General features: G+C 43.9%; 1 protein-coding gene, 1 non-coding gene and 1 pseudogene across 3 annotated transcripts; all 3 read right to left on the bottom strand.

Annotated features, from left to right (window-relative positions):
• Window positions 1-23,221: 23,221 nt before the first annotated feature.
• Window positions 23,222-43,939, bottom strand: LOC103247293 (butyrophilin-like protein 3). 2 transcript variants are annotated; one of them, XM_073014137.1, is made up of 8 exons: window positions 43,195-43,939; window positions 38,749-39,096; window positions 34,765-35,040; window positions 30,246-30,359; window positions 29,123-29,143; window positions 28,561-28,587; window positions 28,239-28,265; window positions 23,222-27,654 (listed from the first exon to the last, which is right to left on the bottom strand). In XM_073014137.1, the coding sequence occupies exons 2-8, from the start codon at window positions 38,993-38,995 to the stop codon at window positions 26,882-26,884; spliced, it is 1,485 nt and encodes a 494-aa protein (XP_072870238.1). In that variant the 5' UTR covers window positions 38,996-39,096; window positions 43,195-43,939; the 3' UTR covers window positions 23,222-26,881. The 2 variants fall into 2 exon arrangements, with proteins under 2 accessions (XP_072870238.1, XP_072870239.1); XM_073014138.1 differs by lacking the exon at window positions 38,749-39,096.
• On the bottom strand, window positions 25,617-25,720 carry LOC140711224 (U6 spliceosomal RNA). Its single transcript, XR_012092378.1, has one exon. It is a non-coding gene; the product is annotated as a U6 spliceosomal RNA (small nuclear RNA).
• Window positions 43,940-49,505: 5,566 nt separating the features above from the next.
• Window positions 49,506-50,049, bottom strand: LOC140711218 (cAMP-regulated phosphoprotein 19 pseudogene; annotated as a pseudogene).
• Window positions 50,050-60,652: the final 10,603 nt, after the last annotated feature.

Raw genomic sequence — 60,652 nt, 5'->3', positions numbered from 1 at the left:
CTGGTGAGGGGCAATGGGAAGTATCAGGATCCTGCCTCCTGAGATGGGGCCTACCTAAATGGGCGTCGACATCTCCTCTTGGCCATATTCGGAACATCCCATGCTGCAGCCAAGCTCGGATAATAAAATGCTGCCACTAATTGTACGCCCTCCCAAAGCCTCCCACCTTCATTTTCTGATTGCTGTTTCTGAAAAGTGGAGGTGTAGGCAGCTGTTGAGAATGAGCCACTTACCTGTCAGGTAGCAGCAAAAGGTCTGCAATGGCAGATGAGTCCCAGTGATCTCACCTCCTCTGCAAAGGGTGATGATCGCTGGGAAGTGTCTTGGTCCCAGATGCTAAGATTCGGTAGACGTGGACTGGCAGCTGAGTTCCAGAGGCCAGGACATGTGTGAGAATTATTTATCCATCTTCCTCCCAGAGATATATGCTGTTTGCTCTGCCCTTTGCTATGAAAACCAAGGTGGATGGAACAAAACAAGGAAGTCGTCACATCCTCTCTTTGAGAAAAATCTTGAATTCCCATGTAAAATATCTCTCTAGGGTCACAGAAGGAGGGGAAAGGTATCTGAGAGCTTTGTAGAGAGTGACAGCTGCAGAGGCTCAAAGTGGGGAGAAAAGGCTCCAGCTGGGTGCAGGGTCTTTGTGCCGGTGAAGCTGGGACTCCTGGGAGGCAGGGGGGCAGTCCCCGAATGTGAAAGAGAGTCGACTGCAATCTCCACTAACTAAGCATGAGGAAGGGGCTGACGCCCAGTTTTTAACCCACCATAACCTTCTCCTCAGGGCAAGGTCAGTGGGGAGTAACTCCTGGGGGCATTGCTGTTAGTGCAGCCTGCAAAACCTGTTTGCGTGCAGCTTGGAAATGCAGCGGGTGCTGGACTGGGATCTCTCTAGTGGAGCAGAGCTCAAAAAAGAAGCAGCAAGCACTACCCCACCCCAGCCCACCCCATCTTACTGTAGGCCACGGTGCGACTTGGGCATAAGTGGACTGAGGCACTAGCCACCCAGCTGCAGCCCACACTGACATCCCCTCCAGGGAACAGGCCAGAGCTGAGGCACGAGCCGCTCAAACACATGCAGTATTGTGGTAAACTGAGGAGCGGAGAGATGGATGTGAAAATCAGGAGGATTGTTTATTTTAGGTACACACCGGCTCAGTGGACTCACGTCCAAAAAGCTGAGCCCTAAACAAAGACAGGGTGGGGTGTTTGTACGTGGGCTTACGATAAACAAAACAAAAGCAGTTAATCATATGATAGGTCACATAATCTATAGCACAGCATAACTTGTGGCCTTGCATAGCCGGTGGCCTTGTAGCTGCATTGAAAGAAAAACAAGAACTGACTAAATACAGACGTTCGTAAAACACGATCACGCTGAAGAAGCCTGAGGAAAGAGTAACAGTAAAAGAATTTGCCTTTCTTTTTCCTTTAACCTTGCTCTGGAAGTGGGGCGGGGGGTGTCTGGAGCCCATTCCTTTGGCCTTGGTTTTCTGGACAGTGTTATCTTATCTGTCCTTGAAGTGAGCTTGCTAGGCAGAGGAAAACTTGTTTTCTTTTAAACCCTTGCCTTGCCTGTTACTTTTCTTGGAGTGAATGAATGCATATGTATTTTTAATTTTTCTGCCTCAGCAGGACACCGCAGGGACTCCCAGAAGGGCCTGTGTTTGGAGAGGGGCCTGTGCAGGTGGCAGGGGTCCATATGGGAGGGAGACAGGAGCCAGTGAGCTGCAGTCATCGACCTGGAGGTGACTGTCCATGCTCAGACAGGCTGGCAAGACTGGGCACCCAGGCTTATTAATGTGGAAAGATGTCCCTAGGACAGCAAAGGGGCTGAACAGTGAGCTCAAACAGTGGGTGCAGTTCCCCGGGCCTGGGGAGACAGAGGAGGGCTCAGGGACAAGGTATACTGAAAATGGATGCTATATAAACAGTAGGTTCGGGGAAGCAGTGGGGCAGCCTGGGAGGACAGACACTCTTCGTGGAGGGAGGTGATTAGCACGTGGGAGGTAGGAAAAGGCTAGGGGCTAGCCAGGCCAGTGTGTGGCTCACTAGTGGAAGGGAAGGCTGAACAGAAATGGATGGGACCACATCGCAGAGGCCCTTGCATGCCACACAGGGGAGTGAAAGAGAAGGGAAATTGCACTTGTAGAGAGGGGCTGCTCAAAAACGAGGACATGGCCTAAGTTTTTCATTGCCCTTAGGTTGGGTTCCTCCATGCTGCCTGGGGAAAGGTGAGATTGTCACAGCAGAAATGCAAAGAGAGAGAGAAATGGGCAGAGTCCGCTTCTGTGACTCCCAGACACAGCCCTGGTGGGATGCGGGAGGGGACACCACCTGCCACCGCCTGCATATCAGGTGCATCATGCGGCAGGAAAGATGTAGACAGCAGCTGCGCCCTTCCAGCCACACCTCCCATTCCAAGACCCAGTAAATGCATAAAGGCTCAGATCCAAAAGGAAGGTGGGTGCTGAACCCCTGGCAGGCTACAGGTGTCACTGGAAAGAACGGACCCTCATCTGTCCTTGTGTGGGAACTTTGGGGTGTCAATTTTCTTCCTGGAAACCTCTGTGGCACCTGAGTTCTCGTCCTGCCTCCAGGAAGAATGAAGTCATGAGGTACACAGAGAAGTAAAGGTGAAGAAGATGTAGAGGAGCTTTATTGAACGTTGGAACAGCTCAGAGGTGACCTACAGTGAGCTCCTGAATGTAGGTGAGTCCTCCCCTCCCATTGAATGTTCAGCTCTCAGTAGAGAAGGCCCTGGAGAGGGCAGCTCCTCTCTGCCTGCCGGTCCTCCTGCCACCTGCTGCTCTCAGCAGACGGAAGCCCCTGGAGAGAGCGGCTGCTCTCCACAGGCAGGTTGTTCGGAATGGCTCTGCAGGTCTCTGAAGCTCTCAGCAGAGAGGGTAGCTCCTCTCTGCAGCTGGTCGTCCTGTTGTTTCTCCATCCTCTGCCCTGCTCTGGCTGAGCCTGGCGCTTTTATGCACCTCTGAGGGGAGGAAGTGCATGCGGACTGGTCCATGGGCAGCCAGAGGGAGACACCACAAGTTCCCACTCCGGCCCCAGGGACTGGCGGCCCGACCTTCAGACCCTCCCTGGCCTTACTGGGGACCTGCCTTCTCCCTCCAGGGACTCTGTCTGCCTCCCACTGCCATTCATGGTCCCTGGCCAACCCCGCTCCGAGATTGGGAGCAGAGAGAGGCCAGGCAGTGAGGACCAGAACCCGTGAGCCTGCAGGGATGGGGGTTGGGGGGCTGGGTTCTTCCCAGGCCCCGGAGGTGCAGGCTGCACAGATGCCGGGATCCTGCTCCTGGGAGCGTGGCCGAAGCTGCACCCGGGGAGCTCCTGCCCCGTCAGTTTGGAAGGGCAGGGCTCCTGCTTGTCCTGGCTCCTGTCTCCTCCGTGGAGCAGGTGGACGAGGTCTGCAGCTGTGGGTTGGGCGGCTGCAGCTGCACGCGGAAGGGCAGATCCCGCCTGTCCTCGGCTCCCACCCAAGAGCTCAGGGAGGCTCGGACCCACAGCTGCAGTTTGGGCGGCTGTAGCCCACACAGGAGGGTGGGGATCCTGCCTGATCTGTAGAGCAGGCGGCCTGGGTCTGCAGTCGCAGTTCGGGTGGCTACAGCGGCACCCGGGGAGCGCCCGCCCCGCTCGGAAGTGTGTGGCCCCAGCCAGGCCTCCCTGCTGCAGCTGGTGTGAAGGCAGCGGCCACCACGTGGAGGGGGGTAATTAGCACGCGTGGGCTAGGAAAAGGCCAGGGGCTAGCCAGGCCAGTATGGAGCCATCACTCGGACAGTGGAGAACATGCCCCATTGCATAGCCTCGCCATGAGGTCGTCTGAGGGAATCCTGGAAGGCTAGTGGGAGAACCCTCATCCCCAGGGCAAAGGCTGTTCTCACGCCTGGCGTGGGCTACCAGAGGAGACAGAATGAAAGTCATGCCAGCCTCGCAAGGAGTGAATTCCTCCTTTTCTGACGGTTCCCCATCCACCTCCCCCGGCAGCCCACACACGGCCCTTGAGCTTCCTTAGCGCATGTTCTCCTTGGCGGTTCTCCAGGGAGCTCACATTGGCTTTCTGGTGCCTGTCAGTGGGCACAGTGCCCACCATTGTGCTTTGTCACAGAGATGGAGACATGCACAGGCGCTGGAAGAGGAGCAGCCCACTGGTTCCCTGCGGGCCACAGGTGCTCATCTTTGGCTCCTGAGAATGTGAGAGCTGCAGGAGCCACACACACCCTCTACTCCCAAACAGCCTGGCCTCCCCAAGGTCCTGGCCCTCTGATCCCCAAGCTTTGATATTTTTTCTTTGCTGCAATGTATTATGTGGGTATTTCGCTGTCTTTTTTTTTTTTTTTTAGATGGAGTCTCACTCCGTCACCCAGGCTGGAGTGCAGTGGTGTGATCTCAGCTCACTGCAACCTCCATCTCCTGGGTTCAAGCGATTCTCCTGCCTCAGCCTCCTGAGTAGATGCGACTACAGACGTGCACCACCACACACAGCTAATTTTTGTAATTTTAGTAGAGATGGGGTTTCACTATGTTGGCCAGGCTGGTCTTGAACTCCTGACCTCAAGTGATCCGCCCGCCTCAGCCTCCCAAGGTGCTGGGACTACAGGTGTGAGCCACCACACCTGGCCTGGGTATTTCACTTTCTAAGTGGTCTGTATCTTTTACCAGTGTCAAACATCTATGCTATGTTTAAATTTTTTTCTGGTATTATTTTTTAGGTGATACTACTATTGTAATTTCAACTTTCCTTTTTGCTTTCCTGCTAGACTGTCTTTGCCCATTCCTTTGTTTACAAACTTTTTCTGTGGTCTTGTTTTATTTTATCTCTAAATAAGTTACTAAAAATAAGTTGCTAGGCTGGGTGTGGTGGCTCACACCCGTAATCCCGGCACTGTGGGAGGCCAAGGCAGGAGACCAGGAGATCGAGACCAGCCTGGGCAACATGGTGAAACCCTGTCTCTACAAAAAATTTAAAAAAATTAGCCAGGCATGGTGGTGCATACCTATAGTACCAGCTACTTTGGAGGCTGAGGTGGGAAGATGGCCTGAGTCTCAGAGGTGGAGGTTGCAGTGAGCTAAGATCGTGCCACTGCACTCCATCCTGGGTGACAAAGCCAGAACCTGTCTAAAAAAAAAAACAAAAACAAAAACAAAAACAAGCAAAAAAAATTTGCTATAAATAAAGCATTTAAAACAGTATCTGGATTACAAGTAATAAGTGTTTGCTGCTTTCGTTGTTATTAAGAACTATTATAAGAAGTGTCACCTTTCTTTTCTGCCTCAAGATAAAATCTCCATTTTGTAAGGGAAATTAAATTTGTCACATTTATAGCAGTTAATAATTTGCTTTGACTCTTGTTTTATGTTCCTATTGAATATGCTTTCTGTTTTATATTTGCTTCTGCGACTGGGTGGTGCAGTTTTCTTTCTTTGTGTCCCCTCTAGTGGTTTGAACATTCTATTACCTATTTCTATATACACTTAAACGTTTATAAACCATATATATATATATATGTGTGTGTGTGTGTGTGTGTGTGTGTATATATAAACCTTGAGACAAGATCTAGCTCTGTCACCCAGGCTGGAGTGCAGTGGCACAATCATGACTCACTGCAGCCTCAACTTCCTGGGCTCAAGTTGGGCTCAAGCGATCCTCCCACCTCAGCCTCCCAAGCAGCTGAGACTACAGGCATGCACCATGCCAGGCTAATTTTTAAATTTTTCTGTAGAGCCAGGACCTTACTATGTTGCCCAGGATGGCCTTGAACTTTTGGTCTCAAGCAATGCTCCCTCCTTGGCCTCCCAAAGTGTTGGGATTACAGGTGTGAGCCACCTCACCCAGACTGTAAACTATATCTAGACTTTTACATTTTTTCTTTAATGTCTAGAAGTGCTGGTCATTCCTGAATGAGACAAAATATTGATCAGGCTTTTACTCCTCTTCCATTCCTTTCTACTCTGCCCCACCCAAACTTCCAGGTTTTGTTGAAGTCATGTGGAAGTTAAATTTTGGATGCTCTAACATAGAATCTTTTCACCTTCTATTGTAGGAATTGTGTCCTAGAAATTGCATTAAGCATCACAGATGCACTTGCAGCTGCTACAGCAATAATCACTCCTTTTGGTGATTTTGTTCACCACCGTTTCTTGTGTTACATGTCTCCTCACTTTATTTTGTTATGGGCTCATTTTTCTTGAAATGTCTCAAATATTTTATTTCCACTATTGTTAATGAGCAGTATATTTTTTTCCGTTTATCTCTGAAGTTCTGTAAAACTTTCTTAGTTGAAAGGTATTTGTTCAAAAATGTAGCTGTAACCCTGGAGGAAGTGTAAATAGTGAGGAAGTGTAAATAGTGAGGAAGTAAGGACCGGGTAAGGAGGTAGAGAGCCCTGTTGATGATTCACAGCCCTGACCCCTCACAGCAGAAAGCCAATCGACAGGTAGTGGTGATATAAACAGGTAACTTAAAGATAAGGAAGTTAAGTACCTGAAAAACCCCAAATAGAAGCCGTACAATTATTTCTCTGGGAAACAAGACCTGGAAGGATAGGGAAAAGATGCAGAAGGGACACGGTTAGGAGATTGTTGCTTTTTATTACAGTGCTTTTTGTCAAATTTTACTCTTGAAATGTGAGCCTGCATTACTTTCATAAGAATGAGTTTCCAGTAACTCAAAGGGACTTCTTAGTCCTGGCCAATGTAGGATATCAAGTCAGGTTTTAGGTGTGAGTAACTCAGCTGACTTTTTGTTGGCTGTATTAAGAGAGATTAAACCACAGAAGAGACCACAAACCACCCCCGCCCCGTATGTCACAAACACACAAATACCTCTGTGTGTGTGTGTGTGTGTGTGTGTGTGTGTAGCCAGCCCCTTCCCTGGTCAGGACCCTCCCTGACTTTTTTCTCCTTTCCTCTCAGGAGCTAAGCTTCTGATGCCTCCTTCAGCAGCATTCCCTGAGCTGACCATTTTGTTCCCACACAATGCCCCTGCCTGGCCCAGCCTACACTCATGTCCTTCATGAGTATCACCTGCCAGTTCTTGGACTCATATTTACTACTCCCTGCAGGGCACTCAGGGAGCCGGCCATCACCTCTGCCACTCACCGCATGCTCCTAGACTCTCTGCTCCCTCTGGTCCCGGGACTCAGCCCAGCCTCTACAACCCACCCTGCTTCCTCTCCTTGAGGCTCCTCAGGACCATCCATCCTTCCCCAGGGACAATAAGTGGGCCTCACTCCTTTTGGAAAAATTGTTGCAACTAAAAGAATTTATTTATATAAACTTAGGGGTGCAAGTGCAGTTTTGATACATGGATATATTGCACAGTGAAGTGTAGGCTTTTAGTGTAGCCATCACCCAAATAGTGTATACCATATCCATGAAGGAATTTCTCATCCATCGTCCCCCTCCCATCTGCGCACCCTTCTGAGTCTCTAATGTCTATTATTCCACACTCTGTGTTATCATATTTTATTTTTTCAGTTTATTTTTATTGTAGATTGGCATTATAATTTTCTATATTTATGGAATACAAAGTGAGGTCGTAATATATACCATATGCATATAATCATTGTATATATATTGCATAGGTATACACATAGACAATATGGGATGATTAAATCAAGCTAATTAATATATCCATCATCTCAAATACTTGCATTATTAACTACAAATACCATTATGTACAATAGACCCCTTGAACATACTCCTTCTATCTAACTGAAATTTTGTATTATTAGACCCACATCTCCCCCATCATCCCCCACCCAGTCCCTAGTAACTGCTATTTTCTACCTTCTGCTTCTATGAGTTAAACTGTTTTAGATTCCACATGTGAATGAGGCCATGCAATGTTTGTCCTCCTTGTGCCTGGCTTATTTCATGTAGCACAATTTTATTCCAGGTTCATCCAATTGTTTCAAATGATAGAATTTCCTTCTTATGGCTGAATAATGTTCCATTATATATATAATATATATTACATATAAAATACATATTATATATTATATATATAATACATACATGCCACATTTTCTTGATCAATTTATCTGTTGATGGACACTTGGGTTGATTCTATATTTTGGTTATTGTGAATAATACTGCAATAAACGCAGATACAGATATCTCCTCAACATACCGATTTCCTTGATTGCTGGATCATACGATAATCCTATTTTTAGTTTTTTGAGGAATTTCTATAGTGTTTTTAATAATAGCTATAGTAATTTATATCCCCACCAACAGTGTAGAAAACTTCCATTTACTTTATATCTTCTCCAACACTTGTTATCTTTCATCTCTTTGAAAATAACCATTCAAACAGCTATAAAGTGATATCTCATTGTTGTCTTAATTTGCATTTATCTGATGATTAGCGAGGTTTAGCATTTTTTCACGTTCTTGGCCTTTTGTATGTCTTCTTTTGAGAAACATTGATTCAAGTCCTTTTCCCACTTTTAAATTGGGTTATCCTGTACTTTTGAGATCATATCCAATGTTGTGGAGTTTTCCCCTATGTTTTCTTCTAATAGTTTTATAGGTTCAGATCTTATAATTAAGTCTTTAACCCATTTGGAGTTAATTTTGATATATGATGTGAGACAGGGGTCTAAATTTTTTTTTTTTGCATATGGATATTCAGATATCCTAATAGCCTTTATTAAAGGGACTAGTTTTTTTAAAAAATTATGTGTTCTTGGCACCTTTGTCCAAAATAAATTGACTATAAAATTGTGGATTTATTTCTGGGCTCTCTTCTGTTCCATTGGTCTACATGTCTATTTTTATGCCAGGACCATGGTGAATTACCATCATTTTGTAATATAGTTTGAAATCAATTATTGGGATGCCTTCAGCTTGGTTCTATTTGCTCAAGATTGCCTTGGATTTTGTCTTTTGTGATTCCATATACATTTTAGGATATTTTTTCTATTTCTGTGAAAAAAAGACATTTCTCCCATGAAGCCATTAGTCTTGGGCCTTTTTTTTTTGGATGGAAGATTTTTTTTTATTACTGATTCAATTTCCTCACTCATTATTGGCCTACTCAGATTTTCTATTTTTTCATTATTCTGTCTTGGATGGTTGTGTGTTCAGGAATTTATCCATTTTTTCTAGGTTATTCAATTTTTAGCATACAATTTTTTATAACAGTCTCTCATGATTCTTTGTATTTCTGTGGTATCAATTGTAATGTCTCCTTTTTCATCCCTGATTTTATTTATTTTAGTCTTCTCTCTTTTTTTTATAGTTTGTCTTGCTAAAGGTATGTTGATTTTGTTTATGTCTTCAAAAAAACTAAGCCTTTGTTTCATTGGCCTTTTGTATTTTTAGTCTCTATTTTACTTATTTCTGCTCTAATAGCAATTATTTCTTTTCTGCTGCTAATTTTGGATTTAGTTTTTTGTATTTTTCTAGTTCCTTAGGGTGCATATTAGGTTGTTTATTTGTGGTCTTTCTTCTTTTTTTAATGTAGGTTTTTTGTTTGTTTGTTTGTTTGAGTCAGTCTCCCTCTGTTGTCCAGGCTGGAGTGCAGTGGCGGGATCTCGGCTCACTGCAACCTCTGCCTTCCAGGATTCTCCTGTCTCAGCCTTCCAAATAGCTGGGATTACAGGCGTGTGCCACCATGCCCAGCTAATTTTTGTACTTTTAGTAGAGATAGGGTTTTGCCATGTTGGCTGTGCTGGTCTCAGACTCCTGGCCCCAGGTGATCCATCTGCCTCTGTCTCCCAAACTGCTACAATTATAGGCGTGAGCCACCACACATGGCTAATATACATGTTTGCTGCTGTAAATTTCCCTCTTAGAACTGCTTAGAACTGCATCTCAGAGGTTTTGGTATGTTGTGTTTTCAATTTTACCTGTTTTAAGACAGTTTAAATTTGCTCTTTTAATTTTTTAATTGATCCATTGGTTGTTGAGGAGCATGCTGTTTAATTTCCATGTATTTATAAAGTTTACAAATTTCCTTCTAGTTTTATACCATCGTGGTTAGAAAATATACTTGAAATGATTTAGATCTTAAATTTGTTAAAGCTTTGTTTTGTGACCTAACATGATCTGTGCAGGAAACTGTTCCATGTGCTATTGAGACAGACGTGTATTCTGCAGATTTTGTCATGTTTGTTTGCTTGTTTTTGAGACAGAATCTTGCTTTGTCGTCCAGGGTGGAGTGCAGTGGTGTGATCTCGGCTGGCTGCAACCTCCACCTTTCAAGTTCAAGCGATTCTCGTGCCTCAGCCACCCGAGTAACTGAGATTACAGGAGTCACCACCACGCCCAGCAGATTTTTGTATTTTTAGTAGAGACGGGGTTTCGCCATGTTGGCCAGGGTGGTCTCTAACTCCTGGGCTCTGTGATCCGCCTGCCTCAGCCTCCCAAAGTGCTGGGATTATAGGCGTGCACCACCGCGCCGGCCTTGAGCAGCATGTTCTGTAAATGTCTGATAGGTTCATTTAGTCTAGTGTGTGGTTTAGATCTGATGTTTCTTTGTTTATATCCTGTCTGATGATCTGGTCATTGCTAAGGGCGTGAGGCTGAAGTCTCCCGCTATTGAGACTGACGGGAAGTGCTGGGAAGGGAAGAGCGTGGTCCCTTTAAATGATACGGAAGGGGAAGGGAAGCACCGGAAGAGGAGGGCGTGGCTAGGGCTCCACCCCCAGGGATCGAGGTGTGGACAGGCCTTTCCCGCCCAAACGTTGCATTTCCCAAGACCACCCTGGCCGGCCACGCCCCCATCCTGTGCCTATAAAAACCTCCCAGCCCTGGCGAGCAGACACACAGGTGGGTTGGACGTCTGGAGAAGCTGGCACCTAAGGCCGACGACCAGGCAAAGCACCACGATGCAGAGTTTTGTGGGGCAGTTGGAGACGAGCCCAGGATGCTGAGCGGCCTGACTCCAGGGGAAAACCTTCCCACTCCATGTTGAGCTGGTTAACACAAGCCGCCTATATAGACTGCAAAACTAAAAGAACACCCTGTAACACACGTCCGCTGCGGCTTCCGGAGCGGTGAACACTGACCCCTAGACCCTGCCTGGGCTCGGAGCCCCACAGCCTGCCCGTCTGTATGCGCCCCCAGAGGTGTGAGCAGCGGGGCACCGAAGGAGTGAGCCGCAAGCCCTGCTTTGGGGACAAGGGAACTTTTCCCGTTTCACTATTATTGTATTGTGGTGCCGTATTATTTTATTGCCATCTCTTTTTAAATCTAATAATCGTTTATATATTTGCTTCAATGTTGGGTATACATGTATTTATTATTGTTATATCTTGTTGAATTGACCTCTTTATTTTTATATAATGACTTTGTCTCTTTTTACAAAAGTCTAACTTATCTTACCTGAACTTAGCTACTCCAATTCTTGTTTCCCACTTAGGTGGAATATTATTTTCCATTCCTTCATTTTTCATTTATATGTGTCCTTACAGGTGATGTGAGTTTTTTGTGGGCAGCATATAGTTGGATCTTCAAAAAAAAAAAAAAAAAAAAAAAATTCCCTTCAGCCACTCTGTGTCTTTTAATTGAAGCATTTAATCCATTTATATTCAAGGTTATTACTGAAAGGTAAGAACTTATCCCAGTCATTTTGTTAATTTCTGGTTGTTTTATAGATCCTTTGTTTCTTTTTATTAGTTCCATTTGTGATTTGTTGGTTTTCTCTAGTGATAAGCTTTGATTCCTTTTACTTTTCATTTGTGTATCTTTTGTAATGTTTTCTTTGTGGTTACTCTGGGATTTATATAAAAACTTAAACTTTTAAACTGATACCAACTTAACTTTTGTGACAAACGAATACTCTAGACTTTTCCTCTCTCACAATTGATAATCTTATTGCTTCAATTTAGATCTTTCTATACTGTGTGTCCCTTAACAACTTATAGTTATCACTGATCGTTTTGACGTTTTATACTGGAGATCTGAAAGATTATATACCTCCATTTCAGTAATGTAGTATTCTGAATTTAATTATTAATTTATGTCTACCAGTGAGGATAATACCTTCGTATGTTTTCATGTCAGTAGTTATTGTCCGTTCACTTCCAGTTGAAGCACTTTATTTGTATTTTTTATTTTTGAGATGGAGTCTCGCTCTGTTGCCCAGGCTGGAGTGCAGTGGCACGATCTCAACTCACTGCAAACTCCACCTCCCGGGTTCATGCCATTCTCCTGCCTCAGCCTCCCGAGTAGCTGGGACTACAGGCGCCCGCCACCTCGCCCGGCTAATTTTTTGTATTTTTAGTAGAGATGGGATTTCACCGTGTTAGTCAGGATGGTCTCGACCTCGTGATCCGCCTGCCTTGCCCTCCCAGAGTGCTGGGATTACAGGCGTGAGCCACTGCGCCAGGCCGATGAAGCACTTTCTTAAATGTTTCTTGTAAGGCCAGTCTTGTGGTGATGAATTCTCTCTGCTTTTGCTTATCTGGGAAATACTTTCTTTCTGAGGTGTATCTCTGCTGGGTCTGTTATTCTTAGCTAACATTTTTCTTTTAGCACTTGGAATAAATCATCCCTTTCCCTCCTATTCTGCAATATTTCTGCTAAGAAATGCGCTAACAATCTATTGTAGCTTTCCTTGTGTGTAATTTGTTACTTTTCTCTTGCTGATTTTAGAACTCTCTTTGTTGTTGATTTCTGGCAGTTTGAATATAATATACCTCAAAGATGACCATTTAGATTGAATCTATAAAGGGTCCTTTAAGATTTATGGATCTAGTCGTTCATATCTCTTCCAAGGCTTGGGCAGATTTCAGCTATTATTTTGTTAAATAAGCTTTCTGTGCCTTTCACCATCTCTTCTTCCTCTAGAACTCTCATAATGCAAAAGTTTCTTTGCTTAATAGTCATTTAAGTCCTGTAGGCTTTCTTTGTTCTTTTTCGTTTTTTTCCTCTTTCATTCCTCTGACTAGGTTACTTCCAAAGACCTGTCTTTGAGTTTATAAATTCTTTCTTCTGTTTGATATAGCCTGTTGTGAAGCTCTCAGTTGCATGTTTTTGGTCATTGAATTCTTCAGTTCCAAGATTTCTATTTGGTTCTTTATGATTTCTATCTCTGTTGAATTTACTATTCAGGTCATAGCTTATTTTTTCATTTTGTTGTCTGTCTGTATTCTGTTGCTTCTCACTGCATTTCTTAAGATCATTATTTTGAATTCCTTTTCAGGCAATTCATAACTTTCCATTTCTTTGGGGTCAGTTACTGGAGAATTATTGTCCTCTTTCATTGACTTCATGTTTCCTTTTTCATGTTTCTTGTGTTGCTGCATTAATACCTGTGGATCTGGTGCAATGGTTGCCTCCTCTGATATTATAGAGTGGCTTTTGCAGGGAAAGTTTCGCCTGCAGATACATCTTAGAGTGTCATTTGGGTAGGGTTCATGGGCTTTGGTTTTGAATGGACACAGTAGTCTGTCTGCAGTTTTTCAGCTGTAGTGGTCTAGGCTGCAGAAGTTTGTGCAGCTGGCCTGCCAGATCTGAATGGGGATCACCTGGGAGTTGTGTGCCTCACCAGTAAGTGCAGGGGCCAAGCTGCCTGTGATTGGAATCTCTTGGAAGCAACACCTGGCTGGTGAGTGTGCTGGTGGTACACTCCTATTTTGCAAAAATTAGTTCTCTTGATGGTGTTACGTAACTCTTGTAGTCTTTCTTCATTTTTATGCTTTTTCTTTTTGCTCTTCCGACTGGATAATTTTAAAAATTTCTGTCTTTGAGCTCATCAGTTCTTTATTTGCCCTGATTGAGCCTGCTGTTGAAGTTTTCTGTGACTTTTTTTTAGTTCAATCATTGTATTCTTAATCTCTAGGATTTATATTTGGTTTCTTAAAAATTGTTTCTATTCATTCACAGGAATTAACCTTCACTATTTAGTTTAGCCTGTGATTCTGGATGGGCCAACTGGTAGTGACCACAGGCAGGCAGAGCTTGCTGTTGAGTTCTCTGGGTGGGCTGATGCTTTTTCTCTGAGGTCGAGTGGGGCTGCTGGCTGGGCTCTGCAATTATGTGGAACTGCTGACTGGGCACTGCAGTTACCACTAATGAGGCCAGGTCACAGCATATATTCCCCGGCCAAGCAGTTTTGCTATTTGAGTTCTGCAGTTGGACAGGACTGCAGGATGGACCCAAAAGCGAGGCAGAATGTTGCTCAGGATGAACTAGACTAGAGGCTGTGCTCGGTAAAAATGGATGATACGGGCTTGCTCTCCAGCTTTGGGGTGAACTCTGGGGTTGGTTCAGACTGCTATGTGGTCTCCTGTGTTGGGCAGGTCCAGCCCCTGTGCTCTGCAAAAATATGTGCTGGCAGGTTATCTCCCTGCTTGGGCAGAGCCTTGGGTGGGCTTTGTATCTGGGTCAAGTGTCTGTTTGGCCTCTCATGTCAAGTACATGTGGCCCTTGTGCTTTGCCTAAACGCACTGTGGTGGGAATTTTCATGCCCGAGTATGGCCTTGGCATGGGCTGTGAGGCTGGTCATGGAGGCTGGCCATCTAGGTACTCAAGCCAGTTTGAACAACTTCTGGGAGAAACTAGCTGAGGTTTGTGGGTGGATCCTGCCATTGGCTGGCACTTCTGACTGGGCACCACCACTGGCAGGAACACAGAGCTATCCCAACAATCCATGTTATCATCACTGTGACCTCTGCTTCACTTCTTTGTTTCCACCTGACCCAAGACAGTCTAGTCTTGCCTATACTTTCAATGTTCCCCATGAGGAAGGGCCACAGTGGTAGGCTTCCTGGGAAGCATTTTGGAATGCTAGGGAAGCTGGATATCCACCTCTGGCCTTCTTCTCACTGTAGAAATTACGCATCAAAATGAATCTTCTCTGTGTGGTGCTGTGTGGACTTGGGGGAGGGGAAGGAGCAAAGTGGTCAAAGCGAGACCATACCTCTTACCCTTCTAATGTGGTTTCTATTTGGCCCTATGGTCCACATGGGTGTCTCAGGCTCGCTCCCAAGTTTTGGAGTTTCACAGAGGTGTTCTTGTCTGTGGATGGTTTCTAGTTGAACTTTCTGTTGGGGAGGAAGTGAAGCATGGGACTTCCTGTTCTGCCATCTTGCTGATACTGCCCTCTGGCCTAACTTCTGATTTGGGACCTATGACACAGCTCCCTACCCACTACCCTAAGGGGAAAACTCAGAGGAAGGCCCCAGGAGGCAGGGTCCTTAGAGCCTCCAATAGCTCGTTTCTACAGAGATTTGACCCTGGCACTATCCTGGGTCTCAGTAACAGACACCAGGACCTGTGTTCCTGTCTATAGCTGCTTTGATGTGTTTTATTCACCTTTTTGTAATGAAAAGCAACATGGTGGTTGGAATTTTTGAGGGGAGAGGTTCATTATATTGGCACTCATTGATTCCATTTTGGCTACCATTATTATGTAGTATTAACTTTTTCACTTACTGTTTCTTGTTCATAATATTTGTCCTTATTTACTTTGGGAGGTATAGTGAATGACATCCTTCAGTTATGATTAAAGATAATTGTTCTAATATTGGAAGTGAGGGATTTTTTAAAAGCCTTGTTTCATTACTATTTGATGTGTGCTAACACTAGTTGAATCTCTGAAACTGTTTCACATTTCCTGATTTCAGCTGCCAATATAATGAACTGAGACTCAGATGAATCATGTTTTTCATTAAACTTTTCATTTTGAGATAATTGTACACTTAAAGCTGCTTTTTAAGTGAAACTAGTTTGTATTTTCTAGAGTTTTATTGTAAATTGAGTCAGACAATATCTTGGGAGGGAGTCTGTCTCTTTTTACTTGGAGTAATTTAAAAAACTGTTTTTTTAAAAAAATTTTACTTTAAGTTCTGGGATACATGTGCTGAACATGCAGGTTTGTTACATAGGTATACATGTGCCATGGTGGTTTGCTGCACCTAGCAACCCATCATCTAGGTTTTAAGCCCAGCATCCATTAGATATTTGCCCTAATGCTCTCCCTTCCCTTTCCTCCTCCATCCCCCGAAAGGCCCCGGTGTGTGATGTTCCCCTCCCTGTGTCCATGTGTTCTCATTGTTCAACTCCCACTTATGAGTGAGAACATGCAGTGTTTGGTTCCTGTGTTAGTTTGCTGAAGATGATGGTTTCCAACTTCATCCATATCCCTGCAAAGGACATTAATTCATTCCTTTTTATGGCTGCCATGTTTTCTTTATTCAGTCTATCATTGATGGACATTTTGGTTGGTTCCAAGTCTTTGTTATTGTAAATAGTGCTGCAGTAAACATACATGTTCATGTGTCTTTATAGTAGAATAATTTATAATCCTTTGGGTATATACTCAGTAATGGGATTGCTAGGTCAAAAGGTATTTCTGGTTCTAGATCCTTGAGGAATCACCACACTATCTCACATAATGGTTGAATTAATTTACACTCCCACCAACAGTGTAAAAGCGTTCCTATTTCCCTAGATCCTCTTTAGCATCTGTTGTTTCCTGACTTTTTAATGATCGCCATTCTAACTGGCATGAGATGGCATCTCATTGTGGTGTTGATTTGCATTTTTCTAATGACCAGTGATGATGAACTCTTTTTCATATATGTGTTGGCTGCATAAATGTCTTCTTTTTGCCCACTTTTTGATGGGGTTGTGTTTTTTTCCCCTTGTAAATTTGTTTAAGTTCCTTGTAGATTCTGCATATTAGGTCTTTGTCAGAAGGATAGATGGCAAAAATTCTCTCCCGTTCTGTAGGTTACCTGTTCACTCTGATGATAGTTTCTTTTGCTATGCAGAAGCTCTTTAGTTTAATTAGATCTCATTTGTCAATTCTGGCTTTTGTTGTAATTGCTTTTGGTGTTTTAGCCATAAAGTCTTTGCCCAGGCCTTTGTCCTGAATGATATTGCCTAGGTTTTCTTCTAGGGTTTTTAAGGTTTTAGGTTTTAAGTTTAAGTCTTTAATCCATCTTGAGTTAATTTTTGTATAAGATGTAAGCAAGGGGTCCAGTTTTTGTTTTCGAATATAGATAGCCAGTTTTCCTAGAACCATTTATTAAATAGGGAATCCTTTCCCTATTGCTTGTTTTTGTCAGAGTTGTCAAAGATCAGATGTTTGTAGATGTGTGTTTTTTTCTGGGGCATCTGTTCTGTTCCATTGGTCTATATATCTGTTTTGGTACCAGTACCATGCTGTTTTTGTTACTGTAACCTTGTAGTACAGTTTGAAGTCAGGTAATGCAATGCTTCCAACTTTGTTCTTTTTGCTTAGGATTGCCTTGGCCATACAGGCTCTTATTAGGTTCCATATGAAATTTAAAGTTGTTGTTTCTAGTTCTGTGAGGAAAGTCAATGGTAGCTTGATGGGAGTAGCACTGAATCTGTAAATTACTTTGGGCAGTATGGCCATTTCATGACATTGATTCTTCCTGTCCATGAGCATGGAATGTTTTTTCCATTTGTTTTTGTCCTCTCTTATTTCCTTGAGCAGTGGTTTGTAGTTCTCCTTGAAGAGGTCCTTCATGTCCCTGGTAAGTTGTATTCCTAGGTATTTTATTTTCTTTGTAGCAGTTTTGAATGATAGTTCACTCTTGATTTGGCTCTCTGCTTATTTTTGGTGTATAGGAATGCTGGTGAATTTTTTTTTTTTTAAATTATACTTTAAGTTCTGGGCTACATGTGCAGAACGTGCAGTTTCGTTACATGGGTATACATATGGGTATGCCATGGTGGTTTGCTGCACCTATCAACCCGTCACCTACATTAAGTATTACTCCTAATGTCATCCCTCCCTTAGCCCCCCACCCCCCAACAGGTCCCGGTGTGTGATGTTCCCCTCCCTATTCCATGTGTTCTCATTTTTCAACTTCCACTTATGAGTGAGAACATGCAGTGTTTGGTTTCTGTTCTTCTGATAGTGTGCTGAGAATGATGGTTTCCAGCTTCATCCATGTCCCTGCAAAGGACATGAACTCATTCTTTTTTATGGCTGCATAGTATTCCATGGTGTATATGTGCCACATTTTCTTTATCCAGTCTATTATTGATGGACGTTTGGGTTGGTTCCAAGTCTTTGCTATTGTGAATAGTGCTGCAATAAACATACATGTGCATGTGTCTTTATAGTAGAATGATTTATAATCTTTGGGTATATACCGAGTAATGGGATTGCTGGGTCAAATGGTATTTCTAGTTCTAGATCCTTGAGGAATCACCATACTGTCTTCCACAATGGTTGAACTAATTAACACTCTCACCAACAATGTAAAAATGTTTCTGTTTCTCCACATCCTCTCCAGCATCTGTTGTTTCCTGACTTTTTAATGATCGGCATTCTAACTGGCATGAGATAGTATCTCATTGTGGTTTTGGTACGCATTTCTCTAATGACCAGTGATAAGCAGTTTTTCATATGTCTGTAGGTTGCATAAAAGTCTTCTTTTCAGACGTGTCTGTTCCTATTCTTTGCCCACTTTTTGATGGGGTTGTTTGTTTTCTTCTTGTAAATTTGCTTAAGTTCTTTGTAGATTCTGGATATTAGCCCTTTGTCAGATGGATAGATTGCAAAATTTTTCTCCCATTCTGTAGGTTGCCTGTTCACTCTGATGATAGTTTCTTTTGCTGTGCAGAAGCTTTTTAGTTTAATTAGATCCCATTTGTCAATTTTGTGTTTTTTTGTTTGTTTGTTTTTTTAAATTGTATTTTAAATTCTAGGGTACATGTGCACAACATGTAGGTTTGTTACATAGGTATACATGTGCCATGGTGGTTTGCTGCACCCAACAACTCTTCATTTACATAGGTATTTCTCCTAATGCTATCCATCTCCCAGCTCCCTACCCCCCGACAGGCCCCAGTGTGTGATGTTCCCCGCCCTGTGTCCAAGTGTTCTCATTGTTCAATTCCCACCTATGAGTGAGAATATGTGGTGTTTGATTTTCCGTCCTTGTGATAGTTTGCTGAGAATGGTGGTTTCCGGCTTCATCCATGTCCCTGCAAAGGACATGAACTCATCCTTTTTTATGGCTGCATAGTATTCCATGGTGTGTATGTGCCACATTTTCTTTATCCAGTCTATCATTGATGGACATTTGGGTGGGTTCCAAGTCTTTGCTATTGTGAATAGTGCCACAATAAACATAAAGTGTGTGCATGTGTCTTTATAGTAGCATGACTTGCAATTCTTTGGATATATACCCAGTAATGGGATCGCTGAATCAAATGGTATTTCTAGTTCTAGATCCTTGAGGAATCGTCACACTGTCTTCCACAATGGTTGAACAAATTTACACTCCCACAGTGTAAAAGTGTTCCTATTTCTCCACATCCTCTTTAGCATCTGTTGTTTCCTGACTTTTTAATGATCACAATTCTAACCAGCCTGAGATAGTATCCAATGACTTTCTTCACAGAGTTGGAAAAAACTACTTTAAACTTCATATGGAACCACAAAAAAGCCTGCATAGCCAAGACAATCGTAAGCAAAATGAACAAAGCTGGAGGCATCATGCTACCTGACTTCAAACTATACTACAAGGCTACAGTAACAAAAACAGCATGGTACTGGTACCAACACAGATATATAGACCAATGGAACAGAACAGAGGCCTCAGAAATAACACTACACATCTACAACCACTTGACTTTTGACAACAAACAAGCAATGGGGAAAGGATTCCCTATTTAATAAATGGTACTGGAAAAACTGGCTAGCCATATGTAGAAATCTGAAACTGGGTCCCTTCCTTACACTTTATACAAAAATTAATTCAAGATGGATTAAAGACTTAAATTTTAGACCTAAAACCATAAAAATCCTAGAAGAAAACCTAGGCAATATCATTCAGGACATAAGCATGGGCAAAGACTTGATGACTAAAACACAAAAAGCAATGGCAACAAAAGTCAAAATTGAGAAATGGGATCTAATTAAACAAAAGAGCTTCTGCACAGCAAAAGAAACCATCATCAGAGTGAACAGGCGACCTACAGAATGGTAGAAAATTTTTGCAATTTAGTCATCAGACAAAGGACTAATATCCAGAATCTACAAAGAACTTAAACAAATTTACAAGAAGAAAACAAGCAACCCCATCAAAAAGTGGGCAAAGGATACAAACAGACACTTCTGAAAAAAAGACATTTATGCAGCCAACAGACACATGAAAAAAATGCTCATCATAACTGATCATCAGAGAAATGCAAATTTTGTTTTTTGTTGCCATTGCTTTTGGTGTTTTAGAGATAAAGTCTTTGCCCTTGCCTACATCCTGAATGGTATTGCCCAGGTTTTCTTCTGGGATTTTTATGGTCCTAGGTCTTATGTTTAAGTCTTTGATCCATCTTGAGTTAATTTTTGTATAAGGTGTAAGGAAGGGGTCCAGTTTCAGTCTTCTACGTATGGCTAGCCAGTTTTCCCAAGACCATTTATTAAACAGGGAATATTTTTTCCATTGCTTGTTTGTGTCAGGTTTGTCAAAGATCAGTTGGTTTTATATGGGTGATGTTATCTCCCAGGCCTCTCTGTTCTCTGTTCCATTGGCCTAAGTATCTGCTTTGGTAACAGTACCATGCTGCTTTTGTTACTGTAGCCTTGTAGTATAGTTTGAAGTCAGGTAGCATGATGCCTCCAGCTTTGTTCTTCTTGCCCAGGATTGTCTTGGCTATGTAGGCTCTTTTTTGGTTCCATATGAAGTTTAAAGTAGTTCTTTCCAATTCTGTGAAGAAAGTCAGTGGTAGCTTGATGGGGATAGCATTGAATCTATAAATTACTTTGGACAGTGTGGCCATTTTCACGATATTGATTCTTGCTATCCATGAGCATGGAATGTTTTTCCATTTGTTTCCTCTCTTATTTCCTTGAACAGTGGTTTGTAGTTGTCCTTGAAGAGGTTCTTCACATCCCTTGTAACTTGGATTCCTGGGTATTTTATTCTCTTAGTAGCAGTTGTGAATAGGAGTTCACTCATGATTTGGCTGTTTGTCTATTATTGGTGTATAGGAATGCTTGTGATTTTTGCACATTGATTTTGTATCCTGAGACTTCGCTGAAGTTGCTTATCAGCTTAAGGAGATTTTTGGGCTGAGACAATGGGTTTTTCTAAATATACAATAATGTCATTTGCAAACAGAGACAATTTGATTTCCTCTCTTCCTATCTGAATACCCGTTATTTCTTTCTCTTGCCTGATTGCCCTGGCCAGAACTTCCAATACTATGGTGAATAGGAGTGGTGAGAGAGGGCATCCTTGTCTTGTGCCGGTTTTCAAAAGGAATACTTCCAGCTTTTGCCCATTCAGTATGATATTGGCTGTGGGTTTGTCATAAATAGCTCTTATTATTTTGAGCTATGTTCCATCAATACCTAGTTTATTGAGAGTTTTTAGCATGAAGGGGCGTTGAATTTTATTGAAGGCCTTTTCTGCATCTATTTAGATTATCATGTGGTTTTTGTCATTTGTTCTCTTTATGTGTTGATTGCATTTATTGATTTGCATATATTGAACCAGGCTTGCATTCCAGAGATGAAGCCCACCTGATCGTGGTGGATAAGCTTTTTGACGTGCCGCTGGATTCTGTTTGCCAGTTTTTGTTGAGGATTTTCGCATAGATGTTCATCAGGCATATTGACCTGAAATTTTCCTTTTTTATTGTGTCTCTGCCTTGTTTTGGAATCAGGATGATGCTGGCCTCATACAATGAGTTAGGGAGGATTCCCTCTTTTTCTATTGTTTGGAATAGTTTCAGAAGGAATGGTACCAGTTCCTCTTTGTACGTCTGGTAGAATTGGTCTGTGAATCTGTCTGGTCCTGGGCTTTTTTGTTGTTGTTGGTAGACTATTAATTACTGCTTCAACTTCAGAACTTGTTATTGGTCTATTGAAGGATTCCATTTCTTCCTGGTTTAGTGTTGGGAGGGTGTGTGTGTCCAGAAATTTGTCCATTTCTTCTAGATTTTCTAGTTTATTTGCATAGAGGTGTTTATAGTATTCTCGGATGGTAGTTTGTATTTCTGTGGGATCAGTGGTGATATCCCCTTTATTATTTTTTATTGTGTCTATTTGATTTTTCTCTCTTTTCTTCTATATTAGTCTAGCTAGTGGTCTATTTTGTTAATCTTTTCACAAAAGATTACCTCCTGGATTAATTGATTTTTTGAAGGGTTTTTCATGTCTCTATCTTCTTCAGTTCTGCTCTGATAGTAATTATTTCTTATCTGCTGCTAGCTTTTGAATTTGTTTGCTCTTGCTTCTCTAGTTCTTTTAATTGTGAGTTAGAGTGTCAATTTTACATCTCTTCCACTTTCTGATGTGGGCATTTAGTGCTATAAATTTTTCTCTTAACACTGCTTTGGCTGTGTCCCGGAGATTCTGGTATGTTGTGTCTTTGTTCTCATTGGTTTCAAATAACTTTGTTATTTCTGCCTTGATTTTGTTATTTACCCAGTAGTCATTCATGAGTAGCCTGTTCAGTGTCCGTGTAATTGTGTGATTTTGAGTGAGTTTCTTAATCCTTAGTTCTAATTTGACTGCAGTATGGTCTGAGAGACTGTTATGATTTCCATTCTTTTGCATTTGTGGAGGAGTGTTTTACTTCCAATTATGTGGCCAATTTTAGAATAAGTGCTATGTGGTGCTAGGAAGAATGTGTATTCTGTTGATTTTGGGTGAAGAGTTCTGTAGATGTCTATTAGGTCTGTTTGGTCCAGAGCTGAGTTCAAGTCCTGAATATCCATGTTAATTTTCTGTCTCGTTGATCTATCTAATATTGACAGTGGGGTGTTAAAGTCTCCCACTATTATTATGTGGGAGTCTAAGTCTCTTTGTAGGTCTCTAAGAACTTCTTTTATGAATCTGAGTGCTCCTGTATTTGGTGCATGTATATTTAGGATAGTTAGCTCTTCTTATTGCATTGATCCCTTTACCGTTATGTAATGCCCTCCCTTGTCTTCGTTGCTTTAAAGTCTGTTATATCAGAGACTAGGATTGCAACCCCTGCTCTTTTTGCTTTCCATTTGCTTGGTAAATATTCCTCTATCCCTCTATTTTGAGCCTATGTGTGTCTTTGCATGTGAGCTGGGTCTCCTGAATACAGCACACTGATGGGTCTTGACTCTATCCAGTTTGCCAGTCTGTGTCTTTTAATTGGGGCAGTTAGCCCATTTACATTTAAGGTTAATATTGTTGTGTGTAAATTTGATCCTGTCATCATGACGCTACCTGGTTATTTTGCACATTCCTTGATGCAGTTTCTTCACAGTGTCATAGGTCTTTATGTTCTGGTGTGTTTTTGCAGTGGCTGGTACCAGTTTTTCCTTTCCATATTTAGTGCTTCCTTCAGGAGCTCTTGTAGGGCAGGATTGGTGGTGACAAAATCCCTCAGCATTTACTTGTCTGTAAAGGACTATATTTCTTCTTCACTTATGAAGGTTAGTTTGGCTGGATATGAAATTCTGGGTTGAAATTTTTTTTAAGAATGTTGAATATTGGCCCCCACTCTCTTCTGGCTTGTAGGGTTTCTGCAGAGAGATCCACTGTTAGTCTGATGGGCTTCCCTTTGTAGGTAACCTGACCCTTCTCTCTGGCTGCCCTTAATATTTTTTCCTTCATTTCAACCTTGGTGAATCTGACAATTATGTGTCTTGGGGTTGTTCTTCTTGAGGAGTATCTTAGTGATTTTCTCTGTATTTCCTGAATTTGAATGTTGGCCTGTCTTGCAAGGTTGGGGAGGTTCTCCTGAATAATATTCTGAAGTGTGTTTTCCAACTTGGTTCCATTTTCCCTGTCACTTTCAGGGACCCTGATCAAGCATAGGTTTGGTCTTTTCACATAGTCCCCTATTTCTTGGAGGCGTTGTTTGTTCCTTTTCATTCTTTTTCTCTAATCTTGTTTTAATGCCTTATTTCAGTAAGTTGTTCTTCAGTCTCTGATATCCTTTCTTCCTCTTGATCTATTCGGCTATTGATACTTGTGTATGCTTCACGAAGTTCTCGTGCTGTGATTTTCAGCTCCATCAGGTCATTAATGTTCTTCTTTAAACTGATTATTCTAGTTAGCAGTTCCTATAAGCTTTTGTCAATGTTCTTAGCTTCATTGCATTGGGTTAGAACATGCTCCTTTACCTCAGAGGAATTTGTTATTACCCATCTTCTGACGCCTACTTCTGTCAATTCGTTAATTCTGTCAAACTCATTTTCTGTCCAATTTTGTGCCCTTGCTGGAGAGGAGTTATGGTCATTTGGGGAAGAAACATTCTGGTTTTTGAAATTTCCAGCAATTTTGAGCTGGTTTTTCCTCAGCTTTGTGGATTTACCTACCTTTGATCTTTGAGGCTGATGACCTTTGGATGGGGTTTTTGTGGGGGGGACCTTTTGTTGATGTTGATGTTACTGCTTTCTGTTTGTTAGTTTTTCTTCTAACAGTCAGGCCTCTTTTCTGCAGTTGTGCTGCAGTTTGCTGGAGGTTCACTCCAGAACCTATTTGCCTGGGTATCACCAGTGGAGGCTGCAGAACAGCAAAGACTGCTGCCTGCTCCTTCCTCTGGAAGCTTCATCTTAGAGGGCCACTGGCCTGATGCCAACCAGAGCTCCCCTGTATGAGATGTGTGTCAACCCCCGTTGGGAAGTCTCTCCCCGTCAGGTGGCACAGGGGTCAGGGACCCACTTGAGGAGGCAGTCTGTCCCTTAGCAGAGCTCGAGCGCTTTGCTAGAAGAACCCTCCTTGTCAGCATCTGCTGCTGTCTGCAGAGCCAGCAGGCAGGAACGTTTACGCCCACTGAAACTGCGCCCACAGCCACCCCTTCCCCCAGGTGCTCTGTCCAAGGGAGATGGTAGTTTTGTCTCTAAGCCCCTGACTGGGACTGCTGCCTTTCTTTCAGAGATGCCCTGCCCAGTGAGGAGGAATCGAGAGACACAGTCTGGCTACAGCCTCTTTGCTGTGCTGTGTTGAGTTCCGCCCAGTCTGAACTTCCAGGCCTCCTTAGCACTGTCAGAGGAACACTGCCTACTCAAGCCTCAGTAATGACAGATGCCCCTCCCCGCACCAAGCTCCATCGTCCCAGGTCAGCTCCAGACTGCTGTGTTGGCAACGAGAATTTCAAGCCAGTGGTTCTTGGCTTGCTGGGATCTGTGGGAGTGGGACCTGTTGCGTGTGCCCACTTGGCTCTCTGGCTTCAGCCCCCCTTCCAGGGGGTGAACAGTTCTGTCTCACTGTGGTTCCAGGTGCCACTGGGGTACGAAAATAAAAGCCTGCAGCTAGCTCAGTGTCTGCCCAAACAGCCACCCAGTTTTTGCTTGAAACCCAGGGCCCTGGTGGTGTAGGCACATGAGGGACTCTCCTGTTCTGTGGATTGCAAAAATTGTGGGAAAAGCGTAGTGTCTGGGCCAGATAGCACAGTCCCTCACAGCTTCCCTTGGCTGGCGGAGGGAGGCCCGGAGGAAGGTCCCCCACTCCTTGCACTTCCTAGGTGAGGCAACGCCCCACCTTGCTTCTGCTTGCACTCCATGGGCTGCACTCACCACCTAACCAGTCCTCATGACATGAACAGGGTACCTCAGTTGGAAATGCAGAAATCACCTGCCTTCTGCATTGGTCTCGCTGGGAGCTGCAAGCCGGAGCTGTTCCTATTCAGACATCTTGCCAGATCCTTCCAATGTTTTTCTTTATCATAAAATTAAATTTAACTGTGGAACACTTCATGGATGTGCACGTCCTCCTTGTGCAGGGGCCATGCTAATCTCTGTATCATTCCAATTTTAGTAAACGTGCTGCCGAAGCAAGCACTACTTGGAATAATTGCTGTGAGATTTCATGATTTTGTGTGTATAAAAATTTTGTTTCTGAGTGGCACTTTATTTGCATGGATATGTCATAATTTGTTCATCAACTGGTGAGCTTTGTGTTGTTTTCAAATTTTGGCTGTTACAAATAAAGCTGCTATGAACATTCACATATTTCCTTTTCTCTTGGAAAAATAATGAGAAGGCCATGCTGGATCATATGGTTAGTGACTGTTTAACTTTTAAGGAAACTACTGAACTGTTTTCCAAAGTGACTATGTTTTTTGACATTCCCATGAGCAGTGCATGAGAGTTTCCTTCCTTCCACATCCTCACCAGCGCTTGCTATGGTCAGTCTTTGTAATTTTAGCCACTCTAATAGATGGTAATGGTATGTTGTTGTGGTTTTAGTTTGCATTTCCTTAATATTTAATGACATTGAGTATCTCTTCATGTGCTTATTTTTCATCTGTATATCTTCTTTGTTGACAGGTTTTATCAGTAATGATGGTGGCTTTATAAACCTTTTGCTCTGTATCTATTGAAATGATCATATGGTTTTCTTTTTTACTTTATTAATGTGCTGAATTACACTGGCTGATATTTAAATATTAAACCAACCCTGCATTTGTGGGACAAACCACATTGAGTAGTTATATGTCATCTTTAAATAAATTGTTTAGTTTCATTTGCTAAAATTTTATTTAGAATTTTTGTGTCTATGTTAATGAGGGATATGGACCTGTAGTTTTCCTTCCTCTTCTTCTGTTTTCTTTGCCTGGTTTTGGTATCAGGTAATGCTGGGCTTATAGAATCAGTGAAAAATCCTCCCTCCTCTTTATTCTTTGAGCCTCACATAGCAGGTGTTCGATAACTATCCCGTGGGCGATTTGGTATAGAGAAAAGTAAATTAATGTGGAATAAGCAAACAGAGTTTATGGTGGGAAAATGTATAATATAAAAACACATCATTAGCAAACACTGTGCCATCAAACCTGCAAGCAGGATTCACATTCGTCGTCTCCTTAATCTTCACCTGCGAGGTGGGAATCACTATTCCTGACTAACAAGTGAGGAGCCTGGGAGGTTGTGACTTGTTCAAGATCACTTAGCTGGATGGAGTTTTCACAAAGTAAATCTTATGTGAGTCTATTGCATCCCCACTTCAGGGCAGCCATGGCTTCTGACTCCCACAGGGACAGGCCAATCCTCCCTCATCTGGAAGCTGCTGCTGCTGCCGGGGCTTAGGAGAGAAGAACCTCAGCACCCTAAAGGAGAGTGGGAGGCGCGACTTCCTGTGCGCAGGCTTCGGAGAGGAAGCTGGGGCCGCCTGCAGGGAGCACTCTCCCTTGGCTGTGTCTGCATCTGCGGTGTGGGGCCCTTTAAGCAGGCTCTTCTCTCTCTGATCCCAGGACACTGGACATATGAATATGGGAGTCCCATTTTTCTCTTCATAGATCACATGCTGGATAAAGGGTCTCAAGAGGCCTTGAAACTGACATGTCAGGATACAAATGTAGGACTGGTCATTTGTGTTGAAGAAGGAGATGTTCCCACCCTCATAGTTCAGGAAGACCCCTACTCGTGTAGGAGGGGTCTCGGGGGAGAGGTTGATAAAATGGGGATTGAATGTGAAATACAAATATTCTGTCGTCAGTCCGAAGACCCAGTACCCATTGTTGGGAGACAAAGTCACAGAGTCCTTCTTCCTGTCTGTGTCATCCTGGCACACTCCCACACACCACCCTACATTTTGTCCCACGTCCACCTCCCAGTAATGTTTCCCTGCCTGGAAACCCTGAGAAGCCACCACATTCTTCCTTGTGAATCTCTTCGTAGAGTAAGGCACCTTCTGGGGAGCTTTTCTATGGGTTACAGTTTTCAGATCAGAAACGCAGAGCTGCGAGTGAGCCGTCGCTGGGTCCAGAGTCACCTCCACTGGGGTGCGGTGGGGGAGAGAGGAAGCGTGAGTTACTGAAGAGGAAATCTGGGCTAGAATAAGAGGTCGACCCTCCCACTGCAGACTGGCTCCGGGTAGGATCCGGCCAGTCCCACTATCCCCTCAGCCGTGTCTCTTCTCCAGGGCAGCCCCTGTGCCTCACTGATGCTTGGAGATGCTCAACCACCAGAGGTTCAACTCCTCTGTATCACCCAACCCGACCACTGCCCTCCCAGGTAAGCCCATATTTGACTTTGTGAGACCTTGAGTGACTCCAGGATTCACCTTCCTTCCACCCACCTGTTCCTGCTGACTTCACTTCTTTCCCCTTAGCACAGACTCCTAGAAGCCAGCTACTGGTGCCCTCAGTTCCCTGGCGTCCTGCCTGTGACCCCTCCGAGCTGACCCAGTCCCTATGCTTTTCCTTCCAAGTCCTGGGCCAAGAAGTGCATTTAGAGGCAGCGGCACCCTGGGGTGGATTGGGGCATCACAGATTTGCCGTCTGCAAGCCAGGTGGGCTCCATATTTGTCACTAGTCATCTTCCTACTCCATGCCCACTGTCACCCTCTCAGGCGTCAGTACCTGCGTGTTTCCGGGCCTCTCTCAATTCTGAAAGCAAGCAGACAGAACAGGCAGTTCAGCGCTCCCGTGGGGAACAGGACACAGGGAGAAGGGAGAGACCAAGGATTAGGACCCTTTGTGAGTGTCATGGGCCCTCTCAAGAGATCTGAAGGCGGCTATGGGGCTTCTCTACAAAATGCACCTCCCCCAGAATCTAGACAATTCAGATTTCCCATCACAAGCTTGGCTCTGCAGGGACCCATGGGCCTCAGGATATAAAAATCCATAAACGAGAGACTTGGAAAGGAGTCATAAATGTGGGAAGAGGAATATTTTCTTTTACCTGCCTGTCTGTGCTTTCTTCTCCAGTCTGAAAAACAAAAACAAAAACAAAACACACAGAAGAGGCTGACATCACAGAGCAGGGCCCAAGGAGAGCGTGGGAGGAAAGCCCTGTATGTGATAACACTCTCACCCAGTTTATCCTGCAGTTTCCACGAAACAAAAAGCAGACGATTTAGTGGTTGATACAGGACTGGGTAAAGTCTCAAAGCATCAGGCCAGGGAGGTTGAGGATCACCCACCAATTTTTCTCAGGTTCCTCCTTGTGGTCCACACACCCTCAGAGCTGGTGATCAACACCTCCCCCCACCACACACAGAGCGGACCAACGGGCAACAGGCACAGACGGGGACTTCCAGGCCCTGAGGCCTATCCTAAGCCCTCCAGATGTCTGAGGGGCAACTCATTAGCAGTGGATGGAGAGAGCGCGGCAGCTGCTCTCCTGCACCTGCCGGTACTTCCTGTCCAGCCTGGAGCCGGGGTCTCCAGAGGCTCACGCTGTGGATCAGGGAGGGACCCGGGAGAACCATGTGTGGGAGGCTCAGGACGTGACACACACTTACCCAATTCTGCCTGGATTTTCCCTGAAACAGAAACAGTGTATTCAGTGGTGGACACAGGAATGTGCAAGGTACAAACATGACCCTGGCTGCTTGCACAGGTGGGACAAGCTGCAGGTGTGAAGGGCAGGGCCTCTCCTAGAACACTTACATGTGCTCGTCTCCGCAGCCCCCGCACGGAGCGTAGCTGTCTGCGGGGAGCAAGAGATCAGGAAGGTTCATGCTAAGGAGAGGGACAACAGCTGGGATGCTGTGGAGGTGGAGATGGAGATGGGAGAAGGCGGCTGGGAGGGGAGGCGGGGGGATGGAGGTGGGAGAAGGCAGCTGGGAGGAGAGGCGGGGGCGGCCTCATCCCCGTGGGAAGTGTCACTCCCAAGGAGGAAATTTGTTCTGGGGTGAAGACTCTTACTGAGATTATCATTTCATCTCAGTCAGTTTTATTTCCTCTTTTATGAAGTCTTTGCAACTACCCTGAAATTTTCTTATAAGACTCTTGTTGTAGCTAGTAGAAATTTATTTATTTTTATATATTTATTTTTTGAGTCAGGGTCTCACTCTGTTGCCCAGGCTGGCGTGCAGTGGTGCAAACATGGCTCACTAAAGCCTTGACTTCCTGTGCTCAAGCCAGCCTCCCATCTCAACCTCCTGAGTAGCTGGGACCACTGTCATGAACCACCACACCCGGCTAATTATTTTATTTTATTTTTAAAATTTTTTTTGTAGAGAGGAGTTCTCGCCATGTGGCCCAGGATGGTCTTACACTCCTGGGCTCAAGTGATGCTCCCACATTGGCCTCCCAAAGTGCTGGGATTACAGACACGAGCCAACACACTCAGCCTGTTTGTAGGAATTTATGTGAACTCTTTTTGTACTGAAAATCAATGATCTGCTTATCCTGTGCTCCATGTAAAGTAGAAAGGGATTGGCAGAGGCTGGCGTTTTCTGAAGGAGCCATTTCAGGCCAGCACAGAGGAGGCTGAAGACTGGGTTCCCTCTGCCTCCGGTGGTGGACCCTGGGGGCCTAGGGCTGGAACAACAGAGCCCGGAGGTGTGTGAGGGCAGCCTGATACCAGCTCCACAGGAACCACCAAGAAGGTATGGGCCCGTACCTCTCTCTCTCACTTACCTTTGGATTTGAAGAAAACAACTGTCATCCCCACGACAACACCACATAGGCCACCACAGAGTAATCCGGGTAAAATAGAGGCCAGGCGCCAAGGTGAGGGCTGGAAAAAAGTATCTGAAAAACAGTCCCACAGACCCCTTAGTGATTACTAAGCAGGTAAGACAATTTTACACCCATTTAAGGAATCTCCCAGTACCCCAAGATGAAAACATTTTTCTCCAATTTCTTTTACAGATTTAAAGCTTTACATTTGTATAAGTCTCGATCCATCTGGATTTTATACATATACTCACGTGTGTGTGTGTGTTTGCGTGTGTGTGTGTATGTAATGAGGCAGAAGTTCAATGTCATCTTCTTCTAAGCAGGTATTGACTGTGCTGGCAATGTTTATTGAGTGGACCTTGCTTCACACACTACCACACATGCAAGGTCACCTCTGTGTACCTCAAGTTTCTGTTCAAGCTTGGATTTGTTTCTGGGCTTTCTGTTCTTTCTCATTGATCCACAGGGTTATCTCTGTGCCAATAATTTTAATTGGCTTAATCTTCAAAGCTTTGGGATATGTCTCTGAGATAAGACTAAGCTTCTTAGCTTGCTCTTATTCCACTGTATCTTAGCACTTCTTGGCTATTTGTTTTGCCACATAAATTTTGGAATTGACTTGTTAGGCTTTAAGAAAACTCTGGGTCAAGTGCGGTGGCTCATGCTTATAATCCCAACAGTTTGGGAGGCCGAGGTGGGAGGATTTCTTAAGGACAGGAGTTCAAGACCAGTCTCAGCAACAAAGTGAGATCCCCATCTCTAAAAATATTTAAAATTAAAAAAAATTAGCCAGGCAAGGTGGTGCACACCTGTGGTCCCAGCTACTTGGGAGGCTGAGGTGGGAGGATTGCTTGAGCATGGGAAGTTGAGGTTGCAGTGAGTCATGATTGCAACACTCTACTCAAGCATGGGTGACAGAGTGACAGCTCGTCTCAAAAAACAAACAAAAAAATGTGCTGAAATTTTTCTATGGAATTGTATTGAATCTGTATAGCAATTGTAGGAGAACTGGTATCTTTAAGAATATGCATCTTCTTATCTGAAAGGTGTTATATTTGTTCTCTTATTTTAGTTTTCATTAGTGTCTGTTAATTTAGTTTTGTAATACCCTTCAATAAGATTTTGTAAATGTTTTATTAGACTTATTCCTGGTTAACGTTTTTTTTATTATTTATTGTACATGGCATGTAATTTTCTTCCTTTGCTGATGTTTACTAATGCAATTGATTTTGTTTATTCATCTCATTTTTCATGAACACGATGGGTTCTTTTATGAGTTGAAAGAATTTGTCTGTAAATTTTCCTAAATTTTCCATTTATATAATCATGTAGACTGTGAACAATGGCCATTTTATTTTTTTCTTTCTAAAAGTTATAACTTTTACATTTTCTTCCCTTATTGAAGTGACCGCTAATAGTAACAGTACTCTAATATAACGTGGAACTGAAGTGTTTAATGCAATCTCCTTATGTTATGATTTTAAATGACACATTAGGTATGTTTTCTGTGTGTATTTAAAAAATTAAGTGGCTTACTATTTTGTATGATGTTTGCTGCAAGTATCTTTAGATATCTTTTTATCCGATTAAGCAGGGTCTCTCCTATTTCTAGATTGATAGAAAGTTTTCTTCTATTTCTAGATTTGCAAGTGTTGAAATCATAGATGAATAGATGTTGAAAGTTATCTATGTTTTATTTATGTCTACTAAGAAAATTATAGTTTATCTCTTTTAACTAATTATGGTAATAATCACATTAATATATGTTCCCATGTTGACCTAACATTTTTTTCCAGGATAAGTTTGGTCATGAGATATGTTTTTGTGGACTTTTCTACTTGCAAAATTTTTGGTAAGATTTTTACATTTTCAATTATGAATAATGTTGGTAAAAATTTTTCCCTTTTCAAGTTGCCCATTTCTGTTATGGTGCCAAAATTATGTTTACTCAATAAAATTAGTTTAATATTTCCTATTTTTTCTGCTTTCTGGATGACTTTCTGAAAGATACATTTTCTCTTTTCTTGAATATTTGGTAGACTTTGTACATAAAAAAATGTGGCCCTTGTGGGAAGACTTTTAAATGCTGACTCTACCTCTTTCGTGGTTACAGATTAGTCAGGTAGTCTATCTTTCCTTCTGATTTTGTATTTTACATTTGTCTTCTTTTAAAAAATTTTTGAGACAGAGTCTCACTCTGTCCCCCAGGCTGGAGTGCAGTGGGGTGATCTCAGCTCTCTGCAATCTCTGCCTCCTGGATTCAAGTGATTCTCATGCCTCAGCCTCCCGAGTAGCTGGGATTACAGACACACACCACCACGCCCACCTAATTTTTGTATTTTTAGTAGAGATGGGGTTTTGCAATGTTGGGCAGGCTGGTCTCGAACTCCTGACCTCAAGCAATTTGCCCGCTTCAGCCTTCCAAAGTCCTGGGACTACAGGCATGAGCCACTGCACCTGGTCTGTATTTTACATTTTTCTATGAAAACTTTCTCTTCATCATATTTAGTAGAAAAGGAAAAAGTTATTCAAAGCAGTTTATCTTATAAATCTCTACTAAATCTTTAGTTGTACCTTCTTGTTATTTCCTGCATTATTTAATTGTGCTGTTTCTCTTTTATTCTTAACTGATGTTGCCAGTTTATCTATTTTAATAACACTTTGAACCATCTAACTTTAGATGTATTAATCTGCACTATTTGTCTTAATATTTCCATATTTCTATACCTTTAGGATTTCTTCCACTTTCTTTTGCTGTTTTCTGAAATATATATTGATGCCTAATATCAATATTCAGCTATTTTATGCTAATAAGAACATTTAAGGATTTAAGGATATATATATATTTTTTTTTTTTGAGATGGAGTCTTGCTCTGTCCCCCAGGCTGGAGTGCAGTGGCATGATCTCGACTTACTACAACCTCCACTTCCCAGGTTCAAGCGATTCTCCTGCCTCAGCTTCCCGAGTAGCTGGGATTTCAGGTGCCCGCCACCACACCCGGCTAATTTTTGAAGTTTTAGTAGAGACAGGCTTTCACCATTTTGGCCAGGCTGGTCTTGAACTCTTGACCTCAGGTGATCCGCCCGCCTTGGCCTCCCAAAGCGCTGGGATTACAGGCGTGAGCCACCACACCTGGCCGGATAAAATTTTGACTCAGAAAACCATATTAGTTCCATTTTACACATTATGATAGATTGTAATTTTATTATCATTCAGTTTTAAGAATTTTCTACCTATCACTATGCTTTCTTCAATTTCTCAGTTATTTTTATGTTTAAAAATTTTTCAAACACTTAAGAATTTAAACTATCATTTGCTATGGTCATTTAACTTTATTAAATTATGATTAGAGAATTTTGTGTGCATGATATCAATGTTTGAAAATTTTCTGAAAACCATTTTATGTGTTTATATCTGATAAAATTTTATAAAAGTCCCAAGTGTGGTAAAAATTCATGTGTATTCTACAAACCTGGAATCCTTCTCCAAAATATGTTATTTCAGGCTTATTAATTTTTACTTCAAATATTATATATTCTTACTCATTTTGTCTACTTATTTAATCAATTTTAGAACTCGAAGTATGATCTTTTTTCTTACATTTCTGTTGATATTTTCTTTTTATATTTTACATGTATCAGGTACATACATATTTAAAATTTTCATATTCTTATACTGAGTGAACTTATGTTTTTGAAATAACTCTATTCCTAATGTCCTCTTTCTTAAAACCTTGTCTTCCTTTTCTTGACACTAATATATCTGTTCGATTCTTCTTGATTAATATTTTTCCAGTATTTTTTATTTTCAATGGATAGGTCATATGTGCTACATTTTTCCTCTTATGAATTGCAATTGAGATTTTTATTATTTATTTATTTTTATGTTTTTGAGATGGAGTCTTGCTCTGCCACCCAGGCTGGAGCACAGTGTTGCCATCTCGACTCACTGCAACCTCTGCCTCCTGGGTTCAAGTAATGAGATTTTTAAATCCAGTCTGAGGTTCTTTGTCTTTTAACTGGCAAATTAAATCCTTTTACATTGAGTGTGATTCTGGAAACATTTTAGTTTATGTAAATTTTCCTACTATTTGTAAATCCTTTCTGAAATTTTCTACATTTTTATTCTGCTTCATGAAGGAGCAATGACGTTTTCTCAAAATGAAGAAACAATTATTTTCTTAGTCCTAGAGTTAATTTCCTTAAGTTTTGTATGTGTTGAGTTGTGAGTGTTGCACCATTAGGGTATTATGTGGTGAAGGAAATACTTAATTCTACTGCCTTGGAATTGTAAACAATTCTACTTCTGCCTTATCAAATGTTTGGTTTTGTTTTTTATACCTCATCAATCTTTGACTCTCAAAACAAATCACTGAAGCTGGGTGGTACTACACAGCAATCCCAGACACAAGCTGCTACTCTACCCTGGGTGACCTATGCACACACCCATTCCTTGCTCCTGCTTCTCCCCACTCACCTCCTATCAATACCTTGGATTCCACCTCATGACTCTGCTCAGCAAGATGGATGGAACACAATATGCTCCCAGTATTTTCCTGGACTATAATGGAGGTCTCCACATCATACAGGCTGTGCCCATCTGCATTTACTCTGGAGTCTGAAGACAAATGCTGTCCTTGTGGACCTTTCCACTTGACTGTGGGCTGTGGGAACCAGCCTGAGGACAGGCAGAGTAACTGGATACCTCCGTCGACATATCCCATGACGGAAATAAGAGGAAGTGAGCCCAGTGCTGGGAAGAAAACAGGGAAAGATGAAAGTGAAGACCAAATTTCAAGCTTATAGCTATTTTGAGTCTGGTTCATCAAGCCTGTACCCATAACAACACACACATCCTTCTCTGTCTCTCTCTTACACACACATCCACTCATAATACTACTGCAAGACTTTCCATGGTCTATGTTCATTCAGCATTTATTTAGGAACCACTATGTATGCCTGGATATTCCTAAGTATGAAATAGGATGCAGTGCATAAGACACAGCCCCTTCTAATGAGAAACTCATTGACCAAATAGTGAGGACACTGTATAAAATACATTTCATAGTGAAATGCAACTATGAAAGCACAGTCAGGTTAGCAAAGAGAAGAGTGCTTAACTGTCAGGGAAAGTCACAGCTTCCTGGAGATGGCATTTGCACCCTTCTGTGTCAGAAAATAGGAGTTTTGTTGTGGTCAGGTTGGGGAGAGGGGAAGCATTTTAGACAAAAAGAGGCAAGTGCAAACCACAATGTGAAAAGTTAACATGCCACAGTGATTTCAAGGACTCATGAGTATTTATATTCCAGATAATGATGTATAAGAGAGTAGGGGTGTGAGACAAGGTGTGAAAAAGGCACAAGGCAAGCCATGGAGGTCATACATTTACTGACCTGAGCAATGTGGACTTGCCCACAGCCACTTTGAGAACTGTAGACCAGTAGGGCTCTTACCAGTCTCCAGCAGGTGGGAGTTATGGTAAGACCTGTATCTTAGAGAGGTCTCCAGACAGCAGCATGGAGGAGGGACCACAGAGAACACTCCGGAGGAGAGTAACCCGCTGTGCAACTACTGAAGTGACTCCAGTGAGAGAAAAGAAGGGCTGGGGAGAAGGAGGGCTTTGAGAAGGGGAACTGCAGATGCAGAATCTATTTGGAGGTTGATTCAATAGGACTGAACATCAAGGAAGGGTTTATTGTGACATCCAGATTTGTGACTTGGGAAATGTGGAAGAGTACCCCTTATGTGGTTGACTTCAATTTGATGATTTAATATTGCCTTTTAACCACTCCAAACAGAACTTCCTCTCTGAGTGCTGTTCTCTGCCATTCCCCAGGGTCTGGATCAATACATGGAGTGTAATAAATGTTTATTAGTCAATAAATTAATGAAAGAATGATGATGGTGTAAGCACCAAGGAAGGGGGTTCAAGTAAGATGATGTAGACTTATCTTCCTTGCTCCTTCCTCTAAGTAAAATTATAAACCCTGGAAATGAGGCAAGCATAGGTGCATTGTGAAAAGTAGAAAGACTAAGGAGGACTGACTAGGGACCCCAGGACTAGAGAAAAACCACAGCAGCTGAGCATTCTATGACCACTCCCCCACTCCCACCTCCAGCAGAAGTAGGTGGCCCAACGGGAATCTTTCCACCCCTAAATGGCTGAAAATACATGATATGCAAAGTGGTGCTGGCAAAAGAATTGACCATGAGCCACATTGACTGGAGGCCAGGGGAAGAGTTCTTTGTCCCACTATGCCAGATGATCACCTCTCTCACAAGAAACACTGGGGAGCAACATGGGGAAACACCTTTTACTGCCACAGTCGGTACTAGAAAAGATGATCAGAATCTCCAGGGACATCAGATAAGCAAAGCAGACCAAAATAATACAGTAAAGTCTCTGAAAATTAAATTGTATTTGGAGCCATAACCACCAAAAATAGACTAGGACCTGAGTCATAAATCTAAACATGGTGACTGCCTGCAAAACAGAAGCTTTACATAGGGTCTAGAGTGTCTTACAATAACTAAACCACTTAGATTTCAACTAAAAATTACCCATCACACCAAGAACCAATTAAATATCAACTTGAATGAAAATAGACAATCATGTAATTGCCAAGACCAACATGAATAGCTATTATTAAAGTGTTTCAAAGAGCAATTATGAATTATCTCAAAAAAATTAAAACTCACAAAAATCATAGATGTTATAAAAAGCAAATCGGGAGTTATATAACAGAAAAAAAACACAAAAACAAAAACTAACTGGGTAGCTTCAATACTAGAGTGGAGATGACAGAAAATAAAATCATTGAACTCCAGGATACAACAATGAAACTTAACCAGTGTGAAGAGAGAGGAAAATATTTTTTCTAAAAAGGAAAAACAGATCCTCCAGGACCTATGGGACAATAACAAAATATCAGCATTTATATCATCATTGTCTCAGAAGGAGAGGTGAAAGAGAGAGAGCTGAAAGAGTATTTAAAGAAATGATTGTCGATCTAATCAAAGGAGGTGAAAGTCCTTTCAAGAAGCTGAGAGCAAACCAAATAGGAGAAGTGCAAAGAAACTCATGCCTTGATAGATCATAATTAAATTTCTGAAAATAAATAAAACTATCTTGAAAGCAATCAGAGATAAATGATGCATTATATATAAACCAATGACAGCAGATTTTTCATGAGGAATATTCAAGGCCAGAAAGAAGTAGCACATTTTTCAACTGCTGAAAGAAAATAACCATCAGGAAACTTCACAAATTCTATATCTGGCAAAACCATTATTCACAAATAAAGAGGAAATCATTTGCATGTTTATTCTCAGATAAACAGAAACTAAGAGAATTTGTCACTAGCAGACCTATCCTAAAAGGATGGCTGGAGGAAATTCTTCAAACAGAAAGGAAATGATAAAAGAAAGAATCTTGGAATATTAGGAAAGAAGAAAAGCAATAGAAAAAGAAGAATAAGGAAAACTACAATAGATTTTCCATTTTATTAGTGTTTAACAATCACATACGGGCTGGGTGTTGTGGCTCACGCCTGTCATCCCAGCACTTTGAGAGGCCAAGGCTGGGGATCATTTGAGGTGAGGAGTTTGAGACCAGCTGGCCAACATGGCAGAACCCCATCTCTACTAAAAATACAAAAAAAATTAGCTGGATGTGGTGGTACATGCCTGTAATCTGAGCTACTCAGGAGGTTGAGGTACAAGAATCACTTGAACCCAGGAGGTGGTGGTTGCAGTGAGCTGAGATCATACCACTGCACTCCAGCCTGGGTGACGGGGCAAGACTCTGTCTCAAAGAAAACTAAAAACTAAAAAAAATTACATATGATGGTTTAAACAGAAATTAAGTCACTCTCTGATGTAGTGCTTATGTATATAGAATAAATACTCAAGGCAGTATTATTTTTAAAATGTGGAGATTAAAGGGATCTAAATGAAAATGAAGTTTCCACACTTCAAAGTGGTAAAATGTTGATACAGTAGATTGTGACAAATTATATATGAATATCATAACACTAGAACAGCACCTAAGAAAACACGACAAAATGTTATACTAAAAAAAGACTAACAATACGTTGTAATGGAATCCTAAAAAAATTTAGTAACACACAGGAAGTCAAGAAAAAAGAAGAAAACAAAAGAAATTGAAACAGGACAGGCATCATCACTGTCATTTCACCAACAGGGTGGCAGTGGCTTTCCTCCGTATCCTGTCAGGTGGTGGCAGGTGCAGGTGGCTGTCCTCTCTGTCATGACCCCACCTGTGTGATGGCAGGGCCAGGCTCATCTCCAGAAACCTCAGGTCAGGGATGCCCACCGAAGCCTTTTTACATCATGTCAGAATCTGGAAAACCTGTTTTATTTCATTATCTGAAATACTTTCAAGAGCTGATAACGGTAGCATGACTTTACAAGACAACTCAGTCATAAATAAACAACTGACCTGACACCTGCAGCTCCCAGGTGGCCTCCTCATCATAAATCTGGGAACTGAACCAGCACCCATACAGGTCCACATCCAGGGGAGTGATATTTTTTAGTCTTAGAGAGACATGCCCCCATGCAATGGAGTCCTTCACAAGCTCAGTTCTCCCTTGATACTGTGGCATCTGCATAGATTCCCGGTCTTCCCCATCTCTGTAGAGGTGGACCACAGCATGGAGCTGATTCCTGAAGAACCGCACTTCCATGGCCTCTGCACTGGTCTCAGGAAAGAGGGAGCAGGAGAACACTGCGTCCTCCCCCACCGAGGCCTAGACAAACTTGCCCGGTCCAGTCACTTGCCACTGTCCTATGGGAGGAAACACAACAGATAACTGAGCAAAATCTACTTGAGTCCTTCTCAGGGCTCTGGTGGGTGGAGATGTGTGGGGTGTGGGGTGGGGGATCCATCAGTCTTCTTTCTAAACCTGATGACTTGGATTTGCACATCTTCTTACACTTGCGAGAACGCTTCCGTGTCAGTTACTTCACTTGCGAGAACGCTTCCGTGTCAGTTACTTCACTCGGTTCTCATACACATCTCGTGTGAGATGAGGTGAGGTCTGTGCTATCAATATTTCCCACATTCAACATGAGGAAACCCTGTCTCTGGGGCTGAGTTGTTCAGAGGCCTGAGAGACACCTTCCAAATGCAGAATCCCTGACTAGAGGAGAATCTACCTCCACATGCTCTCTGCCCAGCTGCTTAATGAACACTCACACCACCGCCTTTGCATTTTCTATGCTAAAAACCTTTTTAAATGACTCAGGAGGGGAGTAAGTGGCCATAAAATATCCAATTTGGGGAAATTTATTTCCTTCAAATAGATGATTACGTCTTGTAAATGTTTTATGGATACAAGAGAGAAATACATATTCTCTGCTGAAGCACATTTATTTGTGCTTCTTTTTTTAAGCAGACTTCTGCCACATTCTGAAGGACATGGTATGACACAGTGAGGAGATTTTGTAGTTTTTGTTTCAGAGATTTGCTCTTTAGTGCACTCACGTTGTGACATATCTTTTCCATGACACCTACCTTTTATTCCAGGTAATAATTTTATGTTTTTCCACTTTATTATTTCGTACTTGAATAGTACTTCATCTAGCAAAAGCTTGTCCAAGCCACAGCCTGTGGGCTGCATGAGGCTCAGGACAGCTTTGAATAGGGTCCAATACAAATTCGTAAACTTTCTTAAAACATTATAAGACTTTTTGTGATATTTTTTCATTCATTAGTTATTGTTAGTGTTCTTCTTCTTTCAACATGGCCCAGGGAAGCCAAAAGATTGGACACCCCGACTCTAGTGCTTTATCAACATGGCTTACCTGTTTTTTTGTTTGTTTGTTTGTTTGTTTGTATTTTCTTGGTACAGCTTTGTCTTGATCTTCCCTTGAAACTGTTTTCATCTTGCTGCAAGTGACATAATTGTTTGTTTTCTGCAAGTCTTCCCTGCACAACTCTCAGCTTCATGAGGACAGAGTGTGTGTGTTTTCCTCAGCACAGGATTCCCCATGCCCAGCACAGAGAATGGGCTCTGCAGACAGGGATTATGCTCGTGAATGGTGAGTGCTACTTTCTTTGTGCATTTGCTTCTTGGTTTTGTGGTCGACCAAGTAATTTTCCTGGTGTAAATCACACTTACAACTCTGTATGATTAGAGTTCTTCTTAGCGAGATCACAAATGATGGAGGCCCGCTCCCTTCACCTTCCAAGTACCCAACCCTTTGATTGGCAGTGTCTCTTGATTCATTCACATGTATCCATTTATGGTATATGGATCTACCTGTGTGTGCTGTCTGCACGTGCATCAGAGGCAAAGTGGATCCCGTGTGTGAATTTCCAGATAAGTGGATGTTTTTAATTTTAGCACTAATTATGTCTAAGTTTAAGTACATTTTATAAATCTTGCTGAAATGTATTTCACTTGTGCACCTTTAAGAGTATTATTAAATGAGGTGTGATTTTGCCGCCTGATGTCTGACCAGCTGCTGACCTGGTGTAGCAGATGTTGAGGCCCTGCTCCTCACCGCCCAACCCTGAGTCCCCCTGAAGTGGGATGGGCATTTCCCTGCCTGCTGACAGCTCCGCCCTTGGAGCCTGGCCTCTGCCTCTCTGCTGATGGCTTCTTGCAACCTTTGGAACTTACTCAGCCCAGGCACAGGGCAGCCAAGAAGGTTTGCGATTTTAATAGTCCCAGGGGGCACATCTCACCCAGTGGGGAACAGGAAGCGGTGGATGTTGGGAAGATCCTGAGCCGTCATCTATACGGTTCCTGCAAAGGACACAGTGGGACTGGGTCCCAGTTGCCACCACCGCAAGCTGCTCATTAGTGCACCCTCTATGGCTTTCCTCCCACTGGCTTCACTCTTTGCACCTTGTCACTTTTGTTTCTGAGAATGATCTGCTAAACAAACCATCTGCAGAAAGGCTGTTGCTCTAGATCAGTTTTTGGGAACCAACCTGTCAGCTGGGCTGCTGTGAGTGCTGCCCTCAAGGCTGCGTGAGACTCTCAAGCTGGGCAAACAGTTTTTAGTACATGTCTGTTTCTCCGGCCAGCCTTACTGCTGTCATTTGTCTTGCTGACAGCGTCTCCCTTTACTCCTTCCCTGGGGGAGAAGCAAGGAATAACACTGTGTGTGGTTGCAACACACTGTGCACCAGTGGAGCTCTGTGCTGCGTGCTCTACATGCAGAAGTCCATGCAGTCCACACAGTAGCCCTTCAGCCACAGGATGTCACGGATGTGATATTATTACCTCTATGTCATCATAAGCAAAAACTGACGCTAATAGAGGTTATCAGCCACGAGCTCATAGGCAGAGAAAAAGAAAGTTTAAAAAACAGTCTTACTTCCTCCAAGGTCATTTCCAGGATGCCCTGCTGCCTCATGCAGAAACAGAAAGCAGACAGAAAAGCTCGTCAGAAAATGGCTGAGAATGTACTTAAATGGAGGCTCTCTTTTGAGTAACACACATGGATTGTGGTTTTTTGTTTTTGTTTTTGTTTTTTTGAGTCAAAGTCTCACTCTGTCACCCAGGCTGGAGTGCAGTGGCACGATCTCGGCTCACTGCAGCCTCCACCTCCTGGGTTTAAGCAATTCTCCTGCCTCAGCCTCCCGAGTAGCTAGGACTACAGGTGCCCGCCACCGCGCCCAGCTAATTTTTGTGTTTTCAGTAGAGACAGATTTTCACCATGTTGGCCAGGCTAGTCTCAAACTCCTGACCTCAGGCGATCCACCCACCTCAGCCTCCCAAAGTGCTGGGATTACAGGTGTGAGCCACTGCGCCCGGCCAACACACATGGATTTTGATGCCCTTATTTCTGTTTTCTTGGCTTTGTTTAGCAAAACAGTCATAGGTAGACAAATAGCAGGATGGAACTGTTTCGGACAGAAAGTGAACACAGTCAAATGAACTTTTCATGGCTTGACACTGACCACCCAGAATCCAGTGTTCTACTCCAGTCCCCGTCTCTCCCTGCCCAGTGTTCTACTCCAGTCCCCATCTCTCCCTGCCCAGTGTTCTACTCCAGTCCCCGTCTCTCCCTGCCCAGTGTTCTACTCCAGTCCCCGTCTCTCCCTGCCCAGTGTTCTACTCCAGTCCCCGTCTCTCCCTGCCCAGTGTTCTACTCCAGTCCCCGTCTCTCCCTGCCCAGTGTTCTACTCCAGTCCCCGTCTCTCCCTGCCCAGTGTTCTACTCCAGTCCCCGTCTCTCCCTGCCCAGTGTTCTACTCCAGTCCCCGTCTCTCCCTGCCCAGTGTTCTACTCCAGTCCCCATCTCTCCCTGCAAAGTTTATTGGATTACTCAATATCCTATGCACCAGGCTTTGTGTTGATGGTTACTAGAAGGAGAAAGAAGAGTGGATTTCTGCCTAGAATATGCCAGGTTCCAACTTATTCCTCACTTAAAGGTCTGGTGCTTTACCCCATATCCACAGGTGTTTCTAACTCAGCATGTACATAACTGGACACATTGTCTTTTTCTCCAAACATCCTAAACAGTATCACCTTCCACCCAGACACCCAAGTCAAAAACCTGGGGATTTTATTAGAGACCTCCCCTGCCTAAGCCCCACAGCCCACTGGGGAGAACAATATATTTACCTTAGATTCTCAGTGTGTTCCCTCCCCACTCCCAGGGCTGCTCCCATTATTCTGGGCTGCTATAATAGTGCACACAGTGCCCATGTCCTTGAGAAACAGCCCACGGGGTCTGCTCCTGAATTCCTGCTGCCCTGTGCTTCCCACAGCTCCTGGCATTGGTAGTTGCCAGCCTGAGGCCCGGGGAAGCTGGAGAATGCAAGCACCAAAGATTCCTGCATCTCGCTGTGCTGAGTTCATTGTCACGAATGAACTCAAAATATTATTCAACAAGGAGACAAACAACATCCAAACTGAAAGACTTACCTGACACCAGCTTGTAGAAACTGAGAACCAAAATGAGCACGAAAGCCATGGATATTCCTGTGAGTTGATCTCACGTCATGAAAACAGATGACAGCAGGGGTGGACGGATGATTTGGAGGGCAGGCCAGCTGTCTCAGATGCAGGAGCCATGGAGAGGCTCTTCATGAACTGATGTCAAGCTGTGCTTTTCTCCCTAGAGCCTCCCTAAACATGGCTGTATGAATGAGGAGTGTGGGCCCTGGACTTTGAATCACTGCATTTATTGGCAGGTCATAAACATCTATCTCAGACCAGAGAAACGGTCATGGAAAGAGAGTAGGGTACACTTGGAGGGACTTTGTTCTGGGTCAAGATAGTGCCCCACATAGGTGGCATAGGAATGCCAGACGCAGAGATATTTTCAGGCTTAGTCTGGCAGGCAGAGCTGCAAGAGAGAGTGAGCATCTATCCCTGAAAGAGAGATTGGATGGGTGCAGTGGCTCAGGCCTGTAATCCCAGCACTTTGGGAAGCCAAGGCAGGTGAATCATGAGGTCAAGAGCTCAAGACCATCCTGGCCAACATGATGAAACCCCGTCTCTACTAAAAATACAAAAATTAGCCAGACATGGTGGCACGCACCTGTAGTCCCACCTACTTGGGCGGCTGAGGCAGGAGAATCGCTTGAACTGGGGAGGGGGAGTTTGCAGTGAGCCCAGATCACACCACTGCCCTCCAGCCTGGTGACAGAGTGACACTGTATCTCAAAAAAAAAAAAAAAAAAAAAGATAGAAATCATCTCAGCACAGGGCAGTGAGACAGTGAATTTGCCCAGGCACATAGGCAATGCTCCATGAGACTCATATTTCCTGGCACAGTGTGAGGAAATTCTGCCCGTCCCTCCCTTGTCTTGAGTTCAGGGACAGGACTCTGATCATGAGGCCAGATGGGGTTGAACTTGCCAGAACAACCAAGACCTTGATCTCCAAGGATCCAAGGTATTGAGAAAGAGACCAAGATGAGGCTTCAGGCCCGGGGATAAGGCAAAGATGCATTCATTCAGTCATTCATTAGATGCACTAAGCCAGGACAAACACAGTTAGAGATTATGCAGCGATTTCAAGTCTGGGGACATGCACGAAGAATACGCACTTACTAGATCAGAAAGCAGGTTTCCACGGAGAGCACTATGAAGGGCAATGAAGGTAAAGAGCAATTTAAAAAGAGGAAACCCCATGAACTCAGAAATTGCTAGTAACACAATTTTAAATAACTAATGGGTCTAAGAGAACTAATAGAAGTTGAAGGTAATTAGACTAGAAGAAGAATGAAAACACTACATTTAAAACAGTGTGATGCATGTAAGGCAGTTCTTACAGAAAGGCTTATCCTTAAGTGCTTATATTAGGAAAAAAGAAGTCTGAGTATTGGCTGAACAAAGTATCTGAGTTAATCCGAGTTAACTCTTGGATCCTGAAGTTCTCGGGCCACTCGCCCCATCTTTTCTCTCCCTTCACTCTTCTTTTTTTTCTTTTTTTTTTTCACAATCTGTAAACATGTAATCCTGCCTTAAGTACAAAGCCTTTACAAATGCAAAAAAATCAAAGATTACAAGTCAATTTCTTTCTGCATACAGTAAGAGCTGAAATGTAAAGAGATCAACGTTAGAAAAAATACACTGAAAAACATGCCACTTTAATAATAATAAGACAAAACTGCAAATTAAATCAATAGAAATTAGGTAGATCCATTTATTTTTTAAATACAAGTATAATTTTGGAAGGGCTATTTGACAAATTCAGCATTAACTGCCAACTCTATAGACATGTTTAACAACAACGACAACAAAACAAGGCATTTACTCTTGGCCCTTTTAGTACAGGCAAAGTGTCCTATTGCATCACAAGTATTAGTAACGAAGTAAAAGATCCAAGGGCATAATATTAAAGAGGTTTTTTTCCAACTGCGATTTGGTTGAAAAATAACATAATATGAATGTATACTAATAACTATCAAGACCACCGGTGATCTGCAGAATACCTAGAGGCCTACATACTTAGAAGGCTGAAACTAGTAAAACAGTGTTAAAATCCGTGTTTTTATTCTTAGATGAACAATGAGAGTGAGATTTCTGATGCCAATTTTATAGTGTGGTGGGGAATTGAGAGGAGATATTGGGGAAGACTGGCGGTGTGTGCTGAGTTAGTGCTGGGAATGTGGCTCAAATTAGTTAATACTCAGACTAGGATATTGTTTTAGAAAATTTTAAAGGGTTCTAAATTGTGGCATGTTGAAAAGGATATTAAGGAACAATGATTCATTAGCCCGAAACACAATTTAATGAGTGCCATCAATGGGCTTGAGAAATAAGCAGGGATGGGGGATGGTGAGGCAACATGAGGTGAAAGAGGAAATGGAAAGTAGAAAATATGCTTGAACATTGGAGAATGTGAAAAGTCCACCAAAGAAACTGCTTTCGTTATCACTCAGAAGTGCTCTTCCCATTGGCTACCTGCTCCCGATCACCCAAACGCCAATTTTAGAGCACAGGAGCAGTAACCCCCTTTATCTGCAATTTCACTTTCCATAGTTTGTTACCCGAGGCAACCTTGGTCCAAACGTATTATGTGGAAAATTCCAGAAATAAACAATTCATGTTTTAAATCACAAGCCGGCTGGGCACGGTGGCTCCTGCCTGTAATCTCAGCACCTTGGGAGGCCGAGGAAGATGGATGGATCACCTGAGGTCACGAGCTCAAGACCAGCCTGGCCAACATGGTGAAACCCTGTCTCTACTAAAAATACAAAAATTAGCTGGGCATGGTGGTGGGCGCCTGCATTCCCAGCTACCTCGGAGACCAAAGCAGGAGAATTGCTTGAACCCAGAAGGCAGAGGCTGCAGTGAGCCAAGGTTGCACCACTGTACTCCAGCCTGGGTGATAGAGTGAGACTACATCTCAAAAAAAATAATAATAATAATAATAATAAAATAAAATAAATTACAAGCCATGGAGTGATGAAATCTCATGATCCTCCTGCTCTGTCCTGCCCGGGGTGTGCATCATCCCTTTGTCCTGCTTGTCCACACAGGTTGTGTACAACCTGCCCCTCAGTCGCTTAGTAGCTGCCTTGGTTGTCAGATTGAAAAAACATCGTCTGTAAAGGGTTTGGTACTATCTGAGGTTTCAGGCATCCACTAGGGGTGTTGGAATGTATCTCCTGCAGATAAGGGGAGACTACTGTATTATATTTCAGCTTCCATAAAACTTTACTAATTTGGATTAAGAACACAAGCCTGATTTTGTAAAAAGTATCCATAAATATTCAGAGGTAGACTTCTGTTTCATCAAGTAAAAAGAGCAACTAATTCCAACTGTTGAAGTAGTAACAAGTAAAGGCTTCACCAGGCTTGCCTTGATGAAGAGTTAAGACATACTTTTAGGTCAACAGCACAAGATTATTAAATAACTTGTATGCTACAAACGTGCTGCTTCCACTCATCAAAACAACCCAACAATCCTTACTATTCCAACTTGCTGAGAACCATGTCAGATGTTGCCTTCAAGAATGAAATATTTCTCAAAACTGTTATATCAAACGTAGTAGCTATTGGACATAAAACAGGTAATTTGTGTCAGACTTTAGTTAGTTTTCATGAAGTATTTATCTCCAACTTCAGTTTATCCCAACATTAATTTATGATAGGACAGTTATTAAAATTAGCCATTTCTCAGACTATAGCTTTGAAATCATAAGAAATGGACAATTAAACTCACTAGTCGAAATCTTGATTCAAGTGATGATCCAATAGCTTACAAATGTCTCCAATAAACTGAGCTTTGAGGCAGGATGGAAAACAGAAAAATGTAAAACCTCTATCCCAATCACCAGTGATGGAGGCTAAGCAATTATACCTGCAAATCCTTAACGACAGGTCTCTCCTAATGAAAAATCCTGAGATTTAAGCACTGTGACTTACGGAAGGCAGGTTGGCTTAATGAGAAAGTTTACTTTTAGTAAAAAGACAATCAGCAATATTTTATTTTGGGCACTTAGTATTTCACAGATCCTCAACACGTTTTGAGGTAGGTCAAATATTAATAGCGTATTTTACAAACAAAACTCACGCAGATGTTTTGTTACTTGTCCCAAACCACAGGAGCAATTCTGTCACGATCAGGAATAACGTGGCCTCTCTGATCTTCCAGATTAATCTGTCATGTGTGAAGTTAAGGGTAATCACTTGCAAATATTCATGAAAAAAAACAAAAACAAAGACAGAAGACTAGATATAGAAATTCTACTTCGGGATATTTTAAACTTCTTAAATTGATCCTATAATGAGTATATACTTGCTCTCATTACAAATCTATATATAACTGATCTTTACAATTACAAATGAGCACAGGAGTGACTATGTTGCTTTTCTGCCTTTTAGGGTGAGTAGAGCAGGGAGATAATCAGCCAGCTTTCCCCGGAGCACTAGGCAGCCTTTACCTGAAGGTGCTGTGTTCGAGGCACCATTGACTGCGATTTGGGATCATAGGAGAGCAGGTATACTAATGGGAACAGGATTCAGAAAAGATGCCTGGATCCAAAAAGCGGAGGCTCTCTGCAAGTCAGAGGTGAAGAGAAAAATAGTAACATCTCAAGCTTCTGATCCTGAGTATCATGGCATGGCATTACAACTGCTTGTGATAGGACCTCCTACAAGAACGGTACACTTGTCCCAATAAAGTCCGTTAAAGTTCTTACTAACTAGATAAGCCACAAGTAAAACTAAATTGGTATTTTATTAAAGTGGACACCTATAGAAGCAAATATCTAAACAATTTTAATATGAGTAAGTTTTACCCGTCATGTAAATTCCTCTCATTGTCACAAGCCCAATTCTATTAGCTTGTCATAATTCCTAAAATAATTTACCAAAATTCAGCTCATCTTGACATAGGTTCTTGAGCCAGCATTCTGTGCTGTTTCATCATAAAGTTCCTTTTATTTAAACAATTGTATAATATTAGTAATAATAAAGGATTAAGAACAGTTAACTTGAGCCTAGGAGTAAGGTTGCAGTGAGCCATGATTGCACTACTGCACTAGAGCTCAGGTGACAGAGCAAGACCCTAATCTCAAAAAAAAAAAAAAAAAAAAAGAGAGAGAGACAGAGAGATTAACAACTGAGAAATTAGAAGGAAAACATCATTACTGTGTTATATAAAAGAGTAAGGATATAGGTTTCTGTATAGAACAAACAACCCAATACCATTTGAGCCGAAGAACAAAAGGGAAGAAAAGCAGGTGGCGGGGGCATGGAATGCAGAGTATTGAAGCCTTTTACTCTAATGTCTCCAAAGTTGAGTGTGGAAGTAAAAAGTTTCTACATTTAAAAATTTCATATAAATTATATGAATTGTAACTTTCATAAAAATCAAAATGAAAGGTTCTACATAGGACAAAAGCTATTCCTAAGCAACACATCGTATATGCACAAGACCACTGAATGTCGTGGATATTAGTAACAAATGAAAAGCTTAAGTCTATGACGGATTGAACTAAGATTTCAGTTTGGTATTCTATAAGCCCGAGATTGTAAACTACTCTTATGATATGAAAGCTATAAAGACTTACAGAGTTTTGTGTAGGAACTCTTGAGCTTCTGGTTGGCACATTATCTACTTTTTAAATATGTGAAATAAATACAGACATTTGTGAGAGGTTGTGCAAAACTATTGTACTTACAAAAATGGCACAGAAGTGAATTCAGCAGTCAATGCACATGCATACTTCATTCACATCTTCAACAACAAAACGTATTCTGACTCTATAGAACTGAATAAGAATATTAGCTTCAACAGCAGCTGCTAAGCACTAGAAACACATAAGTTACACCAGAAGGGGCAAATATTGCCCAAGTAAAATTCTACTGTTAAAGCTGAAACAGGTTTAAGGCCATTCAAGTTCAAGCAGAGACAAACACAAATCTTATGTTTGAAATATGTGACCTTTCTTCTAACTTGTAGTCCTAAACTTCTGTTTAAGGTAAATACAGAAGAAATCAATACAATAGAGATTATACTAAATAAGAGTAACATACAAAGCTGTAATTAAGATGAAGTAATGAAAGCCAAAACATTAAAATTTTAAAACTGCTTGTTACTTGTTAGAACCAGTACTACACTTGGAGTTAGGTAATACAAACAGTTATTTTCAAGTAGTTTACTAATGTTGCTCTAACATGTCCTCTTCTCCAGTGCACTGTTAAACGAATCAAAAACGCTACACAAGTATATTCCACAATAGCAGCACACACTACTGCTACCTGCAAAGCTGTCAGTCTCCAATGACTGAGCGAATGAAAGAAAATAAAAAGTAGATAAGTAACATATTTTAAGGAGAAATCATGGGAATTAGCAGATTCATGCAGTTCAGCTCTTTTAATCAGCCGGCCAGCTTGGTAGCAACAGGGGATGGTTTCCACTGAGGAAGGTCCTGTGGGGTAGGAATGTGGTCACCAGTGACCTCCGTCTTCTCCGGAGCTGCAGTAGGAAGTTGCTTGCTTTTCATTTTTGCTTTAGCCATGTGTAATTCCCAGAATCAAAATATTTTTGCCCTTTCTGCAATCGTTTCCTTAAGAAATCTGAACCTCCAGGCCTTTGTCCCAGGTGAAGATATCTTGCTCTTAATTTTGCTTCTTCAGCTTTCTCTGGACTAGTCACTTTATCTTCCATTTCTTTCTGCTCCTCCACAGAGGCTGCACCCAGTTCTTCCACAGACATAGTGCTCCCTCTGCAGAGGTGAGACGGGGGAAAAGATGCGATTGGCAGGTGTCCTGTTGCCACCTGGCCGCTGCCACGCCGCCTTAGGCCCACCCGCCACCAGGCCCAGCTCTCCCAGCCTCTCCCTTCACCTTTCAAGCAATTTGCATGAGGAGAAAACCTCCCCGAAGGGAACTGTGAGACTGTGGCCAGGGCTCCTCCCCTGTGGACTCTCAAAACCCTCAGGGCTTGGAATCCACCTCCAACCCCTCGCAACTGATACTTTGCTCTCCAACCCTTGCTCCCTCTTCCCTTCTCTTCTCTCTCTGTCTCTCTCTTCCTCGCGCAGCTCCAGTCTGGAAGGCCCTTTGCCGACTGCAACTGGAACATCCAATGCTGGACACTAATTCAGCTGAGGGGTAAAATCTGCCTTCCCCTGACTTTCTCCCAGTACCAGAGAAAGTCCAGCCTGCTGTCCCGGTCCTCGGGGGACCCATGGGACTAAGCTGGAGAAAGTCTTGGGGACGCCCAGTTCCTTCTCAGAAAGAGGACTCTGGGTCTCTGTCTTTTGTCTGGGAACGCCTAGAACCAAACAGACACCCCTGGCTTCCTCTCACCAGTCCACATGGGTGCCAAACAACCCCACATTCCTGCGTGCTCCCCACTGAACTGTGTCTTCACAACCTCATCAAACTTGGCTTACTGGGGAGCCTAAAGCTAAAGCGTTTAATGTTATGTTGCAAAACATCCTGGTCCCAATACACACTGGATAATAACAGCCAGTGGCCCACACAGAACCTTTACCTTTCAAATTCTCGGGAACCTTGACGATTTTATCACCAGAAACGGCAAATGGCAAAAGTTTCCCTATATTCAGGTTTTCTTCTACCTCAAGCCCCGCCCACCCCCCGCCTTCTCCACCAGTTCAAAACCTACTCCAACCGGTCAGACCTCCTCTGCCATTCTCCCTCTCCAGGAAGTGGCTGGGCTTTCAGGAATCGCTCATGTTCACGTCCCCTTCTCCGGGTCTGATTTGTTGCAAATCAAACAGTGTCTGGGATGTTCCCAGAAATCCCTCCCACTATTGCAGGGAATTCCTGCACATAACCCAATCCTTCAATTTAACTTGGCATAACATTTATATAATTCTAACCTCCGCCCTCACGCTCAGCAAAAAAGAACTCTCAGCTTAATTAAAATTAAATATCCAAGCTATAAGAATACTCAAAAGGCCTTTACGTTTTTCTCTTCATAAATCTTGTTTTCCTAGAAAAGGTTTTTCCTCAGTCAACTAAATTACTTTTCTCCACTCTTTCTTACCACTCCTGGTGCATATATAAAAGACCCTAAAATAACTTCTCGTGGCCTGGGACTCCTTGGAAAAACAGAAAAGGCACCACAAATCCCATTTTGGGAAAAATCTGTTTTCCTCATAGAACCCCTGGAAGTAGAGGTGAATAAGGACCTCTCGAAATCTGTCTCTGTCTTCCAGCTATGCTTGTTTGTTAGGCCCTGGAAACGGTATTCCTAGCTCTGTTCTTTTTTTTTTTTTTTGAGACGGAGTCTCACTCTGTCGCCCAGGCTGGAGTGCAGGGGCGCGATCTCAGCTCACTGCAAGCTCCGCCTCCCGGGTTCCCGCCATTCTCCTGCCTCAGCCTCCCGAGTAGCTGGGACCACAGGCGCCGCCACCACGCCCGGCTAATTTTTTTGTATTTTTAGTGGAGACGGGGTTTCACCGTGTTAGCCAGGATGGTCTCGATCTCCTGACGTCGTGATCTGCCCGCCTTGGCCTCCCAAAGTGCGGGCTGAGAGATCTTACAAAGTGAGGGCTGAGGGGGAATGAGGCCTTCGGGAAAGGCTTCTCAGGGATTGTCTCCTTCTGTCTTCTGTCCCTCCAGGTAGGGACAGAACCAGGTCAGGCCTGGACTTGCAGTCCCAGAGAACAGAGGGTGGAGATGGGGGCCGGTGTTCATGGGCTCTGTGTATGCCTTCTGTGGCCTGGTTCTGTGTATAAATGTTCCACCCCAGTGCTGAGGGCTGACGCCCCCTTGGCCTTGGTGCTGGGGGCATCCTGGGGCAAGGAGTGTAGGCAGAACTCCCCAACGTTGGAGATTTGGGGAAATTGTGTCCCCTCCCTTTTAGACTCCTGTAGCCCCCTGCAGTGGCAAGATTTCAGCCCACGGCAATCTCCACCTCCTGGGCTCAAGCAATCCTCCCACTTCAGCCTCTGGAATAGCTGGGAACACAGGCATGCACCACCACTCCAGGCTAATTTCTTTAGTTTTTGTAGAGACCGGGTTTCGTCATGTTGCCCAGGCTAAAGTGCCGTGGCTATAGTCACAATTATTGCCCACTACCACCTCAAACTCCTGGGCTCAAGTGATCCTCCTGCCTCAGCCTGCAGAGTAGCTGGGACTATAGGCATGCAGCACCATGCTTGACTTAACCATTCTTTTTTAGATTTTTTTTTTTTTTGAGACAGGGTCTTGCTCTGTTGCCCAGGCCAAATGCACTGGTGTGATCATGGCTCATTGCACCCTTGATCCCTGGGCTCAGGTGAACCTCCTGCCTCAGCCTCCCAAGTAGCTGGGACTACAGGTGTGCATTACCACATTGGGTTAATTTTTATTTTATTTTTTTGTAGAGATGAGGTCCTGCTATGTTGCCCAGGCTAGTCTTGAACTCCTGGTTTAAGCAGTCCTGTCTCAGCCTCACAAAGTGCGGGAATTACAGACCCGAGCCACTACGCTCAGCCCCATACAAGGTTTTTTTGTTTGTTTGTTTGTTTTTTTACCTGCCCTTCAGTAATAAGTATATTGCACATACTGATCCAATACAGACCTGCATATATATAACAGAAACAAAATTTCTGCAAACTCTTCTTTCCCTTATGACATCCAAGGCACTCTGATATTTTATTTCAGTAAAATGCTGTTGAAGACCCACGGACGTGACTGCACCCCTCACTAACTGGTCACTGGTTTGGGGAGGAACATCAATGTTCCACCAGTGGAACCTTGAGAACACCTCCTCTTCCTCTCTGGACCTGAACCAAACTGTGAGTGGCACAGAGCAAGGACCATATGTATTCTGTTCATTGTTGCATACTCAGTTCATTGACCACAGTGCCAAGCACACAGTGAGCACTCCCTGTGTATCTGCTGAGTAAATAAACGAACAAACCCAACACATTTCAGCCAAGTCCTGCTGATTTGTTTCTCCTCCATTCCAGCCTTACTTCTGCCAGCCTTACTTACTTCCAGCCTCACCCCCATCAGCTTCAGACTGGATAAAAGGAAACCATTTCTCTAAAGGATCACTTGCCCTCTCATTTCAGGCCATCCTGCAGCCACCAGAACCTTCCACATGAAATGAAAGGTTCATACTTCATAAGCTTTAAGGAAATTCTTGGCCAGGTGCAGTGGCTCACTCCTGTAATCCCAGTGCTTTAAGAGGCCAAGATGGGAGGATTGCTTGAGCCAGGTGTTTGATGCCAGCCTGGGCAACATAGTGAGACCCTGTCTCTACAAAAAAAAAAAAAAAAAAAAAAAAAAAAAATTGGCTGGGTGCGGTGGCTCACGCCTGTAATCCTAGCAATTTTGGAGGCTGAGGCAGGTGGATCACTTGAGGTCAGGAGTTCGAGACCAGCCTGGCCAACATGGTGAAACCCCGTCTCTCCTAAAGATACAAAAATTAGCCAGGTGGGGCGGCAGGTGCCTGTAATCCCAACTACTTGGGAGGCTGAGGAGGAAGAATTGCTTAAGCCTGGGAGGTGGAGGTTGCAGTGAGCCAAGATCGTGCTACTGCCTGCACTCCAGACTGGGCAACAGAGTGAGACTCCATCTCAAAAATAACAAAAATAAATAAATAAAAATTTTTAAAAAATTACCTGGGTGTGACGGTGTGCGCTTGTAGTTCCAGCTACTTGGGAGGCTGAATTGGGAGGATCATTTGAGCCCAGGAGGTCAAGGCTGCAGTAAGCAGTGATCGTGCCACTGCCCTCGGCCTGGGCAACAGAGCAAGACGCAATCTTAACAACAACAACAAAAAAAATCCTGGCCAGGCGCAGTGGCTCATGCTTGTAATCCCAGCACTTTGGGAGGCCAAGGCGGGCAGATCACAAGGTCAGGAGATTGAGACCATCCTGTCTCTACTGAAAATACAAAAAATTAGCCAGACGTGGTGGCAGGCGCCTGTAGTCCCAGCTACTCAGGAAGCGAGGGAGGAGAATGGCATGAACCCGGGAGGCGAAACTTATAGTGAGCTGAGATTGCATCACTGCATTCCAGCCTGGGCAACAGAGAGAGACTCCGTCTCAAAAAAAAAAAAAAAAAAGCCAGGGGGAAGTCCCAACCCTGGGCTTGTCTTCTTTCTCCTCTTTGTGGAGAAGCTCACAGATCTGGGTGCAGCAGAAGTGTGACTGCAGCCCAGGCTGCCTCCCTGCGTCTTCTTACCTTCTCCTTGCCCTGCAGTGCCACACCAGCGAACAGTAAGATCCACAGGAGCCACACAGCTTCCCCGCAAGGCAAACAGCTGGGGTCAGGGGTCAACCTGCCAGTTGCCCATGCCAAGGGGACAGCTGCCACACCTCACACTGGCCTGGGGCACCATCTTCCACTTGCCTGAGTCCTGCTAACCCTTCCCTTCCGGAGCAGCCTTTGGCCTGACTTCTTGTCCCCAAGGGTGGTCAGACACATGAGGCTTAGAGTGCCAGTCCCTCCCGTTGCCAAGGGCACCGCTGTCCAACTTTGCCTTGTCTGTGCCTTCACTGGATTCTGAGCTCCTGGCAACTGCATGTAACTTCACCTGTTTCTTGTAATCGGATTTCCTTTGGAGGCGAGCCCAGAGTCCTGCCCATGGAACCACAAAATCCATTTGAGAACCCAAGGGACCCCAGAGCATCTCCACAAGCCCCTGACAACCTGGACAACTGACAACTCCTCCCCCTGCCATCCCCAAGGTGGCCTCCCTGCCACAGGACTCCATGTTCCTTGCATGACTGTCCTTTCTGTTCAGCCTGGGCTCTCCAGAGTGCATCCACCCAGCTTCTGTTCAGCCTGGGCTCTGCAGAGTGCATCACCCAGCCCCTCACTCCCACCCCGGCCTTTGCACATGCTGGTCTAAGTCATCTGTTCCTCCAGACATTAAGGTGGAGGAACGTGATTCCACCAGCACCCCACAGCCTGTGAGGAGGTGAACCCAGGGATTGTGTGTCTAAGTCCACGGAGGGATGAACAGGCCCAGGAAGCAGGAAAATCCTCCTGCCCAGGCCTTGCTCCCACCCCTACTGTCTCCCTGTGTGGCACCTTCTGGTCAGTCAGCTCAGCCAAACACAGGCATTCTGGGCCCGGCTGGACTAGCCTGGACACCTGCCTCTCCCTTGGCTCCTTCCTCAGCCGCTCCTGTGACGGGACAGACCGTGAGCCTAGAGTGAGTGCCAAGGATGTGAGTGTGGCCTCTGGTGTGCATGCCACAGTCTCGGGAGTAGGCCAAGCAGCAGGCACGTGATGAGGGCTCTGAGCACCCTCAGGCGCAGAGAAGCAGCTTACAGATCCGGCAGGTCAGGGTGGCAGCTTGGCAGAACTTCTTCCTCCAGATCACAGACAGTGGGAAAAGCAGTCTCCACCCCACAGGTCACTGGCTTTGTGTCCTGATGGTGCTGCCACAGCCCGCTCCTGGGAATGGATTCACTCCCTTGACCCAGACCCAGGCAGCCTCACCTCAGTCCCAGGGATTCCCACTCAGGGAGGCCAGGGCGTCTCCCGCGTTGCAGAAGTGCTGAGTCAGATTTCTAGGCTTCAGGCAGCCCTGAGATCCACCCCGCTTGGCACACACCTCTCCTGCTGACCTCTCTGGAGTTGGTCTCAAACCACCAGTTACTAGCCTTCCCTTGAACCCAGCTGAGAGCCGTGCCGAGGGACTAAGGGGTCCTTGGAGCAGGCCCTTAGAGCCCACCTGGTGCTCACAGGCCTCAGGTACCTCCTGGTCCAGAGATAGAATGTTCTGGAAGAGCAGCTGCAGCGGGTGCACTCAGGGCTGGCTTTCCTCCACAGTGTTGCTGCCACTGCATTTCTCAGGACTCTAATTTCAGAAATCGCATCCGTGGAAACTCACACCAGTCATCTTATGCTGGAGAAACCTGCACAAGAGTCCACTTGCGACGGTTCAATTCCAGGTCATGGTGGGGAGATGAACCCTTGCACACAGCCTGGGGACCGTTTGCCAGAGGTGCAGAGAGGCTGTGCAGCATGGCGGAGTCACACGGACATTGGCAAATCACAGCCAAGGGCCAACTCTGGCCCTCAGCTTCTTTCTGTAAGGCCCAAGAACTAAGAACAGTTCTTAAATTTCAAAAGTGTTGTAACGAAAGAAAACGAGGAATTGTAAACAAAACAAAAAGATGTGGACAGAGACCATATCAGGCCAGAAAAGTCTAAAATCTTTAGTATCTGACACTTGACAGAAGTTTGCTCACCCCAGGCTAGGAGGCTGGAGCAGAGGCCCCCTGAGTGCCTCTGATGTGGAGATTGAGCCTTATGTCTGTCGTCTTGTTCTGGGACATGGGTTGGTGACCCCAACGTGATCGCAGTTGTCATCCTGCATTCCCTCCCTCCCTTGTGCCGGCAAGTAGATGCACACTGGGGTTATTAATGAGTGCTGCTGTTCTGGTACAGGAGTCCCCCCTACTCCTCGGGAGATGTAGTCCATGACGCCAGCTGATGCCTGAAACCTAAGATGACAAGGAACCCGACGGCCATCGATCGAAATACGTTTGTTCATGTCCCTGCTCACATATGGAATCCCTTTTCCATCTGAACTGGGCACTTGCCATGTACTGTGGCATCACTTTGGCTGTTAGAGGCGTGGTAGCAAAACTAACACAAAGCCCTTTTTTCTTTATAATTTGAAGGACAGAAGGTCTGTTCTTACTGTAGATTTTTGCAACCTCAATATACAATTTTTTTCTTATTGAGAACATTCCCCTTTTCACTTAAAGGAGTACTTTATGGCTTCTCTTTGGCACACCCGAATTGCCAGCATCCCTACTGTGTGCGTTGGGGTATTATTAAATAAAATAAGGGTGACTTGAGCGGCGTTCTGCCATATGCAGTTTGATAGCTGAGACGGCTGCTGAGTGACCACAGCAGGGAGGGTGGACAGTGTGGAGACCCCGGACACAGGGATGGAGCAGCATGGCGCCTCAGACCCCGGACGCAGGGATGGAGCAGCATGGCGCCTCAGACCCCGGACGCAGGGATGGAGCAGCATGGCGCCTCAGACCCCGGACGCAGGGATGGAGCAGCATGGCGCCTCAGACCCCGGACGCAGGGATGGAGCAGCATGGCGCCTCAGACCCCGGACGCAGGGATGGAGCAGCATGGCGCCTCAGACCCCGGACGCAGGGATGGAGCAGCATGGCGCCTCAGACCCCGGACGCAGGGATGGAGCAGCATGGCGCCTCAGACCCCGGACGCAGGGATGGAGCAGCATGGCGCCTCAGACCCCGGACGCAGGGATGGAGCAGCATGGCGCCTCAGACCCCGGACGCAGGGATGGAGCAGCATGGCGCCTCAGACCCCGGACGCAGGGATGGAGCAGCATGGCGCCTCAGACCCCGGACGCAGGGATGGAGCAGCATGGCGCCTCAGACCCCGGACACAGGGATGGAGCAGCATGGTGCCAGATGCCACACTCCTCAAGATGGAGCGCCCTGTACAGCTCAGGAACTGCTTTTTTATGGGATTTTCAATTTAACATTTTCGGACTTCAGTTGTTCCCGGGTAACTGAAACCTTAGAAAAGGAAACCAGATAAGGGGAAAGGCTGCTGTGCTGATTTTCCTCTCGAGACCCTGCATTGGGGGCTGGAAACAGATAAAGCAGCATTTCCTATCCTCAGATTGCTTATGGTTCCTGGGGGAATGGATGCAGTTGTCACACAGCTTGTCATGCAACGGACACAGTAATTCATGCCAAGATTAGTGTGAGGGGCATTCAGGAGTCACAAGCATCCTCCCCAGTCAGGTGGGTGTGGGCACAGGCTTTCCTGCAGAGCACCGAGGCTAACCATTATTCCATGCACCTTAGCGCCACTGCCATCCCACTTCTCCCATCTACATATATCTTTAAAATCAGCTCTGCTGGGCCGGGCGCGGTGGCTCACGCCTGTAATCCCAGCACTTTGGGAGGCCGAGGCGGGCAGATCACGAGGTCAGGAGATCGAGACCATCCTGGCTAACAGAGTGAAACCCCGTCTCTACTAAAAATACAAAAAATTAGCCAGGCGTGGTGGTGGCACCTGTGGTCCCAGCTACTTGGGAGGCTGAGGCAGGAGAATGGTGTGAACCCAGGAGGCGGAGCTTGCAGTGAGTTGAGATCACACCACTGCACTCCAGCCTGGATGACAGAGCGAGATTGTGTCAAAAACAAAAACAAAAAATCAAGTGAAGAGACAACCAGCAGAATAGGAGGAAATATTTGTGAAGTATTTATTCAACAAAGGATTTGTATCCAGAATACACAAGGAACTCAAACAGTGCAACAGAAACAAACTCCAAATAATCGGATTTTAAAACAGGCAAAGGAGCCGAATACACATCTCTCAAAAGAAGACATACCAGTAACCAATACGTATGTGAAAAAATGCTTAACATCACTAATCATTAGGAAAATGCAAATTAAAATCACAATGAGATATCATTTTATCCCAGTTAGAACAACTATTATCAAAAAGACTTTCAGAAAATGACAGATGATGGTGAGGATGCAAAGAAAGGGGAGCTTTCATACACTGTTGGAGGGAAGGTAAATTAGTGCAGCTGCTATGGAAAACACTATCGAGGTTCCTCAAAAAACTAAAAACAGAGCTACAGTATGATCCAGCAATCCCACTACTGAAGACTTATCCACAGGAAAAAAAAAAAAAAAACCCTGTTTATTGTAGCACTATTCCAAACAGCCAAGATATGGAATCTACCTAAGTTCACACCAACAGATAAATGGTTAAAGAAAATATCGTACATACACCCACCGGAAAACTATTTTATGCTATAAAAAGAATGGTGTCCTGTCATTCACAGTGACATGGATGAGCTTGGAGGACACCTTGTTAAGCGACATAAGCCAGGGACAGGAAGATAAATGTCACATGTTGTCACTCTTACATGGGAGCTAAAATAGTTGATCTCATAGAAACAGAGTAGAAGAGTGGTTACCAGAGGCTAGGAAGGATGGGTGGGTGGGGAGATAGCCAGAGGTTGGCTCACAGACACAAAAATACGGCTAGACAGGAGGAGTAAGTTCAAGTGTCCTGCACCACTGTAAGGTGAGTGTAATTAACCCTAATTTAATATATATTGTCAAATAACTAGGGGGGAGATTCTGAATGTTCTCAACACAAAGCAATGGTAAATGGGTGTCAGATGTGCTAATTACACTGACTGGATTATTACACATTGCATGCATGAATTGAAACATCACATGTACCTCATACACATGTGCAATTATTAGGCGTTAATCTAAAAATAATAAGAAAAGTGAAAAAAGAAAAAAAAAGAAAGAAAACAAAAAGAGGGAGGCGGAGGGAGACTCCATGACTGTCCGGGGGAAGGTGTAGTGCTGGGGAGATCCTGCCACTGCCCTGCAGAAGGAGGGACCCTGAACCCAGGAGTGCCACTGTGGCGCTGGCAAAGGCCAGGAGAGAAGGCTCCTTCCCGGCTCCGGAGGGAGTGCCCGTACCTTGGTTTCTGCTTAGGGGAACCCACCTTGAACTTCTGATCCCCAGCACTGTGGGAGAATCAGCGTGTGGTGTTTTAAGCCAGCATGCTATGGTCATCTGCCACAGCAGCGGTGTGAAATGACCACGCATCCTACTGACTAAGGCCTGCTGCATCCTGCGAGTCCCAGGGCCACTTCAAACCTGTGAGCGCTGCAGGCCCTCCCTGAGCCAGGCAGGGAGGAGGAGGCCTGGTCTGGGAGGAAAGGCGGCCTCAGAGCTTGTGAGCCCACTATCTCTGGGCACCACCGAGACAGAGGCCCAGGGGATGGAGAATGGCACAGGCACCCTGGTGCACCCTCTATGAAGCTGAGGTGGTAAAGGCATGCACATGCTCTCCCCAGGTGTGGGGAAGGCAGGAGGGAGCAGGTAACCCCAGGTTAGGCCAGGTGGGAAGGGGACAGCACACACCCAGTTGTTCCATAGCTCACACCTGGGGACCACAGGGTGAGCTACACCCACCTAATTTTCATTTTTTAAATTTTAAAAAATAATTTTCTTTTTTCTTTGAGATAGGGTCTTGCTCTGTGCCCAGGCTGGAGTGCAGCAGTGTGGTTTCAGCCCACTGCAACCTCCGCCTCCCAGGTTCAAGCAGTTCTCCTGCCTCAACCTCCACAGTAATTGAGAATACAAGCGCCCATCACCATACCCAGCTAATTTTTAGTAGAGATGGGGTTTCACCCTGTTGACCAGGCTGGTCTTGAACTCCTGATCTCAAATGATCTGCCCACCTCAGCCTCCCAAAGTGCTGGGATTACAGGTGTGAGCCACTGCATTGCCCACCCAGCTAATTTTTAAGTAATTTTTTCAGTTTTTAATTAATTTTTTTTTACATTTTTGAATTAACTTTTTAAAAAAGTTTTAAACTAAGTAAACATAAAAAATATCTTCTTTCATTTTCCAATAAATTCCACTAATTTATATTTCAAGTTTCCACTTCTTAGATGAAAAAA

This window comes from Chlorocebus sabaeus, unplaced genomic scaffold, assembly GCF_047675955.1.
Source record: "Chlorocebus sabaeus isolate Y175 unplaced genomic scaffold, mChlSab1.0.hap1 unalloc_scaffold_299, whole genome shotgun sequence".
Classification (NCBI taxonomy): Eukaryota; Metazoa; Chordata; class Mammalia; order Primates; family Cercopithecidae; genus Chlorocebus; species Chlorocebus sabaeus.
The sequence above is the reverse complement of the archived record's forward strand: the minus strand, read 5'-3'. Positions and strand labels throughout refer to the sequence as shown.

Coding starts and splice junctions, on each gene's coding strand:
- LOC103247293 (XM_073014137.1), bottom strand. CDS start 38,995: ATGGAAGTGCGGTTCTTCAGGAATCAGCTCCATGCTGTGGTCCACCTC. Junction 35,041..38,748: donor CTGGGAGCTGCAGGTGTCAG/GTCAGTTGTTTA, acceptor TTTTCTTCCCAG/CACTGGGCTCACTTCCTCTT. Junction 28,588..29,122: donor GAAAATCCAGGCAGAATTGG/GTAAGTGTGTGT, acceptor TTTGTTTTTCAG/ACTGGAGAAGAAAGCACAGA.